Here is a 68,766-nt window from a genome sequence, read left to right on the forward strand (position 1 = left end):
GCCGGACTGTGACCGAGTTTGAAGAGGAGAGAAAGCGGTTTGGTAATTCTGGGTGGGACTCCTCTGTCGCTCTCTCTCTCTCACACAGTCACGGTTGGACTCTCTCTCTCTCTTTCCTTCTCTCTCTCCCTCTTAATTTTCTCTCGGCTTATTTAGGCCGGTCCGGACCGGTCCAATCCGATCAACCAAATATGGTCGGATTTGAATGAGTAATGGCCCACGAGGTGGGGCCCAGCAATATTTTTTATTTGTTTCCTTATTGTTTTGTGGTGGTTGGAGTGTCCAGCGTGGTTTCACAAGGGGGGGCTGGTTGAACGGTGTGTTTGGCTGTACTATGTTGCATATATAATTCTAGTTTTTGCGTTTTGTAAATGTGAAAGAATTTATTTGATTCTCTTCTTCAAGTTTCCTTGCGAGGCACGACACAACATGGGATTTACTTTTACTTCACCCCAAAATTTATGGCAATAATTTAGCTTTCCTGGTTGAATACCGATAACTTAGCTTAGGCATGGTGAAATCAGCAGATATGCAAACCCGACCCTAATTTAGAAAGTACAAATAGTATGGAAATATGTGTTTTGTGTGTGTGACACAACTAGATTCAGTTTACAATTTACATAAAGATATTTCATAAGATTGTGGGTTCGAGTGATTTTTCGTTATGAGGGAGATTTATTACAGAATCAATAATCATTATGAAATACAGCATTTGTTATGATCACCTCATCAAAATAACGATGATAATCAGAACCATTTCGCCAATATTTTGCGAGAGAGAATGCTATAGAAGAACATTGTTTTTTTTTATTCGACGAATATAGGAGAACATTGTTTAAGAAAGAAGATATGATGGTCATATTTACTAAGAGATGACAAGAAATAGAAATCAACGTAAATATATTTTTGATAGCATTCTAAAACCAAGAAAATAATGTTTTACGTAATTGAACAAGACCAAGCACCTAACGGATTTATTCATAACACTTCTCGGACCTCTCTACACAAAGAGGACTTCCCCGTAGGAAACTACAAGCTGCTCAAAACCAAATGAAAAAATTAGCTTCCCAACCTTCAACAAACTAATCTCAACTGCTTTTGGTTTATTCTTGTTGCCTCTAAGCCTAAGCAACCAAATCTTTTGTTGTTGGGAGACCATAATACCACCAACTTGAGAAGTAAGAGCTAATGATGACTTAAAATCCAACTGAACAAGAATGGACACCACAATTTATCAGTGTTGCACTTAACTCCAGTGATTGATTGTGTATATGTAGCTGACACCATTATTGTAACCTTATTCACTGCAGCTCAACTATCAACATGAGAAATAATTGCTCAAAACTATCCATCAATTGTACAAGGTCAAAAGCTGGATTGAGAAAAAATCACATGTTTTAGAGGGTGAAGAGCTTTGGAGGGAGCCTGAAATGAAATCTCTACCCAAACTGGGATGGAAGAGATCGGAACTTCGTCCAATGGGCCAGGCAAAGAGAGAACACCTAAAACAGCATAGACCGTCATTCATAATATGATCACGCCACGTTCCTTTTCCACAATAAACTATAGTGCATGCCTCTCTCCTTATTCACTCATCGAAAGACGATTGCTCAAGACAGAGGATATGTTGCACATGAAATCGCAGATATTCTGAACTTCTTCCAGCTACATAGTGCTTTTGCAAAAGCGTATAACATGTTCTCCTCACCGAAACTTACATTCCTCGTCTTAGAGATACTGGTCAACCATCATGCAACTAAGAAAAAATAAATAAAATGTAGAGAAAAGAAAACCCCAACATAGCCTTTTCTCACCACATCAATCAACAAGCTAATTACAAGTCGAATACTATAAACTGCTAAGTTCGCCTGTTGACGAAAGGTTATTGGGAAGCAGAGGAAACGTTATTGAGCCTCTTTAAAAACTGAGCCGCTTGCCTATTAGTGTTTAGAATTAAATTCAGTTTACCCCCATGAGGTTTGGGAGTAACTTCATGTTAATCCCTATACTTTCAATTTCATCAGTTTACCCCTTAAACTTTTGAATTTTCCTCAGGCGTGACCAAATATCCTATATTATGTCTAAATCGGACGTTAACTGCTGATAATTTTAACCTTAACTGTGAGGCCAGTATCTAGAATTTGGGCAAATCGGACCTTATATGTCCAAATTGGACCTTAACTGCTGATAATTAAATGTCAATTTAAACAGAATATGAGAATTTGGGCACGGCAGACCAAAATTGAAGAGTTTAAGGGGTAAACGGATGAAAATAAAAGTGTAGGGACTAACACGAAGTCACCCCTAAACCACAAGGGGGTAAACTGAATTTAATTCTAGTGTTTATAATCGTACCCTAGCTATCACACTTTCTGTGCCTCTCCTATCAATCACCCAAACTTCTCACTGCCATCAACTCAATCACCGTGTCATCCTCCACTGAAGATGTCACCGATAGCTTTTCTGCCTCTCTGGCCTTAGCAAGCGGAGATGTGATTGATATCTCGCTTTGGAGCGAAACGAAGACATCAGACTAAACCTTAGGGTTTACCTAATAGCCAAGCCGCTGACCTCCAAACCTTACAATAACCTGGATCTCCAAGCGCATTACAAGCGCATATGGATTTTGTTTCAGAGCTTATTCCGGGTTCAAGCAAGATCCAGCAGGTTGGTGTTCACCTTTGATCACAACAAAGTCTTTTGGGGATGTCCCTGGTATTTCTTCCGAGCACCTGTGCTATTCCAAGAGTATGACAGATTGCAACTGGTTACCTCAATCCTTCTCCATGTTTACATTTTTGGGTGGTCCGATCCTGCATGGAATTCCATCGAAACTAGAACGCAAAAAAAATCTTCATGAATGTTGCGTATGTGGTTGGACATATTATGTATATGAGGCCTGATGAGCGTCTCTTCGATGCTACTATCAGGTAAGGATTCAAATCACTCCCCCTGTGCTGACCTTTTTTAATAAGAAAACCCTAAAAATAAATGCTACTGTTGAGGAGGAAAATGAATTCCACTTTGAAAATTTGGTTGATGCTTGTGAGCATTGTGATATGATATTACATGAGAATGACATCTATCTTAGAGCACCTAAACCTGCGGCGTCACCGGTGGCAACTAGAGTTGAGTTGCATAGATCGTTTGGAAGCTTTGCAAGAGCGAGTTGGGTGTATAGAGTGTTCCAATTTCAAGGAATTGAGACCCCAATTCTACCGGCGGTAACTAGGGGTGTTAAGCTAAAAGATAGTTCTAAACTGCACAAGTCAATCATTATCAAGCAACAAACATTGAAGGAAGCTGAGTTCCCCAAAAATCAGCAAGCATTGAGCACCTATTGAAAAAGAAGAGAAGGCATCGCTGAAAAGAGGTAGATTACCTCTCCTTTTTCCTCACCAAAGAAACCAAGATGGCGTTTGAGAAAGCTACTACAACACTATACTATACAAGCAAGTCAAGACGACTGCTATGAAGCTTACTACCAAATTTTAGATTGGTGGAGACCATGGAAGGTTTGCTTGCTCCTCTCAATTTTGATGTTTTGTATGATTCAAGTAACCTCAAGAAGAAGAGAGGTCGTGCAGTGGAATCTTACAATAAAAATCAAATCAAGGAAAAAAAGAATGAAGTTGTTGCAAGCTTGGTGTTTGAAGAGACACATCGCTGACACATCGCTCCTAGTCCTATTACGAAGGGAAAAGAGATAAGTGTTTAACTTTTATTTTATTTCCTTGTGCTCTGCTAAGTCGTAGTATGAGGCTCACTAATTAAGTAGTATGAGGCTCACTAATTAAGTGAATGAGAATATGTCTGATGAGTGGTACTATCTTATGTACTAATGTGAGAGTCTCTCACAACTTCTTGTCTATTTAGAAATGAAAGCTGAAGAGTATATAATGACTGGTTTAGCCTGAGTTTTAATTTATAGATATTTTGATTTGCCTTGTAAAAAACAAAAAACAAAAAACAAAAAAGTTGAATACTAAAATTACATCTATTTTTGAGGAGTTGAAGCTAGAAGTTCGAGCACCTAATTTAGTTGTTTACTTATTTTCCCAAGGAGTAATTTATATTTTCTAAAATTAGAATACCATACAAAATTAATTGGCTTCTTGAAACGTAGAACATGTGATCAAATTCCATCATTATTATTTCGAAGAATATTTTATTCATTGGCAAATTAATATATTGATCTAACAACTAATTGGCGTAGTCTCGTCTCCTTTAGAGTATAGAAGAAGCTACACCACCCAAATGCTATCGATGTTTGGTCATCACATACAGTTCTCGAGGCCCAATTTTCAAAGGATGATGCCTTGCTGCGAACAATGACTAAACAACCATGGGGTTTTGATTGAGCCAGATACAATAAAAGAATGGAACTGAAATTTACACTCCTAATTTTACAATCCATATTCTCACTTTCATCTTTTGGTAATTTAAATCTTGTATTTAGTGACATGTATTTTGTTTTTTTGTGAAAACTTTACCTAAAAAAAAAAAGGTAAGAATGTGAATTATAAAATAAAGAGTGAAAAATTCACCTCCTTAAAAGAATCCTATTGTATAGATCTATCGGTTTTTAATAGATACAAAGTTCAATGGCTAATGCTCTAGCTGCTTCTTTTAGACCGAACTCTCCCTCTCCATAGAAATGTATAAGTTGCTCATTTAAGCCGTAAGATATTCAAAAAATCGTAATCAAGTAGGGGCACTAGCCCCCAGTAGCTATAGGTGCGTCTGCTAGTGCCGGTGAAAAGGATGAGGTGGGAATATGTACAATGTTGTTGTTGTTGTTTTTTTTTTTTTATAGTTTTGTAGGCCAGAAATTTTATTAACACGTCTCTAATTATTATATACACATTTTATGCTTCATACATCACCTATTAACTTTTTTGTTTTAACATTTTACTAGATACACATACCCAAACTTCCTATAATACCCTCATTTAACATACACAACTTATTCACTAAATACACAACTCATTCACAACACACATATTTTTTTAGATTTGCTACTCAATTTGTTCAAAAAAAAAATTCACATTACTGAGATTTTTCTCAAAAAGTTCCATCTTTCCTTGTACTGTTTCACCTCATTGACATATTCCTTGAAGATTTTTATTTTTTTTCTAAAGGGTTTCACCTCGTTAAGATCTTTCTCGAAATATTTCTTTTTGATAACATCTTCTCCCATCAATTTTCCTTGACAAATTTTCTTCTCAAGGAACCTCTTACTCAAATTGATTTCAAGATTTCTTGAGCCTACCAAATCAAAACAAAACAAGACAATACATCACATGTGCAAAACTAAAGTCCTTAACGGAAATTTCGGCATTAGAATGTTCAATCTTGTGTAAAACTAAATTAATTGATTCTTGTGAACCATTGCATAATATTCATATGTGGTGTCAAAATATTGGTACTCGATTCAAACTAAAAATTAAAAAGTGTTTGAAGTACAATAGTTAATATGAACATCTTAAACGAGATATTTTATTTCAACTAAGTTTCTTTATTTTTGATATGAATGTTTTTTTTAGTAATTTTATGTACCCACAAAGTCTTATATAATTTATATAAAGAAAGAGATGGGTATTTAGCATTTAAGGATGTGTTAATAAAATTTCTCTTTGTAGGCGCATTTTCAATAAGTGAGCATGAAAAAATGTAATGTAACAAGGGGCTCTATCTATATACATACCACTAATTTTGCTGTGTATGCAAGTAATAGAGATGTATCTAATGTATGGTTGTAGTTTGAGATTAATAAAAATCGTTTTGATTTGTTTATCACTTATCTTGGTCTAAATTTAGTATTTAGAGTACGTAGGCGCATAGTATAATTCTGTAAAGCAGAAACCAAAGCATAAACTAGGAAAGTAAAACACGTTTAAATCAGTGATCCAAGTTCAGATGACACGAGTTTGAGAGGACAAGGACTAGCAGAGAGCCAAGTGCGACTATTATTAAGTGGAAGGGTAGTTGGCGCGTCCCTCGAGCCAAAACTAGTCCTCTTCTTAACTTGTTTGTCTCCGTAAACATGTTTGAATCTACCATCTTCTCAGGAGTCCCTCACTATCCAGAGTCTTAAGGACTCCCAAGTCCCAAGCTTTGACCCCTGTCTGAAATCCCAGAAAGCTTTTCCTGGCAACTCAACCAAAACCCATTTAAGCCCCAATGGCTTTTTCACTGTTACCAATCATTTTCATCTTCACTCTCATCCCACTTACCGTCTCTGTTCCTTTCATCGTTTTTCATGGTAACTTCTCTGATCATCTTGTTCTTTGTTTCAGTTTCAGGGGTTCTCAAGCTTTTCTCTTGTTGTATTTTCAGTTGATTCTGTTGTTGTTATCCAAAAGTAGTAACTAACTGTTTTAGGGATGTCATGAAATAGAAAATAGACTGTGGTGTGGATAGTGAATAGGATCAGACAATGCAATGGTAAAGTTGGAATCTTTATGAGAAATTTTATAAATTTCTGCTTTAGGTACTAGTTTTGACTATGTAATGCTCTTTGTCAGTATTTGTTTACTCATTGCATTTTCTTAGAAACTTTGGTAACATATGGTCGTGAATTCATCATCAATTCTGAATTTGATGTGAACAGTGTAGGGAATTACATTTGTGAAAACTTGGCTTTTCGGTTTCATCGTCTTTGGTAGCTAAGGAACAATGGGTAAGCAAGAGAGTACACATTGTAGGCCTTGCTTGTGCCCAACATAACTGTAAAGCTGTAGACTTGTTCAAGAAAGGGGGTTGTTTAGAACTGTATTCATCGAGTTAGGTAGCTATCATGTACAAATTTGTCTTAAAAAGGGAAACACGTTGTGTATAGATGGAATAAGTTCGTGTTTGTAAAGAGTAAACTCTATATACATGCTTTAGTATTGAAATACAGTCACTGCTTAGCCTGATTGGACATATCTTAGATTTAAAATTTTTAAAAGGCCTATAGAATAACCATTTGTCCAATAGCTCGGCCAGTGACTTTGTTCTTTGCTTGTCCCTTTCACTTGGAAAACCATGCTTATCACTATAGAACTGCTATATACAACTACGTTAAGAGTCTGCTTGTTCGGGCTTCTGAAACAAATCAGTATTTGTTTGTGTTCTTCAGATTTGTTTGTGCTTGTAGAATATATAGTCTTTGTTAGTGTTTAAATAACTGACAGACAATATATCAGAAGACTTATGATATATTTTTAAGAACTTATATATGATTTAGGAACAGGAGCAGCTAGTGTGATAGTTATAAATCTGATATTTTGTTCATATTTTATGAAAGGCATTGGAGATAAATGCACCAATCGAGGAGTCACTCACTTTACGGAGCTTTTAAGCAATTGGTCTGGTTCTCAAGGATATTGCATGTAAGCAATATTTGTTGCAGCATATTTATAATAATTTTATAAACATCTTTTTCTGTGCTGCATAGCTAACTTGAAGAGGTCAGGGGAGCATTTTTCGAATCTCCTTGTTTTTTTTTCTTAGAACAGAACTCTAGGTCATGATATTCGTCTCTCTCTTCAAAAGTTTCTAAACTCAATGCTTTTGGCATCACCAAGATCAAAACTTGGATTCTTTGTGCAAAACTTTCCAACAATATTTTGGTGAACTATACAGTCTACAACTGGAACACTGTCAGAAGTCTATCGATGTATCTATGTTTTGCAAAGTTTGTACTGATTTTGCATTTTTCTTTGCTGGTTTTCCACGTTTGAAATTTGCATTGATGTACTGTAGAACTTCCCCTCATATATTTTTGTTTCTTCTTATTTTATCAAGTTAGCATCTAGTTCATGAATAACATAAATCCTGTTTCTGAATGTACTTGATTACTTTTTCTCTATAGAGAAATTGGTGATGGATCATGGGATTCTTGGACAATGCCTTTGCTGGAACAGGTGACTATTGATTTTTTTGTTTTTAAAATATGTTCCATCTATAGTTTTTTTTTTTTTTTCAAATTATTAAATAGACTTGTTTTTGCAGACGGCTGTTGCTTGTGAGAAGGTGCTGAAATAGTGTGGTAATACTTTTTAACTTGCCATTATGGAAATTATGTTTTATATACTGATAGTTTTGATGTCTTACACAGGTTAAAAATATGAGTGAATTAAGTGATGGTTACAACATAGTTGGACTTTCTCAGGTGATTGACAGGGACTGTGTAACTTATTGTTTCTCCATTCTCGTCTTTCTTGTTCATCTGCAGGCTGCAGCTTTGTCATAATTCTTCTCCATCTATGCACCCTGTGAAAGTTGTTATGCTTTATCAGTTTTAAAGTTATTCAGCATATGCAATAAATATATGATTTCAATTTCAGTAAAAATAAAAAGAAAGGAAAATAGCAAGGATATGATACAGTGATTTCGTTTCTCACTAAGTTTTCTGTACTTCTCATGGTCTCTTGGCATTCTATTTGATTGCACATACACAGCGAGGTCACAAAATTGAAGAACACACCCACACACATCATAGTAACCGTCTGCTCAGTTTTAGGTGGTTCAATGATTGTTTGATTGCCTTTGTAAATGGTGGAGCCATCTTTTATAATTTGTAAGAGTTTTTTTGCTTTGCATGAATCTTTATGATTAGATTCAGTTTATTTTGTTTGGGAATTTGATTGGTCTGTACTTGTGAAAATTTATTTCTATTTGAACCTTTTTTCATTGTTGATAACACTTTCCACATTCCTCCTGTTTTTGCAGGGTAACATGGTTGGTAGAGGAGTAATTGAATTTTGTGACGGTGGACCTCCTGTAAGAATTAATTTGACAACATATATGATATTGCCTCATCTTTTCTTTTTCCTGGAACATACATTAGTAATTTACTCAGGGAAGCACTCAGCTGATGCACATGTATGAACATTAGTTGGTTGTCCTGTATATTAAAATAATAGATAGTACTGCTACCGCCAGCGGAACCCAAAGATGGTTCCTGGACACACTAACTGGTGCTGTATTATGTTAGATCTTCTTTTCAATTCCTTGTTGTACATTTTACTATCCATGCTGCCAAGTACTTGATAAAAACTGAAACTTATTTCATGAGTGCTGCCAATACACTGTTTTAATTATAAAATAGACCAAAAGAGTACTATATAGTTTACTTTTGATTAGTTCCATATGTCTTTCTTTGTACATTTCCTTCTCCCACTGCCTGATTCCCTACTTCTCCCCCCGTTGGCAGGATTATAAATATTCATTTTCACCTTCGCTTACAGTGTTCTGCTGACTTATTATGTCTGGTAATCGATCTTAAGAATCACTAATGTATTGTGATATATATGAAACAGGTCCGAAATTTTATATCACTAGCAGGTCCGCATGCTGGTACCGCTTCTATTCCATTTTGTGGGGTATGTGCTTCTTCCACTTTCTTCTGATTTCTACAAAATCTAGTTTTGACTAGTAAAGTAAAATTCAGACACGAGTGGTTTTGTTGTATCTAGAAAATATACTTGGTGAGCTTAAACACAAGTTATGCTAGACCGTGAAATGATAGACTTAATTGTTTCTTCATATGTCACATACACATATTGTTAACATAAGTACGCTTTTCAGTATGTTTTTCCATATGTTAACACAAACCATTTTCACTGAAGAAAAAGGTTCAGAGTTTTGGAGTGATATTATCTTGCAGTTAGGACTTTAGGATATAGTTCAGCTAGTCTGTGTAATGTAGACAATTTTGACATAGAACAAAGTTTTAAATCGGATCCCTGCAGCATGGTTGACTACTTTACTTTTTGCAGTCTGAGTGGATTTGTGTTCTTCTGGACAACTTAATCAAGTCAGAGATCTACAGCAGCTATATCCAGGTTTTAATTTATTGAGCCTTTAAATATCTATTTGTTTGTATGTAAGTTGCTTGAGTGTGAAATGCAAATTTATGGATGCTAAACATGATGTCAGCAACAGGCTTCAGTCAAATAGTCTTTTCGTTGACATAGTTATGTTTCTCTCTTGTTATTTATATCTGCACGCAATTCCTACAATTTAAGGTTTCTATCTTTGACGTGTTTGCAGGAACATTTGGCTCCAAGTGGTTATCTGAAAATCCCCACTGTAAGTATGATGCTTCAGTTCCACTAGAATGATTTTGTGGTTCTTTCTTTTTTTTTTTTTGAAATAATTGTGTAGGTTCTTTCATTATATAGTTTGCTGTAAGATTTAATTTCATGATACTGCAATCCCAGAGAAAGGGATATTAGGAAGCAGATTTAGTAAATATACATCTATACAGGATCTGAAGTCTACCTTGTTCCTACTTTTTGTAGTATAACATGAACCAGAATCGTATTTGTGAATATCTGTTTCCATAGCAACGATAGCTGATGCTCAAATTCTTGGTTACCTTTTCCCATTGCCAAAAACTACTGTTAATCAAAATTTCCATTCAACAGGATATTGCTGCTTATCTAAAAGGGTGTACATTTCTTCCAAAGCTGAACAATGAAATCAATAGTACAAGAAATTCTACATATAAGGAACGATTTACAAGCTTAGAGAATTTGGTGCTTATTATGGTGAGCTTTAGAATTCTATTTTTCTAAGGCCACTTGAAGCTCTTTCTTTAGTTTTCAGATATAATTTTTTCTTTTCCTTCTGTTCATGATTAGTTTGAGCAAGACACTATACTGATACCCAAGGAGACCTCCTGGTTCGGATATTTCCCAGACGGGGCCTTTGATCCTATATTGCCTGCGCAAGAGGTAATTTATCTATTTTAACCTTCCTGCTCAAGTACCTGGTACAATCAGGATAGAGTGTCAGCATACTATTTGTTGTTCTTATAATGAATCCTTGTGCTTCGTAAGACAACGATGTTGGTAATGCTCAGTTGCTGTCAAATTTTCCTGAAGTTTGAGGATATCTAATCAGACAAGTTTGATGTTTCCATCCTGCAGACCGAGCTGTACACTGAGGATTGGATTGGTTTGAAAACCTTGGACGAAGCTGGCAAAGTCAAGTTCATAAACGTGTCAGGTAATCATCTGGCCATCACGAAAAGTGACATGAGAAAGTACGTTGTGCCATACTTGGAAGATGGAACATCAATGCAAACGATGATAGCAGAGTCTTCATCACAAAATTTACTTTCATCAGCCTGGAACTTCCTCTTGGAGTTTGCTGGGCTCAAGGAAGATCGACCATTGGTGCTGACCGTGGTTTAGTGTTGAGAGTAATTACAAGTTTTTCACAATATAAAGGTGGTGACTGGTGAGTGATGGATAACACGACTACACGCTACTGTCTTTAAAAATGTTGTAGAGTTCAATAGGACTTTGTCATTTCTGTATATATGCATCACCGAGAATTGAGAGCACGAACACTTGGCTTATTGGCTCAACTATTTTGAAATTTCTTTGAACAATGAAAACTTATGGTGAAATAAATTATCATCCTTTCTTAATACCAACACAATCTCTGGATAATATTATGCATGGGTTGCTGCAACGTTCTACGGTTACGTTTGCTCGCTTCAGTGCGATGTATAGCTTGAACTTTCGCTTTCAGTTCCTCATTGACTTGTTCGATTTCCCTATTTATGCCGACAGAAATAGACAAGCAGGAAGCAAGAAGCAAACGATATTAAATTTGTATGATCTTAAAATGTAGATTCAGGATACCATATCCAAACGATGGAAAGTTTTACTACCTGCTCTTGCACTCCCTCAAATTTGCGTGAGAATATCCGCCATGCATTGGTGGTTTCTCATGTGCTTTTTCTTCAGCACACAAATTCAAGTTGCCAAATTGATGGGACAAAACTCTAGACCGGCTTGTCATCAAAAACCTTCTGTAAGTGCAAAAACTCGCCCTGCTATCGGAGGAGGCAACGCCGATACAGCTTGTTGAATTTCCTTTACTGTGTATCGAGCTGAAAAGTGGATAAGAAGAATTGCTTTGTTTTCAAATCTTTCTGCGTGATTAATTATCTCAAACAGATGAATGTGTCCATAATCTCTTGCATGCTCCACTGTAATTTACTCATCTAGGAAGGTGCTCTCCATGACAAGAATCTTTGCCCTCAGCAGATCAGTATTGCTACTGTCACCTATGAAATCAGCCGTGGTATCTCCTGTGAAAGCAACTTGAGGTTCTATCAAAGTGTCTGTAATCTCCTCACCTGATAATTTGAAACCCTCAATTTCAATCCTAGATAGGTCAACATACTTCTGCTTAAGTTTATGTTTTACTGAGTAAACTACATAACCCTGACTTGGGATTCTGTGATAAGTCCTAAAAGCTTTTACTTTGAGATCCTTTCTTATATGAAATTCTTCTCCAGCATCCAGGCCAATCAAATTATGCTTCAGCTCTGATTGGTCCATTTTTCTGTGCACCTCAAAGTGTTCTTCAACAACTTCTTTAATACATTTTGTTATAAAGAGAAGAAGAAATTACTGGTCACTCCATTAACTTTCATGCGCTCGACAATTTACTCCATTAACTTTTAATTTCAATCGATCACTCCTCAAACTATCCAATGTCACACAATTAGGTCCATCCGTTAAGTGATCATCCAAATCAGTGGTTAAGTGGTTGACTGGACATATTTTTCAACTGGAAATTTCATTTAACACCTTCTCTCTCTCTCTCTCTCCACCGTCTTGTGTCCTCAATCTCTTCTCTCTCCTCCTCCACCTCCTCCGCAAATACAACGCCACCACATCACCAGTTGGACCTTCAACAACACCGCAACAACAACACTAGCAACCAACCAACCACACCACCAGCAACCAACCACATCAACACCGTAATCAAACACACCCCACAGCTCCTCGACATCTCTCTCCCGACGCCAGAAACTCAAACCCAACTACCCTGCATCTCTCTCCCGAAGCCCAAAACTCAAACCCTCACAACAATCTTCTCCTTTCGCCGCCAACCAAACCCTAAACAACACCATCCACGAACCCTAAATCCTCTGTATCGATGGCTTGACAAGGTGGTGGACCGGAGCCTCCTGAACAATTGTCAACCAACGATGGACCAGACCTCGCCGACCGGCCGCCGCGCAATACCTCGCCTCGATCGATCCGAGTGGAATCAAGGTCCACTTATTCGGGCTTCTCCAATTCGAGCGGCTGGGTTCGACTACCACCGGCAAGCCCAGTTTTTTTCCCTTTTTGACAACCGCCGGTGACGTCCAGACCGGAGTCCAAGTCGACCGGTGGACCAGTCGCTGGGCCTCTGCATCGCTCGCTGAGATCAGATCGGATGACCGGTCACTGGTTGGTGGACGACGAACAGCCTCAACCGATGGTTTCTAAGTTGTGGACGACCAGTCGTCCAAAGCAGGTCCACCTATTTGTTTATCTGTTGCCAAAGAACCTTGGCGAGGAAGAGGAATGTGATGAGAGAAACGGCGGAGAGAGAAAAGTGGGAAGCCATGGCTGGCTGATGGGTTTTAAATGAGAGAGAGAGAGAGAGGGGTGGGGTGTTAAATGAAATTTTCAGTTGAAAAATATGTCCAGTCAGCAACTTAACCATTGATTTGGACGGCCACTTAACGGATGGACCTAATTATGTGACATTGGATAGTTTGAGGAGTGATCGATTGAAATTGAAAGTTAATGGAGTAAACTGTCGAGCGCATGAAAGTTAATGGAGTGACCAGTAATTTCTCCTAAAGAGAAATTGAATATGAAGAATATATATGTTTTCTTAATTCTCACAGAACTGAATTACAAACTTTATACAGGTCTTCTATCTATTTGATCCAATATTATAGCCTACAATCAAGCTCTATCACATATGCACAGCTAATCTAAATTATCTTACAGAATCTCTTTGCTGATATGGTGGAGTTCTTTCCTTTGGCATATTTTTTCCTTCAACAGTACTCCCCCTCAAGTTGGAGTGTATGTTAATTACACTCAACTTGCCAAGTAGTGCTTCAAATTGTGCCAAACTCAATGGCTTTGTAAATAGATCTGCAGGTTGATCCTTGGTTCGAACATGTACTGTCTTAATCACTCCTCTTTTCACCTTTTCTTGCACGACATGGCAGTCTATCTCTATGTGCTTCATGCATTTGATGTTATATGAATGGCAGCCTGGTTGTCGCAAAACAGCTTGACTGGTTGTGTTTGATTCACATTCAAGTCCTTAAGTATACTTCGTAGCCAAGCTATCTCACAACATGTTATGGCCATAGAGCGATACTCTGCTTCTACGCTTGAACGAGCAACTGTGATCTGCTTCTTTGTTTTCCAGGAGACAAGTGCATTACCAAGTAAAATACAGTAACCAGTTACTGACCTTCTCATGTCCTTGCAACGTGTCTAATCAGCGTCTCAATAGGCCTTCAATTCCCAAGTCCTTGTGGTAGGTAGCAAGAATCCTTGGCCAGGTGCTTGCTTGATATATCGTAATACTTTGTATATTGCCTCAAGATGTGGTTGTTGAAGCTTATCCATGAATCGGCTTAGTATATGACTAGATAGACTAGGTCTGGTCTTGTAATAGTCAGATATATCAAACGCCCAACTAGTCTCCGATATTATGAAGGATCTGCTAGGAAATGACCATTCATTTGTGTGAGTGATATATTTTGGTCGACTGGAAACCTCGATGACTTAGCACTAAGAAAGCCTGTATCTTCAAGAATTTCGAGTGCATACTTCCTCTAACAAATTGTTATCCCTTGTTTCGACCTTGCAACTTCTATACCCAGAAAGAAATTTCAGTTGCTCTATGTCTTCCAGCTTAAGTTGGCTTGAAAGAAATCATTTGGTGTCTATGATATCCTCCAAGTTGTTTCCTACCAAAATCACGTCATCAACATATACCAACAATGCTGTGAACTTGCCTACATGACTTCGGACGAACAAGGAATAGTCTGACCAAGATTGATGAAAACCAGCTGATTTAAGGGCCATGGACAATTTTATGAACCATTGGAGAGAAGCTTGTTTCAAACCATAGATGGATTTGTGAAGCTTGCACACTCGAGTCTCCCCCTTTCATCAGAAACCAGAAGGAATCTTCATATAAACTTCTTCAGAAAGATCACCATTGAGAACGCATTGTTGACATTGAGCTAATGTAAATACCATCCTTGGAGGGCTACAAGGCTTAGAAGAACACGAACTGTTGTCAACTTGGCGACTAGTGTAAAGGTTTCTATGTAATCAATTCCCTCAATCTGATTGTAACCTTTGGCCACGAGTCGTGCCTTATATCTTTCAACTGTTCCATCCAGATTCAATTTTATCTTGTACACCCATTTGCATTCGATGGGGTGTTTATGGGGAGGTAAAGGCACCAAACTCCAGGTGTGATTAGCTTGTAGTGCTTGGTTCTCATTGTGCATGGCCTCACGCCATTGTGGAATCTGGATCGCTTGTGAGAAAGAGGAAGGCTCTTTTTGGATGGTGAGTTGTGTAGTAAAGACTTTGTGATAAAGGGAAAGTCTATCATATGATAAGACATGAGAAAGGGAATGAGGAGTACTTATGTTCGGTGAAGATAGTGGTGCAGGGCGTGAGGGGAAAGCTGCCTCAACATGAAAGTCCTGCAAAAATGTTGGTTGTTTGGCAGGACGAGAAGACCGTCATGATGGCGACAGTGGCGGAGCAACCATGGTAGGTGATTCAGCGATGACAAGTGGTAGAGATGGCATATTGGATGAGTTTCGTGAATGAGTTTGTGTATCGATCAGGTGATGGGTGTTGTTCTGTGAAGGTAGGTACTTCATTGGAAGCAGACTCATTTTGTTGGACTCTAGAATTTGAAGAATCTGGTACTGTTGGTGAAACAATGGGTTCAAAATCAAGAGAAGAAGAATTTGGTTGAGAGTGAAAAACGGGTTTGACAGTAGAAGAGTTGGAGACCAACTGAAACTGAAATGGGAAGTTATCTTCAAAGAATGACACATCTCTTGAAACAAAAACCTTTTCATCTTCAATATCGTAAACTTTATATCCCTTTTGACCATTAGGATAACCAAGAAAAATACACTTGGTTGCTCGAGGATCAAACTTTGTACGTTTAACAAGATGAGTCGAAGCAAAACATAAGCAACCAAAAACCTTCAAATGAGAGAAGTTGGGAACTTTGTTAAACAATTTTTCAAAAGGTGTTTTGCCTTGAAGAAGTGGTGTGGGAGTTCTGTTAATAAGATAAGCAGAAGTGAGGATGACATCGCCCCAAAATTCTTTAGGCAAGTGAGCTTGAAAAAGAAGAGTCCGAGCAACATTAAGCAAATGTCTATGCTTACGTTCAACGACACCATTTTTTTTTTTTTGTGTTGACGCAACTAGTTTGATGAAGTATCCCCTTTGATATATGAGTAAAAATTTTCAAGTTTAAACTCGGGACCACTGTCACTACGCACTACTTTAACTTTCTTGTCAAATTGATTTTCAACTAAATGAGTCAAATTGATTAAAAAATATCGTGTTTCCCATTTATGCTTCATTAAGTAAACCCAAGTACATCTAGTATGATCATCAACGATAGTGAGAAAATATTGTGCTCTAGAAATTGAAGGAACATGGTATCCACCCTATATGTCAACATGAATTAAATCAAAAGGAGACTCACTTGAAATTGTACTTAACGGAAAAGACTTTCTGGTTTGTTTAGCCAGAGGACAAATGAAACAAGTGCTTGTACCACAAGCTTTATTTGCAGATAATAAAGAGATTGTCTGAAAGGATGACCTAGACGCTGGTGCCAAAGATTCGAGACTGCTAACAGAATTGCATGTTCCTTTCTGTGCATGGTTGAGGCATTAGAGTCCCTCCCTCTCAGTTTCCATCCCAATTATCTTCCTTTCCATCCCAATTATCTTCCCTGATCGTAGGTCATGTATGACACAAAACTCTCTGAGAAAGATAGTGATATAGAATGAATCAAGTGCCAATTTATTGACAGATATTAAATTTAGATAAAAGAATGGCACACATAACACATTGTGTAGAATGAACTGAGGAGAGAAAATCATTGTGCCAATGTGACTGACTTTAGTCGTGGTATTGATAACCGGATTCAAGGATGTAAGGAGGTTAGAACTACACACTATATGATCACTGGCACCACTATCCAATATCCAAATACTTGTTTTTCCATTTTGAGGAAAACAAAAAGCTTTACCTGAGAGTTCTTCAAAATTGGGAACATTCCCGACTTGGTTAGCCGTTACAGCCTTGTTTTTGCTCAACAACTCAACAAGCTGCTTACACTCTTCCTTTGAGAATGGGAAGTTGAATGCATCCTCTCTTTTGTCAGTTATGGAGGCAACATGATTCCCTTTGGCACATCCTAGTCCTCCTTCTGCAGCAGCTTTTCTTTTTCGGCAATGGTCATAGGTATGACCTTTCCATCCATAAAAAGTGCACTTAAGATGTGCTTTGCAATTTTTGGTGCTGTGGTTGTTCTTATGGCACTTCTCACACTCAGATTCTCTTAAATTAAAGTCAGGAACGCCCTTCCTTATTGCAAAGGCTGATGTCTCTGGTTGTGCCGATGCTTTCCCACTCATCACCTCTGCTTTTTTCTCATGGTATAGTGCCATGGTACATGCTTTGTTCATAGTTGGCAATGGATCAATTGCCACGATGTTACTCTGAACACTTGCATAATTTTCATTGAGCCCCATTAGAAACTTCATGGTCTTCTGACTTTCTATGTACTCCTTGATCTCTTTACCTACCTCACAACTTTAGGGTGGAATGTCAAAGATTGCATCTCTTTCATCCCAGAGACCCTTCAGTTTGGTGAAGAAGGATAATACTAAGCTTGTGCCTTGTTCGAAGTCATGGATTGCGTTCTCTATGTGGAACAATTGGACAATGTTGGTGTGAGAGGACATCTCCTGCAATTCAAGCCATATGTCTCTCGCACTCTTACAGTGGCTTACACTGCTAGAAATCGGTTTCAACATTGATGCTATCAGCCAAGTCTTCACCAACGTATCCAATCGTTCCCACTGTTGCGCTTCTTCAACCCTGCTAGTTGGCTTCTTGATTGATCCATCTACAAACCCCTTTTTATTTTTAATGGTCAGGGCTATGACCATGGATTGGATCCATGCTGTATAGTTGTCTTCCATCAAAGGTTGCGATACAAGAACTGCACTGTGTTGATCCGAATGATAGAGAAATATTGGGTGGTTTCGATTCTCCTATGGTTTTGGTGTTCTTATAAAGGCTGAGGGCTTCCATTGTTCCTTAGGTTTCTTGTCTTCACCGCCTGCCATAGATGTTTTGGTTTCTTTCTTTGTTATGTCCACATCGAATGCTCTGATACCATAAAGAGAAATTGAATATGAAGAATATGTTTTCTTAATTCTCACAGAATTACAAACTTTACACAGGTCTCCTATCTATTCGATCTAATATTATGATATATAATCAAGCTCTATCAAATATGCACAGCTAATCTAAATTATCTTACAAAATCTCTTTGCTGATATGGTGGAATTCTTTCCTTTTGCGTATTCTTTCCTTTAACACGGTACAATGATCGTTGCATATAAGCTACTAGTAGTGGCAAGTAGTGGCAACATGCAGGGGCAGTCCTCCAATGTGATCCATGTGGGCATGTGAGATGGAGAGGAAGTCTTGGGCAATAACACCTTGTGGACATCGTCCAATATCAAATGACAAGTTGAGAGATGGAAAGATTACATAGGTTTCATGGCCTTCAATTGATACACCCTAAACTGGGTACCCTTCAATGGTTAAACCCTTACCTTTTTTGAATTTGGGTCTGAGGAATCTTGGTTTGCCTCTGAGCCTATGCTTCTGCTTCCAGCCATATTACACCAATCAATGAACAAGAATTTGACAGTAGAGTTTGTAGACAAGTTTGAAACAGTTTCAAATAGTGGAGGCGGTGACACAAGCTTTTTTTTTCCTAAAACCCTAACCCTAGCTAGCAATGAATATCCCTTTCGACAATTCTAACTTGAATATATATTAATTCATTCCTTTTAAATCAGAGTTAGGCGATTTTTGTTAAGTTGTGAGGTTTCCTTACAGCTTCAGAACTTCTTATTAGCTAGGTCTTTTGCTTCAGTTTCAATAATCTATATATATATATATATAGAGGCCCGATCAGAGGTGCACGTCTGCACCGGCCTTAAAGTGCGGACATCCCTCCGTTCTCCACCCTCTGGCGCCGACGACGGCGCGCCTCTACCCCAGAAGACTCCAGCAATGTCCCCAACCACTTTCCCTCCTCGACGAGTCCGTTCTTTTCCAGTTTTCCAGCAAGATCACCCAAAACTTCAAACAAGATCGATCTCGCTGGAGGGTTCTTGGGGATTGTAAAGATTATATGAAAACTTTTCAATCTGTTCAAGTTCGACACATCTATAGGGAAGCAAATGGTGTTGCAGATAGATTAGCGCACCTTGCTAGTTTAGGAGTTGTTGATGATGTTTGGTTATAAGAGACTCTTGCTATTATTTAGGACGTTCTCTACGAGGATTTTTGCAATTTACATATTGTAGCTCGGAGTTCAGGTGTTTTGTCCCCCCCCCCCCCCACCCCGACTGCAGAATTTTAATATTAATATAATAAATGGAACGGGGCGTAGGGCTGAGCCTACCCAGTTCGGCTAGGTTCCAAACCCTTTAAAAAAAAAAAATAATGTACTGATTCGGAACATTTTTATTTGCAAAGTTGACCGGTACTTAGAGAACCCTACGGTGAATCCAATTTGTTTTCTATTTTTAATTTTAATTTTGGATTTATTAGAAAAAAGTTTATTTTTATTTATTTATTTGGGAACAGACTCAAATAGAGAAAGGAAACGAGTTTTTTTTATTTATTATTAAAAAAAATCAGGAAAAGAAAGAAAACCGCGTCGAATACCGAGTTAGCGTAGAAAAGACGTTTTTACCGATGACTCTACGCGTCACTTATAAAAGGTTCACTCGGGGCTTTCTCTCTCTCACTCTTACTTACTGCAATTGTTTTCTCTCTCATTTCTCCCTCCGACACTCTCTCTGGCTCTCTGCTCCTCCGTCGATCCGGCGGCGACTTCGTTCGCTCACTCTCGCTTCCACGCACGCCCACCTCCGCGATTCCATTTCGGTAATTTTGTTTGATTTTACTTGCATCCATTTCTGATTTACGTAAGTTAGGGTTTCGATTCCGGTCCAGGGTTTGAATTCCGGTAAGTTAGGGCGGAGATTTAAGTTAGGGTTTCGATTCCGGTCTAGGGTTTGAATTCCGGTAAGTTAGGGCGGAGATTCTGATACCCTGTATTGATCCCGGGTCTTCAATTTCTGGGGGATCAGTTAGGAACCGGTGATTAGATCGGTACGATTTAGGGCCACTAGTACGATCAAGATGAGTGCGACGGTAACAACAACAACAACAACGTTGAAGATCAGATTGTCCTTTCCAGGCCTTGATGGGAAAGTGACGACTACGCTTTTGAGCTATCATGGACGATCTTCTCTCTCGGCCCCTAAGAAGAGGAAGAGGGGACCTCCAGGGGATACTCCCATAAACCTACTCTGCCTCCTCGCAATGTATCTGTGACCAAAGCAGAGAGGATGTTGGAACTGCAAGTGATGGCCTGGTAGAGCTTACCAAAACAGTCAAACACTCCACTCCTCCTCCGTTTAGTGTTCCACTTTCACCAACTAAGGCTCTTCATGCTGCAAGGCACAGGCTTCAATTTGCGCATACTTTTGTGAAATCCCAACAAAACGGTAAGAGAATTGATCCACTCAAGTTCCAACAAGATAAGGCCGTATTTGAGAGGGTGCAGCGTGAAGAGATTGCAAGGCTTGAAGCGATACTAAGAGAAAAAGATAGACAAGAAGCTCGTATTGCCCTTGAAGAGGTGGAGAGGACAGTTGTGTTTGAGGACAACTGCTATATCCTTAAAGAACTTAAACAGTTATCCGGATACTATGATCGTCGCCGTTGGCGATCGCACTTCCGATCACCTCTGGAGCGACTTGGCTTATTTCTCAAGGATGACACCCTAGAGGTTGATGAATTGGAGGAAAGGGATGATGAATTGGAGGAAGGGGAAATCGTGTGACATACCTTGACCTTGCTCTCCTCTAGGCTTATATTATCTGATCATATGCGTCTCTGTTCTCCAACTTGGGGATGTTTTGGTATTGGAAATGAAATACTTTCTTGGGTAGTGGATTAGGCAGAAGAAATGAAAATAGATTGGTGCAAAAAAAAATAAAAAAAACTCGTTTAGAGTTATCCCAGGAAAGTGCATTCTGGGTTCTTCTTTTCTTTGCTTTCCTCGTCATTGTTAGATTAAAGACTTTTTTTTGTCGTAAATATTAGGTATAAAAGAGTGAAAAGAAATTGGTTAAAAAAAAAAGGCAACAACTGTACATCTCAGGGAAGTGCATTCTAGGTTTTTCATTCTTTGGTTTCCTCATCATTGTTAGATTAAAGACTTTTTTATGTGTCGTGGATTGGTCCAACTCTATACAATCTCATGCTGTTGTCCTATCTGTAGTGGTGCTCCTATGAATGATAAGTCCAAAAAGACGGTAAGCATTTTCCTTGTATTATACATGTGGTCTTTTTCCCTCCAGTTGGTCATTGTTGTGCTTACTTATGCTATGTTGAAGATGAGATCTTTATATGCTTTATGTGCTGAAGATGTGAGCTTTAGTTTCACCTTTTGGCCATTTCTAATTCTGTCTAGGCTAGTTAAACATGCTTGATGATTTGCAGTTGACGCGTTCGGGGTTTGTTGAACTTAATTCTGTAAGAACTGGCCTACAAGTAGAGAACATTGTCTGTGCTCTGGATCCTGGACTGCAAGGTGTAGCTGCAACGGATGAACAAGGATGTTGCCGATCTTAAGGTACATTGTTGTGGCTTGAACACTCTTGGTTGCTCATTCTTTATTTAGCTTAAAACTTCGATATTTTTGGGGTTTGTATTCTAATCAAGATTTAGGAAAGAATTCTGCTGTACCCTACCTTGAATTTTGATTCAAATCATCTTACACAATTGAAGTAACAACGCCAATTTTGATAAGTATTGGCTGAGTTTCTTGTACTCAGGTTTCCCTGTGGTTTCGGAAGTTTATAATTGCTCAGGTTATGTGTGCCTCTAAGCTAGATGTTTAAATTTCATATGTTTGATCTTTGCTTTATGCTTGTATAGGGGTATATGTTTGCATCACTGCAATCATTCTTTTCTGATGGCCTTTGAAGTTGCTCTTGGCTCCGTTCATTTGGCCAATTGGCCCAGGTGTCCTATTTGTATTGCTATCCTGTTTAGCTCCCTTTTGGACTTTGCTCTTCTGTCCTTGTTAAAGAACTTTTTATCAAAAAAGGAAAAGAAAAGAGAAAACTATAGAGAAAAAAGGGTTACCCAACGAACATAAGGAATAGGATCGGTTGCTGCAACCTGTATAACTTAATAAATTTTTCTGACTTGTGTCCTTGATTCTGCATTCACTGCATTGGCATTCAATTAAATCGATTCATTTGGCATATCATTTTGTATTACAAAGATAAATCAGAACCAGCTAGTCAATTCTTAGTAGTTACTGTTTAAATTTTATTAATGCAGCTGGTCAGCTGTGAAGCAATTTAGCCATTATTTTTCAGAGACTGTTTTGACATGATAGTACTATATGTCTCTGTTCTAACAGTTGGGGCAGCATGCTCCTGCAGCTATGCTAGGCATTTTGTGTTTCTAATATGGGAATCAATTTGTATTAATTTTCATTTTTGAGATGCATGATTTCTGGTCAGATGCAATTGAAAGGTTATGATCATAACATGCAAGTCCCTCTCAAGAAGCTAGCACTGATTAAGCAAAATAAACGATGATCTCTCTCCTTTCTATTGATTATGAGTCTATGACTACAATGTATATGTAAAACATGAAGTGACAAGGCAGGTTCATATTATCATTCTAGCGATTATGGAGCTGCAAAACAGATCCATGATTCAAATTAATGCAAGCAAAGTAGCATCTCTATCATAGAATTAATTCACTGCTACTAACATTGTAGTCATCTCAGCCTTGGCCTACATCTGTTAGGAAAATATTAATATCATTATTGGCTTCTAGGAATCAAATGGTTTTACTATATTATATATCTTTTTTGTTTTTCTTATTTTCTTCTGTGTATAATGAATTCTATGTGTATGCTGGATACAAATGTTTGATGATTAATGTGGACTACTAAATATATTAGAAAGGTTTTCCAGACACTTAGCAATTCACAGCATGCACACATATTCAGAACAGTAGATCCCAGTATCCTTCTATAATTGTTTTGAATGTTCTATAAAGGTTACTCATCAACATACATAGACCCAGGTCTTCTTTTCTATAATATCATTGTCCATTGTGTCTTGTAGATTGGGAAAACTTGAATTATTATAGTGAGCTATAGTGAATCCTTTGTTGTCTTATTTTCATTGGTGACCACTTGATGTTAACTATTTTGGTATGACTATATATAACTTCTCAGTAAGGAGTTCATTACTTGATGTGAAGGTTTTTCTTTTCACTTGGGATTGATTTGAAGTTTGGGTTAGAGTGCAGTCCTACATTGCACCTAATAATCTGTTGGCCCATTTCGTCGTTTAGCCACAAATTCCGACAGTTATATGATTTACTTTGCTTTGTTTTGTTTTGTTTTCTTGGGTACGTACACTGGTTGAGATTTATATTAATGGCCTCAGGCTTTTTCCATGCTTTTTCCATACTCCAAATAATCATATTGCTTCTCCACCTTTTCAAGGCCAGCGTCAGAATGGACGGCAGCCCGATAATGTGTTTGATGAAATGGTGCAGATGCAGGACATTCAAAAGAATACTCATCAGAGGCAGAGGCCTATAAGGAGGAGAAAAAGAAATCACCAGCCTCGGTGATGGATAATCACCAAACAATTCATCCTGGTCATGCGTACCAATCCTGGCTCTAAGATACTACAGATGAAGTTTCAAGAAGATGAAGAAACCAAAAGGTTTGTTCCTGATGTCCCCGAATTTCCTTTAATGGAGTTAAACATCTCTTATGTATATTTCATATACTTCCCTCATGTTCCCTCTGTTACAGCCCAAGATATAATGTCTACTATGAAGATTGGTAAACTCATGGAGCAGCCAGCGAGTGTTCTCATGGGTCATTTGTTTAAACTTGGAAGTGGAGAAACATATCAGCCATCTCCTCTCTTAGAGCTATTCAGGAAAAACTTACCCATGACCTGCCTTCTGGTTAGTATCATAGATCGCATTGAGAACTTTTGCATGAATAATTCAATTAGCTCTCGACCTCTGCCTCCAGAACCCTCGTCATGGTCACCACCTGGAAGACAAATTTATCAATACCAGGTGAAATATTTAAGTCAATGCAGCTGCTTTCAGTTTCCATACCTTTCAGAAAATTATAGCCAAGTCCAAGTCTATGTCGGACAAGTTAGTTTTAGTTGAATTTTGATTGCAATCGAGCTCATGGCATGGGGACAGTTCAAGGCTTTAGTTTGTCACCTCGACATATACTTTTTGGTGTTCTCTCAATTTAGCCGAAGAGAGAGATGAACCTTTATCTATATATATTTGTATATTATACTGTAATTTTTCCTGGAATCCAGTTGAAGTATTGATGTTACTTGGGTTGAAGTTGCATATTGACTAGTCCTGTCCACAGTGTGCTAGCCTTTTTAGTTTCTGTGTTGTCTGGATAACCTTGCAAACCGGTTAGCACATATCAGTTTATTGTGTTGAGATATTGTGTCGAGGGCAGGGTTCACTTTAATAAACATCAGACGAGCTGTATATGATTGTGAATCCTCACATAGAGCGACATCCCGGATGGAATAGAGTATTAAGGGTTTCACGGCCGGTTGTGGCGTTGCTTACAACCTATCATTTTTACTCTCTATCTCAAAATCCATCATGACTTCTAAAGTGTTCTTACTATTCGTTGCGTTTGCTTAATGGATTGGCGAATTATGAATGCAAGATGATCGTAAATCCATGCAAGCAACCAGATCCATACGGCCATGTTTGCTTGTTCTGATCCTTGTTTTATGATATAAAGTTATTAATTGAAATAAATTGAGTTTACTCTCATGAGGTTTGAAAGTAACTTCATGTTAATCACTATACTTTCAATTTTATCAATTTACTTCTCAAACTTTTGAATTTTCTGCAAGCGTGACCAAATGTCTTATATTCTGTCCAAATCGGACGTTAATTGCTGATAATTTTAACCTTAACTGTGAGGCCAATATCTAGAATTTAGGCAAATCAGATCTTATATGTCCAAATCGAATATGAGAATTTGGACACGGCAGACAGAAATTAAAGAGTTCAAGGGTAAACTGATGAAAATAAAAGTGTAGAGACTAACATGAAGTTACCCCCAAACCACGAGGGGATAAACTGAATTTAATTCTTATTAATTTGTGATACTTTCTCCTAATCATTGTTGTAGTTTCCCTCATTATGTCTCCTATATATACAACTACATCCATCCATTCGAGTCTTATCATATTTACATCCATCTCTATTTTTGATATAAAAAAAATCCCACCAGTTTGGATAATTTTGTTTATGGATATTACGTTTTCTACTAACTTGAAACAAACAAACAAGAAAACAAACAAGAGATGATATGAAACATCAGCAGATGTTGGTAATTACATGGACTATTAGCCCATACAAACAAATATTGAACATATGTGAGTCGCTTTTAATTTCCGATTAGGACACAAGAATGAATGGATTCGTGTGTTGGTCAAATAAGCATTTGAAATGGTGTTACACGTTCTGACAAACAAGACGATATATTTAATAGCAGAGAGATTCTATTTTATACAACATATGACTGCCACAATAAGGTTGAGTTTGAGAGCGATTTCATACCAAGGCCTCGACACCATCCGTTGCAGCAATTGCTTCTCGATTTCTGTCATCAAATGACAGATTCCACAATGCGCTAGCTGCCTCTTGCCTGTTTGATAGTAAAATAGGGTATTGAGTATACCATGGTCAGTTAAGGAAGCTAATCAAAAAATTACGAGTCAAGTACATAGTTCCAATTAGAATGTAGCCTACTGTGCAACCATTGGAGCCTTAACACAAGATTATTTTATAAATTCGAAGCAAAAGCACCACTGTAATAGATGAACATTTTAAGATATTGTTTCAATGAAATTGTTCACTATAACTTTCTTCCTTAAGCTGCATCTTTCTCCTTTCCTTGTATTGTTGATTTGGATATAAATTAGAGAAAATTTCAAGAAAAAACATAACATAGAAATACATAACATGACTGGAACAAAAAAAATAAAATAAAACCGAGCTTAATTAGGTCATATTTATAAAGTTGTTTAATAGATAAACTCCCCCCACCACAGTGCGCAACTCTGAAACAGAAGCCATCAATAATGGACCTATAGGCAACCAAACTGCAACTTCTCTCATATTCTTCGTTGCATTTCTTTCTGAGGTAGAGGATGGGAAACAAAAGTGACATGAGTACCATCATTGTATTGCATCCACTGAAGAGCTTGACTAAATTATGATAAGGAACTTCAACAAATGTATATTGTTTTTCACCAAAATATTGGCTATATGTCTCAAACAGCTTTTTCATATCATCGGAGAGAAATCGTACAATTTTTTTGAGAAGGAAACATACAATGAATACAAACAAAAGACAAAAATGGTTTACGGTACAAGCTCTTAGATTAAACCCCCATCTCAAGAACCTATTTTCTTTGTGGATGGTACAAAGGGGGAAGGTTACTTGAACCTAAATCAACCATCTTTATGCCTAACAAATTGTGGACAATAAGAAATGAAACCGAGCGGATTTGTTACGGGGCAAGGTTTAGTTCTTTTACATGAAGATTACAGAGAGCAGCATGTGTCCTCATGCTGCAATGAACTGCTTTCGAGGAGCTCTGAACTAAGGCATGAATTCAGCCTCCATCACTGACCACCCTAAACAGAGATATTATGCAGACAGATGATCTATAGTGATGGTTCCATGTGGTGATGCTCAAGATTGCGAAGAACGATTTTCGCAAAAATTTTGGCTTCAAGAGGTGCAGTTGCTGCAGCAGCTGCAGCCCGCAGAACCCGTGCTGCTCCTCCATTTTGCATAAGGCTTGCATGGTGCATAGCATGCCGGCCACCAGGAATGGTAAACTGCAGTTGAATAGGTTATACATAAAAAATCACTCCCCGTGAAAGATAACATAACATTAACCATCCATGCAAAAACAATCTCTCATAAAGAGGAAGAGTCTCTATGCAAAATTACCTGGAGAAGAGCAAATGCAGCACATGACTTGAGGACAGATGATGGATTTCGTAGCATAGTAACAAATCTTCCAATTTCAGCCCCACTGCAGAATCAGTAAGACTTTATGTATACAGAGAGAGAGAGAGAGAGAGAGAGAGAGACAGAGACAGAGACAGACAGAGACAGACAGAGACAGAGAGACAGAGAGAGAAACCTGCATCTGAGATGTCCTGCTTCTTGAATTCGAGCTCCTTCTGTAACTTGTGCCAATGCTGCCAGCGCTAATGATGCAGCAGCAGCAGAAAATGTCTGTGGATCAGAAAATGTGAGGACGAATGTCTCAATGTGCTTCAGAGCCATCCTTCTAGCCCCATCTAAGCTCACACCCTTTGATATGCTTTCCGAAGAAATACCTACCAAGGCGTATTCATCCATTCTGCACAAAGTATTGACTTTCTTTAACATGTAAAGATGCAAGAAATGATTTTCATTTCATTTATAGAAAAGACAATTATTCCCATATGATGCAACTAATTACTAACACCTTGCCATTCCCTAGGAGATCTAAAGTATGACTCAATATAAGCATGACCAGAAAATTGAATCTCACACAAGCCCAGGTGCAGCATAATCTTGTGATCACGGTAAATTAGAGATTTCCCAACAGAGAATTAATTAAAATAGAAATGTTTGAATCTAATTTTTGCAAACTGTAGCAGCATAAGATAGCAGGTAACTATCCAATTTCAGTAAAGTTGAACCAAATAATCTATCATAAGATTAGGACAGACTCCCCAAAACTGATAGTGATCACCCAGAACTTGGCAGAGATTGATGCCAAAACTAGGTCACTTAAGGTGGCATAAGCCCCAATGAACATATTTAGGCCCCCCATTACATATAGGGCCCATACATTCTACGCATTTCAAAAACAAAAAATCTTGAAACATACAAACAAGTATTATTCAATAAAAATAAACTTGCAGCGAGTCAAGCCACAGCAAGTACCTTCCATCAAACATGTACGCCAACGCCAATGCAGCCATGAAGCGAGCCATTTTTGACACCGACGAAGAACAAAGATGAACAAGTGCAGGAACACCACCTTCCTCAACTATACGGAGAGCATTACCAGGGTTAAAAGCAAGATTCCATAGAGCACCTGCAGCTGTTTCATGGACATCCTGAAAGTTGAAGAAAGAAAATATATCATACTAAATTCCAATTAATGAAAACAAACAAGAGATGATATGAAACATCAGCAGATATTGATAATTACACGGACTATTTTAAAGATTAGCCCAGCAGGACAATACAAATAAATATTGAACATATGTTGAGTCACATTTAATTTCCAATTAGGACACAAGAATGGATCCGTGTGTTGGTCAAATAAGCATTTGAAATGGTGTTACATGTTCTGACAAACAAGACAATATAGTCAATTAGCAGAGAGATTGAATTCATATTACTCCTCTCATAATAAAAGAACGTCGAACATCCCACCAATTTGGATAATTTTGTTTATATTTGCACAATCTTCTGGATATAACTTTTTCTACTAACTTGAGCATAGTTCTATTGCATTTATCAACAAACCTAGCTAAATTGATAAAGAAAAATAATTTTAAAAAAATGCATCGAAGCAGATAGCAATGAAAAAATTAACAATTATACTTACTGCAGCTTCAGAGCGTGCCAAAGCAATCAAAGGCACAACACCTCCTTCTCGTCCAATGGCAATACTAACAAACCAGCACAAAGTGAACAATGTCAATAAAAGGAACAGTGACACATTATCCTTATCTGTACAATGGCAAGTATTGTGAACATTCTTAGGCACTAGAGATTTGCAGAAACAACATATGACTGCAGCCAAGATATTCAGTATATCACTTGTTATTGGTTCCATTATAAACAGCATAAGTGATTGATATCTTCAAAAGCAGAACAGGTGAGCACTTTCAAGAGTGCTTCCTAACCGATTGCATCTATGAGTGGACTTTGAAAAAGAATCGTCCAGTTTGCTTGACACAAAATAGAAAAAATATCATGGTAATTGCCCACCAGAAAAGGTATATATCACGATCAAGTAATTATAGGCATTGATAACTAGAATTTGATAACTTCAAGAGGGTAAGGTCTCTAGATGGCATCCGCTTACGTGACTGATATTGATTGGGATATTAGCTGCTCCTTGACATTGTCATGTGTATTACTCCCCTTTCTACTCCTAACAGTTATTTTTAAAAATAAAAAAAGTAAACTATGATTGTGGTCATTGGAGAAAGATAACTGTTTCAGGTGCATATGCAATCTCTATTTTTGGGAAAGGAAGAGAAGTATGACTAGAATCGAACAACCTTGTAATGTCACTACCAAAGGATGAACAAGAGTTCTACTTTGACTTAGTGCAGTAAACAGGCATTGCCAAGTTTTCGTATACTTTGAACTTCTCTCACCAGGGCAACACTTCTGCCACCTATTCCATTATATCCAATCTGTTCAATAAATCAATCCAGTCTCAAACAACTTTCAAATCCTGAATCACATAGATCTTTATTAACACGACAACTCTCTCAGCTTGTCACCCAATCTACAAAATTAAATCTGTCAATTTCATCCACCTTGCTATCAAATCGACCATCAGCAGATAAATTATGCCCCTATCTACCTTTTGACCTTTACTTACTCATCCAGGTCTCCATTGATTGCAGCTGGTAGGAAAGCATCCCAGTTTTTGATTTGCAGTGGTCATGAATTCTCTGGTTCTGAACACCATACTTCAAAGATCTTGTTCTATTAGGTGTTACTTCTACAACCAGCTGCATACTCTAAAGCCATAACTCAACGTAGGTGTACATCTCTTAAGTTTACATTCACCAGTGATAAAAGCTGTCTTCCTCTTTAAAGTAATATATTGTTTCAATATATTTGAATCAATGGTTCAACATTCCAGACCAACTCTAGCTTATGCTGAAGTCTCATGATTAAGAAACTCAATGTTACTCATTCAATCCATTTTTTGGAAATGTGACGGATTCCATCCATCGATGCCACGTGTAGAAATTGAAGAAAATACTAAACGAATTCAAGTAGTGCGTAGTTTTTCTCTGATGTGGACCATCACAACCCTTTGGGATTGAGTTTCCGTAAGATATCAAAAGTGACACTCACCACATTAAGCAATATGGTGTGGCTCGCCGATAATTACCAAAGGCAACGAGGCTTCTTGACAATGCCGATCATGTTCTTGACACTGGTCTACTTCAATGCATACTTTCTCCAGTAAGGTTGGGTCTCTACAGAGAGGGACTCTGCAGTTGGAGAGAGAACCTTGAGAGATCAGATCTTATACAGGAACAGGATAGAAATGGATGCTTGATCTTTCCTTGTTTGATATATAGCATTCCATGTGGACCCAATTTGGTAGAGACATCGGCTTTGGCCGAATCTCCCATGCAAGTTCTGATGAGGTTGAGACTATTATGATTATGACTTCAGAAAACTCACCTATAATGGTGGCACGAGGCAAACTAGAAAAGTAGGATAAAGACACCAAACAAGAAACAATGCACCAGAATGTTCTTGAGGAACCTTGTGTGTGCTGTCCTAGTGTGCTGGTTGTCTCAGTGTTTGTAAATTTATTAATCAAGAGTATTTATATTTTCATTGATAAGATAAAATAAAGTAAGTATTGGAAGTTGACTGAGATAAGGAGGGACAATGTGGTTTAGTGATTGCAGAGTGGAGTGGAGGTATGGTTTGCTCTGATCGAGGATAGACATGGGAACTCAGAGTTGCAGATCTTAAAATATAGCGAGGCGAAGATGAACGCACAACGCAAACCATGTCAATATTCGGGGGGTTGGAGGACCCTTCACCAAACTTACATTTTCTCTTTGGGAGTCGTTACTGAGGTTCTGAAACTGAACGTCCGTGTATGACTGTGTATGAAATAATATCAATTTCCCAGACATAAGTTTTTAACACAATGTTGGTCCTTATATGTCAGAATACTGACATATGTCAATTGCATGTATTTCGCGTTGTATACATGGTTATTTCAAGATGCTAAGCCTCAATTTATAGCAGATAGCAGAGCTATAAGATGCCAGTTTTATGACTATAACTCCGCTTCTTCTTTTCTTTGTACTATAAGTTATATGTCTTCTCTAAGGTATATAGTTAGACAAGCCAAAGGGCCCCTTCTCTAATGAGTATGTAGTTAGACAAGCCAAAAGGCCCATGTAGTTTGAATTAGTGTAATCCTAGTTGCGTAACAGAATAAGCACATACCTGTTGGCTTCAGAGACAGACAATCCCCAAAGAGCACCAGCAGCCCTTTCTTGAAGACCTGGGGAGGCATTTGAGCAGCCTTGCGCAAGAGCAACCTGAATAACCCACATATGCTAACGTAAACATACAGATAAAGTATAGTATCAAGACTACATATCTATTAAAAAAAATATAAAATAAAAAAATAAAAAACTTATATATAAAAAATTAATTTGCATGAAAGTATCACTAAGCTCAAATGAAGGATATCCGAGAAGGTAAACTCTCAAATTGTTTCGAACTTTCAGAAAACATAAAGTCCGTATATAACTTAATATGAACAGTTTCTCATCTAAGCTGGCAGTTACAATAGTTACCAATTTTTTTTATGTATGCATGTATCGCAGTCGCTGAGTATCACAAGGATAAAAGGGGTCATTGTTCATTCATTACCATTATTCACATTCATAAGTCAATGACCTACGCATTACACTTCAAGAATTTATTTTGAAGTTCAAAGGTCATTCCGATTCATGGCAATGTTTCACAGCAAGAACCTTCTAAAACCATCTATTTCAATCAATGTTCATTGATATTGTTGATGACCGAGACTAGGAGAGTAGGGAGTCTTGGTCAAACCATAAATGTGCTAGACCATTTAATAAAGCCTATTTCATAAAAACATAGTAACTTTTATTGCAGCTCAGTAGTAAATTATTAAAATGTCAACAGTAAAGAAAATAGTGAATGACAACTTGTTTTGAAGACTTGTGGTCAAACTGAAACTTCAGCTCCATACAAAGAAATCTACCAAAAACTAATGGCCTTCTATGACATTGAAAGCATTAAGAGATAATAAGCTCTTTCTTCATATGATCATTTCCACTCTAAAGCAATTGAGTAAGAAATTTAACTCTTTCTTATTTAATGAGTTAACTGCATATAATGCCACAATAAGGTTAAGTTTGAGAGCAATATCATACCAAGGCCTCAACACCACCCGCTGCAGCAATTGCTTCTCGATTTCTGTCATCAAATGACAGATTCCACAATGCGCCAGCTGCCTCTTGCCTGTTCGATAGTAAAATAGGGTATTAAGTATACCATGGTCACAGAGATGGAAGTTGAGGAAGCTAATCAAAAAATTACGAGTCAAGTACATAGTTCCAATTAGAATGTAGCCTACTGTGCAACCATTGGAGCCTTAACACATGATTATTTTATAAATTCGAAGCAAATGCACCTCTGTCATAGATGAACATTTTAAGATATTGTTTCAATGAAATTGTTCGCTATAACTTTCTTCCTTAGCTGCATCTTTCTCCTTTCCTTGTATTGTTGATTTGGATAAAAAATTATTGAATAAGATATGTATATGTAGATGACACAACTATATCAGATTAATATACACAAGTTTTCCAAAAGCCAAAGTAGTTTAAAACAAAGGAAACTACCTGACTCCTTCATGAGGAGATTGCGTAAGCTGAACAAGTGCTTCAAGAGCACCAGCCTCTTGTCCCACTGCAGCATTATTACTATTACTATCTCCATGAGCAGCTAAATTAGCCAAAGCACGGGCAGCCTGGTATACATAAAGAGCATTAAATAACTTGCAGAAAGCAACATATAAAGTGCACAAAAGCATGTAACAAGTGCAAGTGCAAATGTACATTGCATACCCAATGAGACAGGGAAGCAAATAAGCAACAGAGAGGACCCACAATAGATGCACTACCAGCTCGATAATCTTACATTTGAAAATAGATACTAACTAAAAAGTAAATATCCCAAAAAGAAAGGAAAAACACTGGACTAAGTGGTTTATCTTTAGGCTATTACTATCGATGAGGTTGAATCCTCTATAAAGCCATAGAACATAAGGAATAAGCTATCTTATTGTTGGTTTACTGTCAAACTGCCTGCCATATGTCCATACTAAACTTGGATATGGTGGCATACCCAGACCCAGACATGCTTTTTGAGTCTTAACAAGATGCGTATAAAGAACGACAACTCAGTCACCACAACCCAAGTGTTGAGTGTCAAGGTGAATACAGTAAGGAACGAGACAAGTTTTCAAGGTTTCCTACATAAAATTTTCCTGTAGTTTCAACTTCTACAGCATTGCAATAAACTATACCCATCTGCAATTTGTTGCTTTATAGTTATAGGCTTTATGCCGACAGAAATAGACAAGCAGGAAGCAAACAATATTAAATTTTGAATTTATTTGTATTTACAAATCACTAGATGGACATGTAATGCTCCTGAAGATCTTAAAATGTAGATTCAGGATACCATATCCAAACGATGGAAAGTTGTACTACCTGCTCTTGCACTCCCTCAAATTTGCAGTTACGAGCAAGCATCACTAAAGCATGCACACCACCTGCCACTGCAACCTCTGTGCTACACTTGTCATCGGCAGCCAAGTTCGCCAGTGCACCAGCTGCACGTTCCTGAAATGAGACACATGGAATGTAAGTCGTAACTTTAATCAGCATGCAGCAACAAAAGCATTGCTACGTCATATATGGCAATGAAAAATAAAATAAAAAAACAATAAAAAGGCAAAATGTACCAGAACTCCATCACCACCAGAGGACCACTTGAATATAAGATCAACTAAAGCTTTTACACCACCAGCTTCAGCGATGGCACCCTGATTAGAAAATCTAATTTGTTAGAACTGAATTCGGGGTAATAGGATCTATACAAAAAGAAAACAATTAAATTGTAATATATCAAACCTTGTGTTCTTCTCCAACAGATAGATTCCATAGTCCTCCAGCAGCCTCTTCAGCAACAAGCCTATTCATAGACCTAGCCAAACCAGCCAGAATATCGATTCCTCCTTCTTCAGCAACAGCTTTTGCAACTTGACCATTCACAGACAAATTTGCTATAGCCTACACAAACAATAAATATGAAAAAGAAAAGGTTAATCAGATTGTGTAGCGATGTGCATTGTTCCAATCATAAATGTATATCACCAAAGAACCAGTCCCTATATAATGGACCAAATAAAACAATAATTATGTGTATCAAATAGATATTCATCATCAGAATTTACCTTTGCAGCCTCTGACTGAAGTCCTTCTCGCCAAGATCTTGCTAGGTTTAGGAGAAGGCGTATTCCACCATCTCGCATAACAGCTTCGGCCCTCCCGCAGTCTATGCTAGCATTCTCATCATCAATAACAACAAAAGTTGCAAGTCCAGTAGCTGCCCTTTCCTGGACATCCTCTTGTGAGCTCTGCATTAAATTGAGCAACAATGTTGCACCTTGTTTGAGCCAAAAAGCATCCAAACCTTGCTGATTGCTCTCAGCAATGCGCAAAAGAGTATGAGACAGAATCCACTCAAGCCAAGTCATAATGTCATCCAAGTTCTTATCCTTGTTCACTGAATTCCTCCAATCCAAAAACACATTCTTCCCTTTTTTTGTAATATCGACAAATAATAAAGCTAGTTCTTTCAAAATATCTGTAAAAAGGGCGAGTAACAATTTACTTTTATATTTACGGGGAGCAAAGTTGGTGCCTCCTTCAAGCTCAGGACAATTCAAGGCACATAAAACCTTCAGGCTCTGTGATGATGACAACAATCGCGAAACAGCAGCAGAACTAATATCAGTTCTTGAAACATCTAGACCAGTCAAGTTAGGCAGCTTATGCCAAAGATGTGAAACCACACCCCATTTCATATTTGATGTCCCTGCGACAGAGAGGAACCGAACTGACACAACATTTCCCAATGCCATCTCATCAACGTTCAGACAGTCTATGAACCCAATATCAGTCAAATTTGGGCAATGCTTAGTTAGAGCATTAATAGCATCAGCATGAACATCCCTAATTCCAGATAGTCGAAGCTTCTTCAATTTAGGACAGCAAAAAGCTATGGCTTTTATAGCATCACTGCTGATCCTTTCACAGAAATCTGGCCCAAGCTGCAGGCTTTCAAGTGCCTCGTGTCGTGCGACAATCACAGAAAGAGTTGCATCAGTTATTTTCCTGCAATAATCACCACTTATCTCACGTAAATCCCTTGCCTGAAGATGCAGTATAGCATCGGCGGATTCTGCCCCACGAAACCTAAGCTTCTTAAGATTCACACACCTCGAAGCAAGTGAAGTTGCCATTGCATCATTACATTTGTGCGCGCGAAGATCCAAAGAGGTCCACAAACAAGGAGAAATCCCAAGAACCCTCCAAGTCTTGCAAGTAGATGCTAAACTTGCCCGGTCGCGATCATTCAGACACGAAAACAACTGAATCACAGTGTCATCAGGCAAACCAGTCCAATCAACAAACCCATTATACACAGAACCCGAAACTTCTTCCTCAATCTCAGGATAAGTCGGCAACACCACCTTCTCCTTCCCTTTCCTACCCACCTTCCTTCTCACCCTACGACTCATATCTAATCAATATACAATCACACACACCCACAATTTCAATCAATACTCCAAAAGCATCCAACTTCAAAATACACAAAATCCTCACAACCAATCAAGCAAAACGTAAAGACCCAGAACCACACAGCCTCTGAACTCAAACACCCAAGTCCTACAAAACCCAGCAAACCCAATACTAATCCACACTCAAAAACCCTATTGCACAGAACAAAGCTACAACATTTGACAACCCATCAAGCACAATCACACGAATCCAAGTCCAGCGATTTCAAATTTACAAAGTAATTATCACAAATGCAATAGGGACGATGCAATTGCAAAGTAATTACCACAAATGCAATAGGGTACGATGCAATTGCAATAGGGTTTTGCCAAACCTGAGCTGGGTTTACACAGAGAGCCTTAAATCTTCAAGCTTTTCTCTATTTTGCAGAATTGGGAGCTCAAAAAATTGAAGCTTTATGAATTGAGAGGGAGAGAGGAGACAAAGCTGAAGAAGGAAGGAGGAGGAGAATTCAGGCGTGGTTTTGATGGAGACAAAGAGAGGAACAAGGAAAAGGAGAGAGCAAAGCCAAACCCTCAAAGCTTGTGTCTACCCCTCTCCCCTATCAAGCTGCTTCTTCTTGTTGTTGTTGTTTTTTTGGAGATAAAAAAAGAAGAGAGGAGAAAAGAATTACAGCATTGAGGTGTTGAGAGAAGGATTATGGTGTGAAGCTACAAGTCATCAAAGGAGAACAATAGCCTTTCCTTCTCTTCTGTTCCCCTTATATGCAAAATACTTATAGTGCTTTGACAAACAACCAAGTCGTTTTGGTGTTGGCTTGAGGAAATTGTTGGACCATATGAGGAGTTTTATCGATTTATCTCACGTTTTCCTCTTTTTCACATTTGGGATTTGTGCAATGTTGGTGCTCAATGTACGTTTTTTATTAGAGTTTTATGTCTTGATTCATATGATCGGAAAAGTTTAAAATATGTTGATTTAATCAAATAGAGTCTAGCTAACCACGATAGTAATTCAATGTTAAGTCTTACTTTGAGAATTCTTTTTCTTTTTTTTTTGAATAGAGTCTAAACTGGCTGCCCTCATATCATAAACATTAATGATACTAGAGAATACAAGGAGAATCTATATATAATAATATTAATTAAATTAACTATATTATCCGGTACTGAACCTATAAAGTTGCATATAATTGCTTTTTTTAGTTAAAACCCACAATCTGTTAAAAAGAGAAATATTACACGTCCTACACTTTTCTGATACGACAAAGAAAAATACATTAGCTTAGTTATATGAAATCTTCATCAAAGAGCGATTCAAATTACCTAAGTCAGATAATTAACAAAAAAAACTAATATTGTAGATATTCTAGAAGAGCTCATCTCCCCATATCCAAAATTAGAAATGATAATGTTGATGATTTTGCAAGAATGATCATCACTTGCTGGCAAATCTAGAAAACCGAGAACGGAAAAAAATTTAGAAGGGCTTCCCTGACCCTATTTCAATTGTTCTAGCTACTGCTGCAATAGTTTCTCATAATAATCATTTTAACACCGTAAGAAGTTTGGAGCATATTTTAAAACATCACGCCATGATTAAATGACATATATGTTCACACGGTCCCACTAACTCTTATGTTAAAATTAACTTTGATGGCTATATCTGTAAAGATTCATTAGTCTCTTGATTTGTTATCAGAAATGAAAATGCAAGATCTCTTGTTAGGCTAGCTTATTAGTTGCAATTATGTTCATACTACTAAAGATGTGGCCCTAAGGAGAAAGGCTTTGTATGAGTTGAAATTAAAGGCGACACTAAGTTGGTGATTCATGTTGTAAATGGAAGAATATCACCCCCTTGGAGATTGCTCGGTTTGATTGAAGATATCCGAAGAATTTCCAGATGTTATCTCTTTTACTCATGTTTTCATATATATAGGTCAATTTTGTTGTTGATGCTTTAGCGCAAATCGGTCACTCTTCTTCGAACTCTTGGATTGGTTGTGTTCCTAATGAGGCTTCAAGAGTTGATGTTTATGTGGAGTTTGTGGAGTGGTTGTAATGGCCAACACAACATCTTGAAACAAGGTGAAAGTCTAGATTCTGATAGTCCATTAGTTTCTGCAAATGGGAAGTTGAGTTTTCATATTTATGATCATAACTTAGACTTGACTATTTAGTTGTAAAGTTCAATGAGAGCGTGTGTGTTGCGAACAAAGAAGATCTAACCAAGTGTCCTTCAAGGGTTCTCACATTGGAGACGAACAATAGTTTGCACATTACTAGCAGCGATGGAGATCCAGTGGTGCTTTGCTCTCTTAAGTAAAAAACAATCAGTAGTGCTTTGATAATCAAAATACATGTTAAAACTAAAACATCTTCACTTTAAGAGTTTAAGGATAGTTTCTCTTTAGAAATCGACTAATAGATATATGTTCTATATATATGGTAGAAAATCTGATAGGAGTGTCTTTGTAGAAGTACTCATAGACGAATGCACATGGCAGGCTATATGCGTTATGGCCTAGATAAAAATTAATCGAAAAATTCATAGCTACGCCTATTTGTCATCAACCCATACCACAACAGCCATAAAGGAAAACTACAACTTGAACCCTCGACATCAACTTTCCTAAGAGGCTTTGTACCTAATAATAAATACACGCATATCAAAACTTGAGTTTTCTTGTATCATTTATGAAAGAAGTGAAATTTGCACTTCAACTTTTACATACCACACTCCTTAGTATTGATTTAGCATAATTACCCTTGCACTATGACTAGCTCTTTGTTCTAGCCTCCCGTGTCAGCCTTAATGTCCTTATCTTCCTCGTCTTTTTCATTTTCTCACTCTAGCACTTTTTTTGTAACGAGTCAGGTTATAGCTAGATAATTCAGATTGTTGTTATATTTTCCAAAAGCAATACTATTTCCAAAGCCCAAAGGATTTGCAAAGGATTAGTGAGTTGTCTCAACTACCTAACCTAAAACCATACTCAACGACAAAGATGAAGACCCATTACTAGAGAAGAACGAAATCGATAGGCGGCAAATCTATGGTGGTGTAACAACCGACGAGGAGTGTTTGGATGAAGCAATCCCTTATGTTGTACGCCACTTGCTCGAGGAAATGACGAAGAGACTTTAGAGGTTTAGAGATAACAGATGGTCGAGAGGGGGATTTGGTTGGCAGAGTTGCATGAGTTATAGAGATCAAGAAGCACCAATTGATAGCTCAGAGCTTCAGTATGTAACAGTCTTAGGATTACTTGCTTAGAAATATATATTTATTTTGAAGTGTGATTTTATGGGCTGGGATTATGTCCAAATCAACCTAATGATCAGTGAGACGATTTAGTTTAGCTAGAGAGATTATTGTCAATTGTCAATGCCATTAGCTTTAAAAGTTTTATTTCATTTGGCAAGACATAAGAGAGGAAAGTTCTCTTTGGTTGGTGCGATTGGAAGGGAGAAAAAGAGCTTAGGGTAATTATGAAAGAAAAATGATAACATTTAATAAAATAATATTAGACAATTCAAATGGAGTGAGATTTAAAAGTTAGAGTGCAAATTTTACGCTATGCGAGAAATTTTGCCCTTATAATTAGTTTGGACACTATTCAGATCCAGGATTCGCCCCTAGCAGTATTCGGCTTAAACATACCACAGTGATATGCTCGGCGTTGCGAGTTAGGTAGAATATTGCATACGAGCTGAGGAGATCTTTCTAATTTCACATTGCATCCTAGGGTGCTTTTGGAACCAAAAGCACTTTTGGGTCTTATGTAAGGTACAATGTTTGGTAAAATTATGAAAAGCTGTTTTTGGACACTAACTTCTCCAAACAACAGGCTTTTAGAAGCTATAAATCGTAGCTTTTTAAAATGGCTTATGCAAATAATAGGTGAAAAACAAATATTAGACATAAACCTATAGATAGACTGCAAAATCACTAATTCTTTAGTAATTTGGACATGAATCCATAGATACTGCGGGACGAAGACAAAGGAGGACAAGCTGCGTTGCCGTAATTGGAGCTTTGCCACCCAAAAGTCAATCCTCGCCGTTTCGACTTAAAACCATTGAATGAGACCAAGCTATTCAAACTTTTAGATCTCCATGTTTTTCATCTTGAAAAAAATTGAGCAATCTGTAATTTAATTGATCGTGCCTCTCCCTTTCTGAACAACGTACAATTTACTCTCATATCTTTCCAATAAATTGAATGGGTAAAGATTTTGCGATTTTGCACCATGCAATTCCAATAGTCTGCAGTTGGTAACTCATGAATTTAAGTGGATGTTGGGATGTGTTAAAAAAAAAACGTGGATGTTGGGGAGAGATTAGAAAAAAGATTTGTCTTAGACTCCTTTGTATGGATCTCAACCGATAAAAATGAATGTTTGATCATGGTCATTATCAACAGAATAATGCTTGAGGTGCCAACTCATCGACTCTATTTGGAAAGAATTGCTAACATGATTTTTTTTCTTTTATTAATTTTCTTATTAAAAGAGTTAAATCTAAGAATTTCTTTACTGATGTTTTTAATAAAATATTTAAAATCAAGAAAATCCAAACATTTTGCACAGGAGATGATCATCTACTATCAACTTTATCGATATAATCTGATGAATTTTGTTCTTTGTATTGTTGTACCATTTTTCATCTCCATTAATTTGTACAAAACCAAAGAATTGCTACTTATCGATCAATTAATTAGAATCCCACATATTGATCATTTGATTCAATCATGTAGTTATGTTAGGAAAATCTATTACAAAAAAAAAAAATTTGTTAGATGAATAAATTATGAAAAAAGAAGGGAGTATGGGAGAAAAAATAACTGTAAAAATTCTTGTCGCTTTTAATCAATTCATATACGTATTGAGCTGAGAACAAGAGTTCTAGCTCTCCACCATACTCTGATCATAAACACGATGAAAATGGTTGCGATATAGGTTTTATTATTTTTTCTGATTTAGTTAAATGATTTAGGTTTTTCCTTTTTCCGATTGAAGGAGAAATTTATGTTTATATATTCTTATCGTTTTATTCCTTTTTAACGTATAAAAGTTATATTATTTTCATATCATTACATTCTTAATAGGACGATTGATGACATGACATGCGCCACATCATTTCGTATTAATATTTTTGGTATAAATTTTTGATGTTTAAAGCATTTTCCTCATCGAGTCAACAAGCTATCAACAATTTTGCTATATTTGGTTAAGTCGAACATACAATCTTAATCTCCCACTTATGAATGGAAAAGCAAAAGCGAGCAAAAGGTGACGTTTGGTAACGTTTTCATACTTATATTTTCATTTTAGAAAATGAAAACGAGATGTAAATGTGTTCGGCAAGACATTTCTCAAAACGTGAAAAATGAAAAACAAAAATGTTGAAAACATCAATTAATGTTTTCACTTTTTCATTCTCATAGTTCAGAAAATATGAAAAATATTTTTCAAAATTGAAAATTTACAATCCTATTTTCTCACATTATTTTCGAAAGTTGTTTTCAGAGATATGTTACCGCAAATGTCCTAATTCATAGGAATCATAGCTCTGATTAGTTTTCCAGCATATAAATGGTAGAATCTTTGTTTTTAAAACCTTGCTGTATTCGGAAAACGTGCGTCAATGTGTGAACCGATGCTCGGTGGTAGTCCACATTCATCAACCTCCCGACGTCATCAATGACATCTTAACAAAATAGTTAACGCGGGCCCCGCTCGATCCAGTCTCATATAAATACCAGTCGAATCTATAACAAAAAAAAAAAAAAAAGAAATCAAAAATACCAGACCGCCTTGCTCAGTCATCAGAAAATCCCAAAACAATGGGAGGAGGTCAGAGGCGGACTTCCACCGAGGACCAAACGGCGCCGTCGTCTTCAATCTGGTCACATTTCTGGTCATCTGCCACCAGAACGAAGCCCATATCCGACTCCGGCATCCGTACCGGCTCCGGCGATGGCCTCGTTCGCAGCCTCGGCATGTTTGACCTCATACTCCTCGGCGTCGGCGCCTCCATTGGCGCCGGGATTTTCGTCGTCACTGGAACCGTCGCCCGCGACGTCGGCCCCGGTACGTTTACTCTCGCGTTTTCATTTCCTGTGTGATTTTACTGATTTTAGCTGAAAATTGCAGCATCATACTGAAAATTAATTACTCGAAATCCAAATTATCTAAGTAATTAGAGAAATCTTAGTCTATGATAAGCTGAAAATGAATTGTTCTGTAAAGGAAATAAAAAATTAAAGAGAAAAAAAAAATCAGCTGGAAATGAATTGCATTTGCTTGAAGATTGTTGAAATTTCGGTGCTTGACAGTAGCTATAAGTTTTCGGAATCCATTGGAATTGTAATTTTTGCTTGTGAATGTATGTTTCATGCTTAATGGTTAGAGTTTCGATTGATCTTGCTAAGAGTTTAATGGTACTGATTTTTGTGATGAGGATTTTTTCGGTTTGTAGAGTTATGTGAATTTTGTGATAATGATGCAGGAGTAACTGTTAGTTTCATTCTTGCGGGAGCGTCTTGTGTGTTAAATGCGCTCTGTTATGCGGAGCTAGCTTCTCGTTTTCCTGCCGTTGTTGGGGGAGCATACCTGTACACATACACAGCATTCAATGAGCTGACTGCTTTCCTGGTCTTTGGACAACTTATGCTTGACTATCATATTGGGGCGGCGAGCATAGCTCGAAGCTTGGCAAGCTATGTAGTGACAATTCTAGAGCTTTTCCCGATTTTTAAGGAAAACATTCCGGACTGGATTGGACATGGAGGCCAACACTACCTTGGGGGAGCTATATCACTCAATCTCTTAGCTCCGATTCTCCTTGCACTTCTTACTATAATTCTTTGTCGGGGAGTTGGAGAATCCTCTGTTGTAAACTCGTTCATGACTGCTACAAAGGTAAACGTTCAGTTTTTTTTTTTTATTTGTGGCATTTTTCTATCCTTGCTATTCTTCTTTTCTCATAGGTCAAGCATTGTGGTACTCAATATGTAAACAATTGAATCATCTATATTTACCTTATGCCAGTTTTCTTGTAGGTGATCATCGTTCTTATCGTCATCTTTGCCGGTGCTTTTGAGGTTGATGTTTCAAATTGGACTCCTTTTGCCCCAAATGGTTTTAAAACAGTATTGACTGGGGCAACAGTGGTATTCTTTGCATATGTTGGATTTGATGCAGTTGCTAATTCAGCTGAAGAATCAAAGAGACCACAGGTAATCCCCATTGGGAGTGATTTAGTTTCTTTTGGAACCAGCTACTTTTGTTAACCTGATGACTGTATAGATACATAAAAAAAGATCTTCCACTCCATCATTTGTCGTGAAGGTTTTCTCATTGTTTCCTTTCCATTGGCTATTTCAGCGGGACTTGCCAATAGGCATCATAGGCAGCCTTCTTATATGTGTTATATTGTATATCGGTGTCTGTTTGGTGATCACTGGAATGGTACCATATAAGTTCCTTGGGGAAGATGCTCCCTTAGCTGATGCTTTTAATTCCAAGGGGTTGAAGTTTGTTGCCATCTTAATCAGTGTGGGTGCTGTTGCTGGACTTACGACTACCCTTCTAGTCGGTCTGTATGTTCAGGTGAATCATTTTATCCCTATGACTTGGTTGATGTACCCTTTTCATGTAGCTTGTGCCAATTTAAATGATGATATGTTTCTCATGACCAGTCTCGATTATATCTTGGGCTTGGAAGAGATGGTTTACTGCCTTCAGTGTTTGCTAGAGTACACTCAAGACGCAGAACTCCCATTCATTCTCAGGTGTGGGTTGGTATTGTTGCTGGCATTCTGGCAGGATTGTTTAATGTGCATATTCTCTCGCACATCCTTTCAGTTGGCGCATTGGTAAGCCATCATTCTAGGTTGATTAGCAGTTAGAATTCATATGCTTTATGGCATGGGTTGAAGCTGGCTGATTAATTCACCACTGTTGAACTTCAGCTACATCAAATATGGAACTGTTCACAATGCCTGGCATGATTCTCTGGATAATTGCAAAATTATATGAATCCCACTGTCTCTTTGCTTTTAATAAGTCTGAGCATCTCCACCTCACTACATACCATGGCTTCTTGCAGACAGGCTACTCTGTTGTTGCTGCATCCGTGGTTGCTCTTCGTTTAAAAGATAAGGCATCAAGTCAGGTGTCATCTACGTCCTGGAAGGAAGGTGTCACCTGCTTATTCATAGTTGCATGCAGTGGATTTGGTGCTGGAGTCTTCTACAGATTCAACACTTCATTTATTTTTATGGTCATAGCTGTGATTGTGGCAATACTTGCTTCGTGTGCTCTTTGTTTTCGCCAAGTGAGTAATCAAATATATATTCTGAATCTGATTGGTTGTAGGCTTATAGTCTTGTTGGTAGAGAAAAAAATAAGAGGAGGGAAAATTATGAATCTGATAGGCATATATGTTATACTGAGGGAGTAAATATTTATATGTTCAGCATTCCGTCATACAAATTTATAATCAAGTATGGGTTGCATAAACGTTTCCTTTTCTTTCCCGTTAACTCTTTTTATCATTTTTTGCTACAGACTTATGCCGATATGCCAGGGTTTTCATGTCCTGGAGTTCCAATAGTTCCAACTGTATGCATCTTCTTCAACATGTTTCTATTTGCTCAGGTATTCTTGCAATTCAGTTTGGGCAAACTGCTAATGAAACAAAGAAAATAAAAAAATTCAGATAACTAAGCAGACAAGTGATAGTAATTTATTCTTTTCTTTTTGCAGTTACACCATGAAGCCTGGGTGAGATTTGTCATACTCAGCATCATTACAGTTGGTATTTATGCGTTTTATGGACAATACCATGCTGACCCATCTGCAGACGAGACTATCATTTATCATAGGGCACCAGAAGAAGACTCTCGGTAAATTGTTTCTTCTGTAATGCTCCCTACATTTAGGTGGACTTGTTACCTGTTGCAGTGTTGTAGTATATGTATTTAGCTGTTCCACATTAGGTTCTAGTAAATGTATCATATATTCATAACCCATTCATTTTCCAAACTACTTTGTTGGAAAATAAAACATAACAATATTCATTTAGAGGTCCTGAAAGAAGAAATACATGTTATTGATTGTATCCTTGAGCAACCACGAGCATTATCTTGCTTGAGGCTGTAACACATGTATAATCATATTAATGCAAATAGTTGAGCTTTGTACAATCTTGATGTGCATTTGTGATTGATTTTAACTTCTATTAGTGCTGTAAATTGTACCAGCTGACTTTCGTGTGCATTGATTCTTTTGGAAAACAATTTTGATTGCTGTGGCTGGGGTTACTCCTTGGATAGAGTGCCAGTGATAGCATTCACCTTGCATTTTTGGAGTTTTCTTCCCAAAATAAATAGTATAATTCTCATCCCTGCTGGGATTGAAGGACTTCTTCCGAGTTACAAAGCAATTATTGGTAGATGTAACCTGGTGTTGTGATTGAATTGTCCTGAAGAGTTGGCCTGAATGCTGTAAGATAGCCGATAAGCCGACGTGCTCCAAAAAACAAATTGGAGCCACTTCAAATGCTAGAAAAGATTTCAAACTTCCTAAACTCTAACCATTTTGTTTGTGGTGTATAGGCAGAAAGATAATTGATCTCTACCTTCTGGTGTAGACCCGATGCCCTTTCCAGTTTTCTATGTTAACCGTGGTTGGCCTGTGATATCCTTTCTCTTCCAGGTCGAAGGCTGCGGCAGCGACAGTGGAAACGGTCTCAACAACAGAAGTTCCCTCGACTGAAAGTCCCAAGCCGACTTCTGTTGTCTAGCATTCTCAAATCCCATATAGTTACGAAGTTTGTTAACTTAGGTTGAGGCTTCATGCTACTTCAGTGTAGATAGGATCACGGAGAAAATAAGGAGGAAAATTTTCACATGGTCGAGGTTCCCATTTATTTTCATTCTGTTGGCGCAAGCTATGTCTCATGCAATTGCAATCCCTTTAAAGTATTTGCAACGCTAAAATAGTGATTATACAGGCAAAATGGAAAAAAAATGATATAGTTGAACCCATTCGATAACTTTACATCCTTGGTAAACCAGTTAGGGAATGACTATCCTGAAGTGATTTGAGATGCAAAATATACCCTTTCCGACTACACAGCATTCAGATTTTCCAGCTAAAATTAAATCACTACATGAACCGAAGTATCAGCCTTTGACTGAAATAGAGAACTCTTCCGACTCTAATACATTTCGAGAAGAGGAAATGTTTTCGGGTGCCCAAATGTGGGGCTAGCCTCATCCTCTATTCGCAAACAAAATCAGAGTAAAAAGCAGCTATGGTCCTCCTTACACAGTTTTGAATGCTTAGCAGTTCAACATCAAAAACTTCAAACTGTTTTGAGCTGAAAAAGGTGGAAGGTCCTACCTGCAGAACAGATCGTTATTCATCAATGAAAATTGATACACAACTGAATATAAATGCAAGTCCAATCCAATTTCACATATTGCTCTACCAGTAGTTACTGTATTAAACCATCAACTTTGTGACAAAGTAAGAACTAATTATTTATGCAGCATCCTAATAAAGGCTGAGCTCAAAGCACTAAACGCTAGGTCGTGTACTCACCAAGGCATGTAATCAGTCATGTAATTAATTTCTAGTCACATGTCTTGATTGATCCTCTAATCCATGCATTTTCCAACCCAAGTATCTGTTTCTTTAGCATTGATGCAGTGCTTGATGATGTAGATTCCTATGTTTTTTTTTTTTTTTTCCTTTTACAGTTATGCAAGTGCAGTTAGTTCCTTATTCCCAACTTTCACAGATTGTTCTCTCAATAAGTGACAAAAGTACATAGTACTGGTGTGAGGTTACTTGTTGCTTAATACCAGAAAGAAAACAACAGTTGCTGACTCTATGATGATACAGCTATTGGGGTCTTCACTTTCACCATAGTAGCTTGTTTGAATGGTCCAACATGTTTAGTGTCTCTCTTATTCAGCATTGAGACCAATCAACTATAACCGAATTAGGATAATAACAGAACAAAAGTATACACTACAGAACAGTGCTAAGTTACAGTAATGGTAAGGTAATTAGAGATTCGAAAACTGACCGGTGGTCCAAGTTCTGGTGGAATGATTATTCTTCTTTTGCCCCCAGGTTTCATGTCACGGATTCCCTCTTCAAATCCTGTAGCACATCCTAGTTAGCAACTTCAACTACGAGTTATCAATCCTCCTCTCCCTCCCTTTGCGAAGGAGGCTGGGAAACGGAGATGTATTGTATCATATATACATGGAATGCAGACAATATTTTTTGAACTCTAGAATTGATTTCACTTGTAACCTGGGACCAATGCATTTGTTCCCATGCGTATTCTGGCCGGAGCACCTTGATTGTAGCTGCTATCTATGCGACGGCCTGACTCGTTGTAGCCAACATAGTGGAACATAACCTACAAAGTATATGTCGAGTCAGAGTAGGTCATGGTTGGAGAAAAGAGTTTAGTAAGACCTTATATCATCATAACTATTCACTTAATCCAGCATTTGGCTTCACACAAGGTATTCATATCTTAATGTCATTATCATTTGAAAACCAAAATTAACAGCTGAGGAACTATATGTCTCTTGTCTGTTAACTTAAAAGGTGTCTCACAGATGAATGTGATAAATTAATTCTACTTTAAAGATGGGATCTTACTTCAACTAAAGCATCTCGAATTACTACATAGTTTCGAAAAGAAACCACAGGTTCAGAGAAAGATGAAAGGAAAACCTGCTGACCAGCCTGTGGGCAATCACCCTCACCAACTGCAAAATCACGATATATAAGCCCTGACTCACGTGTTGTGTAGTTTTCTGGAGTTACCACCTTAACCTGAAAACCTGATTGCACAGAGTCATAAATATATATAAATTGATCCTTCCAGAGTGTTTAAGAAAACGACAACAAAGAGTTCAACATAGCTGGCAGGTGATAATTCCGAGTTTGGAATCATAATTACAGATTGCCAGGTTCCGAAAAATATAAGTGAGCAGAAGATTATATTGTCACATGCAACAAATGATACGAACCTTCTCTAATGAAACTTGGAAAGTCTTCAGGTACATTATTTTCTTTCTGTATACGCTTGTTTTGCTCCAGCAAGCGTCTTTCATCAAATGGACTTTTAATTTTTGTTTTCGCAGAAGAAGATAAATTTGGGAACAAAGTAGTTGTGACTGAAAGGAACATCACAAGCCTCCGATTCAAATTCTCTTCAAAATGTGATATACCACCACTCTCTGCCCTGGACATATAAAATCAAACATTGGCATAACTGAGAGAAATTTCCTTTGTTTTCAACACAATGAGGCAAAAGATAACTAATTTTCCCAATCAATCAAATTTACCTGTGATGTCTCGAGTTCTGACTTGAACAGCATTGGAATATTTGTTTATTGTGACTGAAATGAGTGCTTGGTGTGGGAGATACTGGAAGAGTTCTGTTTGTCAGTCAGTGTAGAAAGGATAATGACAAACTGGGTAAGTAAATATAGTTACGCTTATGGCTTAACTACTGATGTGCAAACAACACATTTGTAATATGAAAGAATTATGTTAAACACAGATGTAGTAAAAAGTTAAGAACCCAGTAAGTTTCTTATTATCATACATTTATCTGGCAAACAATCGAATAACAGTAGGTACGTGTGTAATCACTTATTGAGACGGCAGAGGCACTATCTGCAAAACTAAGATGAAAGATCTTTACTGAAAACAAAATATATACATGACAGCATGCATCTTCTGCAAGTTTTTGTGAATATGCAACAACCTACAACACCAGCAGATGCATTAACATTGTGACACATTCCCTCCCTTGAAGTTGCTTTGAAGAACCATGCCCGAAGGATCAATATAAACACAGACAAGCATGAAAATTATAAGCTGAATCTCTCATTACTGCAGAGAAAAGCTAGAGTATGGCCTGGCCATAAGCGGCCATAGGAAGGTTGATTAATTGTCATTCACTAATCTTTTATACTTTTGGGCAATGGCATTTTATTCTTGTAGCTTATATTACTCATCATCTTTTCCTAGTTATCTCTTAGTTTTTAGGCTGCATTTGAAGGGATTCTAGTTTGATATACAATGTTGGCTCATTCCAATAGGTAAAGAGGGACAATGGTGCCTAGAATGATTAAAATATCTCTATCCCCATTCATAACCCTGCTGTGCAAAAACGGGATTGGCAATCAATGTGATGTCATAACTAGTTGACTGCCAACTGTGTGTGATACGGTTAGTCCTGACGGAACTGTTAGCTAGATATACATTGTTCGATCGTTGCCTTACAATTTAAGCTCACTTGGTATAGCAGACAAAACTTCCATGATCTAGAAAACCAATTGGACCATGACCACATCAGGAAAACTAATAAAATGGTCTTCTTAGACAAGAAAGACTGCCTTTTGATAAACAAGAAGGAAATATGATTAGAGAGTTCAATTCAGTTTAGTTCTGCATGTTTATCCTGGAATTCAAAAGTTCTATATGGTATTCTTTAGTATGAAGACTTCTTCAAGTATAATTCAGACAGGCACATTCTACACAAAGAGCTCCTTTGACAACTAGTTACTAACAAAGAGCCAAAGACACGACCTTTGCCTATGCTGCAAACAAATAAGGAAACTTCTCCTAACCAATTTCTGAGTCTTATCTTCTACGCAAGACACAATACCAAAAACAATTTTAACAATTAATTAGTGTTCTGGGTTGTACCCAGAAATGAAAAGAAACATTAAGTAAAATTTCAGGCCACAAACAACATCCTACTCTAACTACAACCACACATGCAGATGAAACAAATGGAGGGAGACAGAGAGAGAAACATAACTGGTTTTATAAGAGAGAGACGAGGGAACCATCAGCATGGTGTCTCCCGGCTTTTAAGCTTGTTCCGGCATATACGAGTGTTGGCTAAAGACCGAGCGAGTGAGAAAGAAACCGTTTCTGTTGTTCGCTCATGTTATCTTATAAGTTAGTGGCAAATATCATCCAACTCCCTGCAATATCATTTCCATCCTTTATGTGGGGCCAAATGGGTTTTAGAATTACTGCCTTTTTGTTCTGGTGTATTTTTCATTTTCATAAGTAGATGAAAATTACAAAGGAGAACCTCTAAAACAAGTAAACAACACAAACTTAAACGGTCAAACAAATAAACATTACAAGTAGAAGGGCTTCTGCTTCTGGAATAGTGGAACAATTGATTAGTTGAACTTCGCCATGATAAGTTCTATAACTCAAATATCTATACGACTTGATCTATAGGTTACTTGATTGAACTTGTTGATTTCTCCGGAAGACATAAATCTCACGCTCTTAGATAGAAAATAGAAACATGCTCATTAGTTCATTGTCCACATTTTTATTCTGAAGGGAGGACGTTGTCTCCAGTTGTCGAAATTAATAAAAAAAAATGGATGCTACTGCAGCAGTAAAATTGATGAGACTGAAATAATAGTTCCATGGTATAGAGGCATTAAACCTAATCGTATTCAAGTGTAAATAATTAAATAGATAAGATAAGCACAATATGAAAGACATCCATCATTAGGTGTGTATGATCATTTCACCTAAAGCCATTCTCACTAAGGCTGAGCCCTCTTGATCTGTCAATTGATGCAACTTTCTGAAGCCTTATCTGCTCTCGAAATTTGGCTATGAACGCACTAGCCTTCTTATCAACCTCAGAGTCTGGTCCTGCTACAACATTGACAGAGTTACAAAAAGCAGCAGCAGCTGCAGCTTCTACTCTATCTTCTGAGCTCACTTCAAAGGTTTCTGCCTCACTTTCCGACTCTTCTTCAGAACGCACTTCGACATGGTCAAAGAAGTCTTGCATCTGTTTCTTCTGGTACTTGGGAAAAGCTGGCTTCGGCATATCAGACAGATTTTCAAGCCCTCCATTTTGCATTTTCTCATTTCTCATAAATACAGCTTCACCATTATCAAACACCTTTTGATTATTTTCAACCTTGTCATGAGTGGTCAGTCTACTACCTCTGATTGTTCTGACTGATTTTCCTCTTGATGAAGATTTGGTGAGGACTGCAGGCTTCTTCTCTGATTTGAAGGGCCCTATCCCCAACTCTTTCTTACCTGAATCGTATTGATCCCCAGTACTCCGACTCCCATTCATTTCTTTCTTCAAGTAATTCTCTGAGCTTTTCTTCAAATCCTCCTTAAAGAACGAACCAATACTATAACCCCTCGAATGCAATCCACCATGTGAAACCTTTTCATTCATTGGAGTTGGTTCTGATGGTGGACCTGAAGGAGAAGAGGCTCGGGAGCTCTTCTTTCTTTTCCCCAAATGAACTGTTTCTGAGTTCAGTAGCTCAGAAGATATAGAGTCAACAGAAGAGTACTCCTTTTCTGGTGAAGAAGATTTGGAGCTGGTTTGGGATGAGAAAGACAATGTGGACCGGAAGGACCGAGTTTTGAGAGACTCAAACTGAGCTTCATCAACTGATAGTGGCCTAAAATGTGAAGGACGAGTGGCACTACCTACTCTCTTTCCCCTTTCCATCTTTCGAGGACTCGAACGCTGAAGAATTGGGGAAGGTGATGCCATAGCTTGATTGAATTTCTCTAATAAATTTATAGGAGCCAAATCACCGTAGCTCCTATTCCTACTCCAGTCAAAACTATTAGATGCAGCATTTGAACCAAAACCAGACTCACTCCTAGTACCAAACTCACTCTTATCCTGGTTTTTAACCCTCGATTTCAAACTCCGAATAGGCAATCCTAATGGCTCATCATCAAACGCTGATTTGGGTTTCACAATCTCATCAACAGCATAATCTGGTTGAGCTACAAAAACCATAGATTCACCTTGAAAGTACTGAGAATTCCAAGCTTGAGCAACATTCTTATTCTTAAACCCATATGAATTTTCAATACCATCTCCATAATTTACCATTCTGGGTTTGCATTGTGCATCAAAATAAACAGTACTATTATGATTACCTACAAAATTCTGAGAATTCGAACTCTCAAAAACTCTCTTCTCACCAGACCCACATGGATTATCACACCCATCAAACATCCTAGGCATATAAGACTCTAAATTTTCAACATTTGAGCAATTCTCAACCCCCATTTCAACATGTCTTCTGCTAAACAATCCATAAGACACAGCAATTCCAATGAAAAGAAGATGAATGAGCTCCCAGAACTTGTCGAGTATCGTATCGCTGACAAACTCAGGAGGTTGTGAAGGAAACAGAGGCAGAACCATGACCAAAACCACAAAGAAGAGAGCTTTAAGGAGAAACTGCAGGTAAGACTTACCTTGTGTAATGGGGTTTGAATGAATTGCAGAGATGTTCAGCCCTGGATTTGGGGAATGGGGTTTGCTGTAGGGGATTGGATCCTCCATTGGGTTGGTGATGAACAGGTGAGAGAGAGGAGAGGAGGAGCTTTGGATTCTGTGTGAAATGGGATGGAGAAGAAAGGAAGACTTTGAGGACAAGGAAGAAGAGAGACAGACACACAGAGAGAAGAATTCAAAAAGTGAAACACAATCATTATGACCGTTTGTCCCTTTGGACTCAATGACGTGAATGCCCATGTACTTTGTTTGATATTACAACGCTTTTTGGGCGAGAACAATGGCAAGGAAACGACAGCGTATTGAAATATTATCCCCTTCGATTATGGAACTAAAAGATTTTCTGAAATATAATACAAAAAATAAAAAATCGAAAATAGAAAAAGAAGCTAAATGCCAGAACACCACTTTGGTTTGTGGTCTCTCTCTGTTTGCGTCTCTACTGGACATATTTGGGTGATTGAGCTTTCGATTGGTTTTGTGCTCACTCTTTCCCAGTTCAAAACTACAATGTCTCCCCATCTCTTTTTGGTGGATGATATTGAGTAATATGACCTGGATAGTCTTTTTTCATAGTTATACATGATGTATTTCATGGATAAATTAGACTTTTTATATATCTTTCTCCACTCTCCTCAACAGTCGCTAGGGGCGGTGGATTGGCTATTGACGACGGTAGGGAACTTCGCTACTGCAACGAAGTTGATGGGCCCAGTAGATGGGCTCATTAGGGTCTGGGAACAGGCTTGGGCCTTTGGACCTGGGTCTGGACTCACACCCATGTGGGCTCAAAGTTGGTCGTTATCAGTGCGATCAGAGATTGTCAGCAAGAGACAATGCAAATCTGTTAGGGTTTGGGAATGGACTCAAGTTTTTGGGCCTGGATCTAGCCTCAAGCTCATCAAAAGTCATATTTGGAATTAGGCTATTAGGCCTAATTTCAAATTGACTGAGGTTTAAATCGCAGTGTTTCAATAGCTTGGCAGGCTGAGCAAGCTAGCTGTAGGTAGATGGATTCATGAGGCTCGGAGTACCTCAATTGAGCGCCTTGACTCTAGTTTTTTTTATCTATTTGGTATCTTATTTTATATATAGTTTAATCATCTGTTAAGCTCATTTGAATAAGTGAGTTAATTGTCTAATGTAATAGTGTTTTTATACTATTCTAACCTGAGTTTATCAATGAAATATTTTACCTTTAAAAAAAAATTAAAAATTTAGAGGTCCAGTAGCCGAACTTAATTTTCATTCTAATTTTAATTTTTTTTATTTAAAAATTAAAATTATATATATTCTCGACTCTTGCTGAATCTTTCAGTCTACTCTCAAATAGCAAGTTTTCAATTCCTCTCTTAATTTTCATCACGAAATTTCTCTGACGAAACTTCAGCTCCTCAAACAACCCCATCGTTTGTCAAGTTTCAAATCTCGAATTCCTGACCCATTTTGAGAGATATCACATGGCCGAAGGACTCCGGCACCAAAACAAGCAACCCGTCATCTCCGGCGGCCGACCTCACATCGAATCCGACGATCTCCTTATCGACATTCTCTCAAGACTCCCAGTCAAAACCCTAGTTCGATTCCGCTGCGTCTGCAAGTCATGGCGGGCTTTGATCTCCGATTCTCACTTGGTCACGACCCACCTCCGCCGCTCTAACCGCCGCAGGCTGCTTTTCTCACTCGCGCCTTACCAATCTATTGACATCAGAGTGCTAAACGACGTCGTTTGCCACTACTTAATCAGTAAGCATTTCCGACCTGTTGTGCTACCTGTATATATTGGAGCTTTGAAAATTGTGGGTTCTTGCAATGGACTGGTTTGTTTATTGGGAAATTCGGAGTTGATTGTCGTGTGGAACCCTAGTACTAGACATGCCAGGTTGTTGACAGTGCCCAATGAGTTTCGTTTCGGTAGCATAAGGTTTTATGGGTTTGGTTATGATTCCACCATTGATGACTATAAGGTTGTAGTTGGCCACACAAGTATGAAAAATGGTACTCGTACAACCACAGTTGTGATTGTTCAGCTCAAAACCGAGTCTTGGAGGACTTTTGATTGCGTCGATTATGTTCATTTGCTTGGGCAAGGGTGCTTGGTGAATGGTGCTTTACATTGGGTTGAGATGGCATGGAAAGAGGTGTTGATGATTCAGCCTGTGCTTCATGCAAGGATCATGTCTTTTGATTTAGCAGAGGAGACATTTCGGGAGTTTATTCCGTTGTCATATCTTAGTCGGGATGAAAGGCTTATCTCTGCTCGGGTTGGAATTGCTGAAGATAGTCTCTTTGTATATTTGTTTACAGATAGTGGAATTACAATGTGGGTGATGAAAGAATATAGGGTTAATGGGACTTGGACGAAAGAGACGCAAATTCCTACAAAGACACCTCACCTTCCTCAAAAATTCTGTTACTGTAATCCTATATGCATTTTAGAGAATGGTGAAGTTTTGATAAATTCTGGTGACTTGATGCTGTATAATCCAAATGGAGGGGGAAATAGGAATGTTCTCGGCACTCCTGCGGATTTGGCCCCTGAACCAGTTATGTACCTGGAGAGTTTAGTTTCGCCATTTAAGGAAGATAACTGAAATTCATCCTGTGAGTAATTCCTCTGATCTATACTCGATATGCTTAGCATTGTTCATTTTTCTGATTGATGGAGCTTAGTAGTTTGAAAGTTTCTTTTAATCAGAGGGCAAGCAAAAGAAGTCGTTCTTTTACTTTATTTGTATGATGAAGGAAAAACTGTCTTACATGGCATGTGGATTTTTGCCATGGGTTTGCCATTTTACAACAATTTTTGCAGTTGCCAATTGATGTGCTCATATTATCTTATATTTATATGTCTCCTAATCTTCGTATTTGTGTTTAGTTCTCTTATTTGTGATTGATTTATGTTATTTTAGTGTTCTTGTAGGTTTGTGTCGTAGATAGAAGAAAAATGAGCTAAAATGTGCAAATAAGGATTGAAAGGCGATTGCAATCCCAAGTGTCAGAATATGCCTCTACAGAACAGCTAACTTCACCAAATTACTAGGAATTACTCGGATAAAATCAGAATATGAGCCTTATATCATTGAAAACCTACACATGTCTACTTTCTGTAGAAGTTTACGGATCTCAATTCGATACTTATGGAGTGAGTTATGATCATTTGAATGAAGATAGGTCAGATCAGAAAATCTGCTCGGATTTGCAAGCATTTGAAAGTTCCATGGCACAAGACCGTCAACCCTAAAACTTCAAGGACAACAATGCAGATGAGGATTCAAGGAGTACATGTATTTCTAGTTCTTCAACAAATATCTCAAGATTTTCCCATTCCATATCAAGAAAGACGTCTGAATCCAAATCTTAGAAAGAAACTTGAAGTCAAAGATGAGCAGGAAACTTTTCTATTTAAGGGAGCACGAATTTCATATGAAAGGGAAGTCTCGAGAGCACGTTGAAGACGCCTAAAAGAGCAGAGACCATCCATCCATCCATCTATCCATCCACCCTTCACCTTTCCATTCTTTTTATGTTGTCATTATGTTTTGTTTAGTTATCTTTTGTTAAACCTGTTTTAGGGTTAGGATGATGCCCTAACATGATTGTTTATGTTTTTGATTATTGATTAATTGATTTATAGTTTTTTTATGATGAATTCTTAGTCACTATTTTAATCGACGAAACATATCATTTTTAGATTCAAAACTGAAATAAGAGAATGATAAACAACCCGCCTGAAGAAAAAACGATGTCACAGAAAGATAGACACATTGGTTCTATCTTCTAATAAGGATCATTTGGTTGAGCACTAGTTAAAGACTTTCTTATTAATGATTTATTACACCTACTTTTTAATCACATTTTTTAATCTCAATCGTTCAGTTTTTAGGTCATACTTATATAGAATATCACTTCTATGAATTTTCAACCAAATTGGTGATCGATAAGTAATCGAACTAAATCAAATCAATAGACGATCCAAATCTGTCAAACAGAAACCGTTCAAGGTTATAATCGGTAAAACATCTTTATAAAAACTTTAACGATTTTTGATTTAAATAAAAATTTGTAAAGATAATATCTCATGTATACTTACAAATTTAACGGTTGAGCAGTGAATATGTAAACAGAGAAGGTGAAACGAAAAAATCCTCAACTTAGTCACCCGCTCACCCTTATTAAAACCACTCCCACAACTGTTAAAGCTTGGTTTGGTGGTGACACTGTCCCTCTGAGAAGAGAGAAATAGAAGACAGAGAGAGTCCCTTCCAGACAAAACGACGCCGTTCAATCCCCTCGCCGACGAGAATGGCAGACGAACATGTAGAAGCCGATAACGCAGAGGCCATAATCGCCCGAATCGAGCACAAATCTCGAAAGATCGAAAGCTTACTCAAACAGTAACCCCCTTTCCTCTTCTCCTCATTTCTTTCATGAATTTAACCAAACCCTCTCAACTCTTTGCTGCTTCACTCTCTCCTTTCAGGTACAGACCCGTCGAAGCTCTCAAAACCGCCCTTGAAGGCTCGCCTCCCAACACCAGAGACGAACGATGCAAGGTCCGATCATCCTTTCTATGTTTCCTCTATTTTTGATGATTCAATAGAAAATTGAGTAATTTTTGGAAATTTTACTTTGTTTGATTTACAGTCTGCGAATTGGATAATGGTGCATAGAGCTATTATGGCCATAAAAGATGTGGATGGGATGTTTTCTTCTTTGGATCCTGAGTACTATGACATTCTCATGAAGTAAGTCCTCCTCTATTTGTTTTTCCTTTAAATTGTTGTTATTATTATGAAACTTTCATCAAGGTAATCTATGTCGATAAAGTCAGGTTTTTGTTGATAACACCATATTGCGTTTTATTAGGATGTTGTTAATGGATTATTTGTGTATATTTCGGAAGGAATTTGTTTTGCTAGTGTAGGAGTCAGTGAGGTTTTAGCCAGTGTTAGTTCTTTGTCTGACTTCAGAGTGCGCATAAGTGTATCGATCTTGAATATGCTTTGATCGGGGGGATAGCTATGATATTATAGATTATGGTGTTGGTTCTTGTATGCATTAATATTTTTATACATTTAGATGGTGTTGGTTATCGGCAAATTCATTTAGAAGTGGTAGCTGCTCAATTCTGTTATCCCTAGGAGACCTCGACTTGTGCTCATTAGGCAACAAGAACCTTCACTATCCACTATTATGGCTTTTAGATGGGTTTTTCTGAATCATATATTGATTCAAGTTAATTCTAACTCTGAATGAAGGGTTCAATGACTCGTGTGATTGGTGAATGAGAATCATTGGAAATAAAAACCAGGTTCCCTAGTGGTTTTGTAACAAAACTGCATTTTATGCATCCTTAATGCAATTTCATGGATTTTAACATGCATATTTATTCACCTTCTTCACCAATTTTATTGTGAAACTGAATCATGAAAAGATGGTTGCATTCATGGCTCCCACCCTCCCCTCTTTGATGCATTCCCCTCTTTGATGCATATTAATTTTTGAGTCTTATAGTGTTGGAATTTCAATCATTACAGGTACTTATATAGAGGCTTGTCAACTGGAGATCGTCCCACGTGCGACCAGTGCCTTCGAATTCATGAAAAATTAACAGAGAGAGCAGGTTTGGGATGCATACTACGTTCCCTTTCAGACACTGTGAATACAGTATGATGTCTTTCACTTCCTCTGGTAATCACTTGCAAGGTTGACATTCTTGTCTAGATGTACAACAAACTAGAACACCTGGTGCCCCCTTATAACTTCCAGCAGATGCTCTTTCAGAAAGTTGTGTATCCTGGTGCTGATTTTTCTGCTTCTGAACAATCTCAATATCAAATCCTTAGTGGCTTTTTGTTTCTTTTATATGCTTATGATTCTGATGGTATCCATTGAAGTTGTAAACTGTTAATATAAGAGAATTCTACAAGTTCTACAAGAGAACAACTGAATTGTTTATTTACTTTTTGGTATCTTTATTTGCAATATAATAGTACAAATTAAGTCTACTTTTAGCAGTTCATTCTTTCACTCTTATGGTCAATTTGAAAGTTGATGGAATATGGTCAATTTCATTGTTCACCTAGTAGACAAATTCAGACTCTTGTGCTACTGAATTTATCCTACATTCCTACAGACCTTCACCTAATAGTTGCCATTTCTAAACATGATTGTGTGCTTGCTTGTCTACCAACTCTTTTCCCATCTCACTTTCATCGTTTTGGCTAAACCAATTAGTAAAAGCCCACAATTGAGAAGGAAAATGCTAAAGAAAAAAGGAGAAAGAAACAAGAGGGTGGGGATTTTCATTCCAACATAGTCAGTCCCTAACATACTTTCTACCAATTCCCGTTCTTTCCATATCTATTTGTCACACATTTCCTCCCAATGACCGAAGTGTCAGTCTAAAACCATCAGCTTTCCTAATGAGTGATTCCCCTTCTTCCCACAAGAAATCACGACTGAGATGCAGGTGCATCAACTGGTCGATGATGTGGGATTGGCAATGTAGCCCAAGGGCTGATTGGAACAGGCATTTGGATTGCTGGGAGCCCTGGGTTGCCAGTAGGGCCAGTGACCGGAACTGTGGAGGAAGCAGTAGTAGCAGTAGCAGAAGATGCCGCCGATGAGGATGAGACAGCCACACATTGGCATGAAGGGCACATGGTGAGAGTTGTGGGAGGGTTCATTTGCATGTAGAACTGTGGCGAAAGCTTGAGTGCCCTCAGCTCTTGCACTTCTTTCTGCAACCTCTTGTTCTCTTCTGTTAGATTCTCACAGCACTTTCTTAGCTGCTCACAGTCCACCTCTGTTTGCTTCAACTTAGTCCTGCATTTAAATTCATTTCAATCCCCTAGTGCATTAACACAAACTTTAAGCATTTATCAAATATGTACCTTTTTTTTTTTTTTTGGTAAATGAAATATGTACCCAAATAGCATAGTGCATAAATAGAAGTCATTTCTCATCAACCATTTTACCTTCCACATTATTTTTTTTTACCTTCCACATTATTTTAACTCAACTTTCACACAATTTCTTATTAAATTTACTCAGAAGAGTTTGGTGGACAGTTATAATGAGAGTGACATTTACTGCATGTAACAACAAGTTACTCATATCATTGAATGCACACACTTGAGAACTGTGAAAGCAGTTTGGAATGTTACAGTGGAGCAAATGACAATTCCACCCTTGAGACAATGAAGAAATTTCTCACCTTGCCCTCCTGTTCTGAAACCAAACCTCCACTTGTCTTGCACTCAGGTTCAACTTCTGTGCCAACTCCTGCTTTTGCCTCTGAAAAAGAATAGGTAAAAAAACATGAAGGCTACCAAAACACCCCCTATGTCGCCACTAAAATAACAGAAGTGCCACTCAAGAGTGTTTGAAATTACCGAATTGACACTAACCGTGTTGAGAGTGTGTTGGTCCTTGAACAAGTCCTCAAGCAGCAGAGACTGCTCCTTGGTGAGCCGGAGCTTCTTCTTCGACGTGTCGCCGCCGCCATTGCCGTCCTCGTCGTCGCTCCCGCCGAGCGAGCACGACGTCCTCTCCGCCTCGTTCTCGTCGCCTCTCTCGCTCCTCTTCCCGCTCTGGCTAGACACTGTGCTGTTGGGAGACGACACGCCGTTTTCGTCGTCGAAATCCCCCACCGCCGCCGGAAGCTGGTTCACGTCGATTACTCGCCGAAACGACGTCGCATTTCGATCTGTTAATAACCAAAACCATGAGAAACAGATCTGGTTGGGGAAAAAAATAAAGAAAAACAAATGTGAAAACATACCAGTGAATCCAAAAACTCGCTGAAGATTGAGGGTTGTGTCTGGAGGATTCTGCATGAGATTCAAGTGAAAAGAGGAGAAGGAAGAAGACCGGTTGGCTCCATAACCTAAACCTAGACCCAGACTCAAACCCAACTCATCATTCTTGTCACTCATTTTGTTTCTTTGTTACCCAGAATAGAGAGAATGGTGAGGAGGGTTGAAAATGGCTGGGGTGTGGAGCAGAGGGTGTGTATGTGACTCTGAGCCTTGTGGGTTTTGCTTTTTGCAGTAAGAGGATGATGGGGCTATTATTAATTTATTATAGAAGAGATTCAGATACAGAGAGAGAGAGAGAGGAAAAAGTAAAACAGAGGGAGGGTGTAGAGATAATGATGACTTGGTAGGGTGTATCAGAGGGAGGCTGACAAGGGAAGAGGCTATGGGGACTCTATTGGGGCTATTATGATAAAGGTGCTGATGGCTCTCTGTGAGTGTAGGCTTTAGCTTTTTGCTGCCCGATTCGTTTACCAATGATTTTAACCATGATTGGGGTTGTGGTCTAACTGTGGTCAAAAGGAGAGTTTGCTTCACTTGTGGTAAACCGTATATACGCTGGATCCCATTGGAAGGATGAGGGTAACTTTCACTAGTTCAATTGTTCTTCAGAAACATTTACATTGAGCATTTACTGTATTTGGTTGTTTCTTTGGAAACATTTATCTACTTCTTTATGATAGAGAAGATGAAAGTTAGAGAAGTCGGCTTTTTCTCTCTACTAGGGTTTTGTTAAGTGAGAAAGTGATTAAACGGGTGGCGGTAGCGGTTTCGCTCCGGCTGTTAGGTCGGGGCAAGCGGTCTAGTTTGTTACAGGCAGTATGGGTAGGACCTTCGGGCAGTTTCGGTGGCGTTGAGGTAGGCTCAAGACTGTGTTTTGGTTAGGGTTGACATCAGAAGCTTTCAAGCATGTCGTCAAATTAGGCTGGTTTTGTTGATAAAGCGTTGACGATGGTTGTAGTCATCGGGCGTGGTTTGGGAGGAGAGCTTGTCGATTTTCATCTGACCGATGGCTTGTGGTTTCGGCGGTACAAGACTGTATCTAGTCCATTTCGGGTTTGCGTTGGCAGCGGCTTCTTCGGTCAAGTCGTGTCGAATCTCTAGAGGTCGACGACAGAGTCACTAGGGTATCCCATATCTTTTTCTTCTTTTTTTTTTTTAATTAAAGAGCTGGTGCGGCTGCTCTTAGGCCACTATTAATGAAATTGTCGAATATAAGAGGGGGACATTTACCCTAAACCGTTATTACAAACACTTGAAGTAAACATGTACTCAAGGCACAAACTAGCAAAAAATACTCTAATAGGCCAAAAAATAACTCAACTACTGCGAAGCACAGTTACCAAAAGCATTGATTTCCCACTATGTTGCCGCTAGAGAAAATATTCAACGACCCTTAACATCACCTTGTCACTAGCCAACAACGACCACTTGACAAAAAAGGAACACGCTGCCTATTTGAAGCATACAACACACCTTATGGATTATGGATTGCACACCAAGTCACAAAGTCCGACAAGCTCTACAGTTCTAAGTTCTAACGTAGGGATTTATTGTTCACAAAAACCGCATCCTAATTAGATAACAAAAGTAAATGAAAACATTTACAAAGACCAAAAAAAAAAAGACGTAGGGAAGGCCCCAAGCCTAAGCGTTAATCAAGGAAGAAAGAAAATCATCAACCGCAAAACAGGTTTGGCTAGACCTCATTGTAGCCACCGCCAAGGGATCATCCCTTAAGCCACCCTCCACTTTTGCCGGAACATTGCCGTCGTTGCGCCATCTTGGTCGCTCCAAGGAGAAATGTCGCCCCTAACAAACCAACTCCTCCTCCAACAAAATCATTGAAACAAAACAAATCGGATCAGTCTAATTTGATCCAAGCCAAGCCCCACAATCTCAACTCCACAAACCCAGGCCTGCTCCCACAATGCATATGTTCGATCGACCAGCCTAGTGAGGCACAAACTAAAACCTGACCCCAGACTTGATCTTCCTCTTCTTTACAACCAACACGATCTCTCTGAACATTCTTTATCGAGGTAAACGAACCGCTGCATTCCGACGAGGCCTGTCTGACAACAATGAAATGGCTATCCACTGAACAAGTGAAATATTCAACTTTTAACGAATTGTGAACAAGCACTTTCTGTTTCTTTAACCAGCCACCACAATGCTAAACTTATGAATCATTATGATTTGAATTGAAAAAATAACTAGCCACCACAATACGTTATTTTGAAATATGATTTATTGATAAATAATAGATCAAAACCTAAATTAGCTACAGTCTACACACCTTACATAAGGGAGAAACATGAAAATTGAACTAACCAATGTAGTATGAACAGTCTTTTTCAGCTGCGAACGTCCGTATTTATTTTTACGGTGCGGATTTTCACTTTACACTCACGTTTTAATCAAATTTTCATATCTCCACCGTCTAGTATTTAGATACTAATGTATAGATCATCTTTGCAAAATTTCAGCCAATTTGGTTATCATTAAGGCACTCAAAACTGCATTTTTCTGTTATAAACATGAACGATTCAAGTTCGACATAATTATGTTTATCCATTGGTTTAATCGAGTTTGAGTGTCTTAATGATAACCAAATTGGCTGAAATTTTGTAGAGATGATCTATACATCAATATCTAAAGACTAGAAGGTGGAGATATGAAAATTCGATTAAAAAGTGAGTGTAAAGTGGAAATCCACACCGTAAAAATAAATACGGACATCCGCACCTGAGAAAATCTGGTAGTATGAAAACTAATAAAACTCTGGTACACTCACTATTAAGCAGGCCTTCAAACGAGTGTCTACAACTCGCCTTCTATGATACTATGCATCTTCTCTCCTAATTATGTCTAGCACGCAATTGTGTTACAGATGGATCTAGTTGTATACATTAAAGACTCATAGAGCAATAAAACATTAGCAAAGATAGAAATTAAAAGATTGCAACCTCTTTCCCTTCTCAGTTGGATGTTATACTTCTTGCAGCTTGATCCACAACTTGTCTTTCGAGGAAGTTTATCATGTTCCATTTGAACAAAGTCCTGATAACCCACTCCTAGAATCTTGCCAATCCAAGCAGCCTAGATTCAAAAATAGAGTTATACCCAAAAGCCTAAGGCCCCCTTCAGATTGTGGCCAATACCGCCATCTCTAAACCCTATGCCGCTATCAACACCACCTCACCTTGAAACGCTTGTGAACGAGGCTTGAAATCGCTAGCCTCTAGGACCGAGGCCACGTCAATCGCCAACACCTCCATGCCTTAAGCCACCTACGAACAAGTCCAACCCTCCACTTGTAATCCGAAGGCGACCACCGACGCATATCGCTAGCTCTGTGCCTTCGCCGCCATCTTCACCCAACTTGACACAAAGAAATTCCGTAAGTTTTTGTAAATTTTGTGAAATAACTTCCCAACCCTCACACTTTATCTACATTTATGGCAAAAATTATTTTCACACGACGGTATAATATGAGCAATTCGTAACGATACATATGTGGAACCACAAAAAATCAGAACAAAAATAATAATAATAGTAAGCCGCTGTTAAACCCCCAAAACCCCCCATTCCACCTCTCGCCGTCGCTCTCTTTCTCTTCGCAACTTCTTTCTCTCTTCCTCTCAACTCTCGCCGGCTCTGTATTTTATTTGTTCAGGCACTCCATTCCTTCGCCGGAGCAATCACCTGTTTTGGTTTCTGAAGAAGACACAAGGTAAGCTCAATTATTTTCCTGACCTTCAGTCTTCAAACTGAAGTTGTATTCGTAAAGCTAAATGCTTCAGGGCACTAATTGTGTAGACGCCCCAATCGTATAACCTAGTGTTTGAACTTGCAGGGCTTGAGTAGTTATGGGGGTGCCTTCAAAGCGGTCGAGAAAGGCGCCGGAGAGTGACAGTGATTTCGAGGACGACGGTGATTTGGATAGCCATGACCTAAATGTTAGTTTAATTTCTATTTATTGTTTTCGGGGTTTCGTAATCGTTTGAGTTTTGTTTTGGTGATTGTTTTGTTGAATTGACGGGTTGTTGTTGTAGATGGAGGAAGAAGAGGATGGATTTGAGGATGAGGAGGAAGAAGATAATGAATTTGAGGATGAGGAGGAAGGAGAATCGGATGACGAAGAAGAGGAGGATGGAGAAGAGGGGGAGGAGGAAGCAAATGGTGATAAAGATGCTGAGATGGAAGAACTTGAGAAAGAAGCTATGGATATTCGTCATGAACAGCAGTAAGATATATGCTTAACCGGCTTTCTCTTTTTGATTTAGGATTAAGATGTAGATTCTGTGGCTATGTGTGAGTTGATATGGCAGTGGTTTATTGCATTGTTGTGTTTCAAATTTTCAAACTACAAGGGTGTTGATTTGTTAGTTTTGTCCATGAACAAAATGAGAAATACATATATCTGCGCTGATATATGGAGTTGATCTTGTTCATTTTCATTAATTTTTGTGTTTTTCAGAGACATTCTCAAGAATCTAAAGCATCACAAGGGTGAAGATATTCTTAAAGGTCAAGCACTGACGAACCAAAAGGTGTTGTTTGTACAAAATGGTTCATATTATGTGTGACCCAATTGTTCCTTAATGTTAGCAGAAAATTTATTGCTCCTTGTTTAAAATATTTGACAAATGGCTTTTAGATTGGTAACTGTTAGTTCTCGTTGGAGCATATTACCTTGCTTGTTGTTCATTTTGAATTTATTAAAATCTTGCCTTTTGTCTGAAGGTTATCTGGGACAAAACTCTTGAGTTCAGATTCTTGCTTCAGAAACCATTCTCAAGTTCAAATAGATTACCACAGGTTTGTTGTAGCAGGCTAATTTTCCATATTCTCCTAGCTCTCTCTATTATGGTCATAACCTGAAATGTTGTCTGCAGGAACCAGTTCGGTCTCAATTCTGTGGATCACATGAGGATGTGAATGCAGCATACTCCGATCTAGTTGCATCATCAAAGAAGACTTTAAATTCTCTTCTAGAACTGCAAGAGGTATCTTTAGCTTTTACTAGTATGACTAGTATTATATGTACTTATACATTTTGATAATTTGTTCAACATTTTAATACGTCTTTACCACACTTTTTACAACATGTTTGTTGTTACAGGCTTTGGTTGAAAAGAACCCAGCTATCACACAAGATGCAACAAGTGGTATGTATATACAAGAAACAATTACATTACATTACTTTGTAATTCAAATTGATCATTCTCTGCGAAGGTTATTTACTATAATGTGGACTATTATTGACTTTGAGTGCTAACGACTAAGGGCGTCAATCAAGCGAAATGGATTTGGGTGGGGTATTCAGGCTTTTACTGACCTTAAGGATCATTTAAACATGAGTTTCAGACCGAAATGTTGGTGAGTTAGGCTAAACCCCGGATCAGCCAAATAGTTATATCTGTGCTGGTTCTCATCGAGTATAGGCTAACCCATTTAGTTTTTTGTGTAATAGATCTGGGAGATTGGTTATCTTTGACACTTGGTGACTTAAACTACAAACTGTAAGCTTGTAACCATCAATTTAATGCTAATCCTGAGACTTAATAAAGGCATAACTAATTTTGATTTGGGCCTTCTTTGCATTGATCGTGCCTACCCAAAAACATCCTGAATTTCAAATTGGCGTAAAAATTTCAACCCAGAAATCCTGCCAATAAGTTAGCTTGAAAATGCAAGTCAAATTTGGTTTTGGGTTAGCTTAGTTTAATTGATAGCTCTAGTTACTATATCGAAATTTTCATTAAATTCAAATTGTCTATGTACATGTACTGCTTGCCCTAATATGTTTTCTGTTTTAAAGGTAACTCTGGACGATCTAAGCATTCAGAACCATCTAAGAACATTGGTGTTGACGGTGATGAGGATTGGTCAAGAATTTCTAACTTGCTTTCAAGGTACTCAAATCATACTGTATATTTTGTTCTCTTGAGCTTTTAACTACACTTGTCGATATTTTGATTTTTGATCCTTTGACTAGTCCTAAATCTGATATGAAGTTTTGTTCTCAGTTCTGTTTTAATTTTTCCTGAAGTAGTTTTTATTGTTGCTTTTCAAATTCTAGTAATCAATAAACTTGATACACCATCTTATTATACTCTGATGTTCCTGTAACTCTAACAAATAGAACGAGGGCTCCTCTTGCATTTAAAGTTGGTTGATTTTCTTAACAATTCCAATTACAGCAGTAAAGTAGATTTATGCTTTCAAAACTAGCCAGCAGAGTATGTGTGTGTGTGTGTGTATAGGCCCGTTCCGAGGCGGACGTCCGCACAACCCTTAAAGTGTGGACGTCCCTCCGTTCTCCACCGGACGGCTCCGACGACGGCGCGCCTCCACCCGAGCGGACACCAGAGGCATCCCCGATCACTTTCTTTTGCCGGCGAGATCGATTTGAAGGTCTGGGCAGCAACCTCCACCCAAAACTTCAGACAAGATCGATCTCGGCTGCAAACTGGTATTCGGCGGACTCGCCGGCAGGAGAAAGTGACCAGGGATGCCTCTGGTGTCCGCTCGGGTGGAGGCGCGCCGTCGTCGGAGCCATCTGGTGGAGAACGAAGGGACATCCGCATTTTAAGGGCTGTGCAGACGTCCGCCTTTGAATGCCTGTGTGTGTGTGTGTGTGTATATATATAATCCTTTTCAAATAAGGATATCCTTACCTTAGTTAAGGTATGGATTTCCTTATTAGGCCCCACTTTTCGATCACATTTTCTCATCTTAACCGTTCAGTATCTAGGTATATATGAGTAGATTGTCTCTACAAATTTTCAGTCAAATTGATAATCGTTAAGACATTCAAAATTGTGATTTAGAGTTAAAAGAACGTACGGTTCAGGATGAACAGATTCGGTTCGTTCATTGATTTAATACATTTTCGATACCTTAACGATTACCAAATTAGCTGAAAATTTGCATAAATGATCAAGTCATATATATCTAAATACTGAACGGCTATGATGAGAAAATATGATCAGAAAGTGGGTCAAATTAAGGAAATCCGTACCTTAATTAAGGTAAGGAGGTCCTTATTTGAAAAGGCCTGTGTGTGTATATATATATATTATGGGAGCCCTTCTAGTGAGGACCTTTAAGTTGAGGACTTGATGAAGACTTTTCGGTTTATGGTTTAAAAGACCTATTTTTCGATCACATCTTGGCATCTCATCCGTTCAGTTTTTAGGTCTATATGTGTAGATCAACTCTACAAATTTTCAGCCAAATCAGTGATCGTTAAGATAACAAACTAGATCAAATTAATGGACGAACCAAATATGTCAAACATGAACCGTTCAAGTTCATGATTGGTAAATCACACTTATGAATGTCTTAACGATTTTCAATATGGCTGAAAATTTGCAGAAATGATTTACTCATAAATACCTATAAACTGAACGATCAAGATGTGGATATAAGATCGAAAGGTGGGATAAGCCGAAAAGTCCTCACCAAGTCCTCAACTTAAGGGTCCTCACTAGAAGGGCTCCCATTATATTATATCTTCATTATTTTTGTAAAAGATTTACAATCGAGATGTTAATCTTAGCAGTCTCCTAGCAATAAGGATATTCGTTTATACTCAAAAGCTTCCTTTATCGTTTGCATTTAAAAAAATAATTCATTTTTAAGTTAAGCTGGCTAAGACCTTTTTATTGCATCTTGTAGAATGGCTACTTTTAGAAACAAAGAAATTGACAAATGGCAAACGAGGGCACAGGTCAACACAGGTGCTGCTTCTATTAAAGGCAGACTTCAAGCTTTTAATCAGGTTTGACCCTAGGATTGATTCATGCCATGCCTTTAAGTGAACTTGTGACTAGCTTTGCCAAATGTTCAACAACATTGATCTTCTTTTCCAATTGCAGAGTATTAGTCAACAAGTTGCTGCCTACATGAGAGATCCAAGCAGAATGGTTAGGCAGATGCAGATGAGGCAATCAGCAGTTGGTGTATTTGGGACTGTAAGATGTTAATCTCCCTTTATAAAGTAATTAGTGAATTTTCTATGACAGAATTGCACTTCCTCATTTAACAAGATAACTTCTCTCAGTTATGTACATCTACTGATACCTGACACGTTGCAGGTTCTTAAGGGGGAGGATACTCCAAAGGGAGAGGTAATTTACGCGTATAATTCACTTAATCAAGTATGTCCTACTTTCAAGACCCATTCTGTATATGGATTACGTCGCAAGTAATCATAGATTTTTGAAATTTTCATGTGTTAGTTTGATTTGCAACATTGTTTGGATAGAACCAGATTATAAAATTGATCTCCTTGCTTGAATTCATTTGAAAATAATAACACATTAACAAATTTGAGGGCTAGATTTTATTTCTGGATTTGCCCTGATATTGTCTTTTTCCTTTCACTCTATATAGTGACAAATGGTGCCCTCTTTGCATGAGGGCTGTTAGTTTTATACCCTTCATGGGTCAATATCATAAGATCCAATTCTAACTAATAGTTTTCAATTTAATCATTTGCCACTTTGACGTGAGCCTTTGTCTCATAGCATTGCATTTGAAAAGTAGATAAATGTTGACTATAAATTTTTCTCTTTAAGGTCAATTGTTTTGAGAAAATGT

At 38.0% G+C, this 68,766-nt stretch overlaps 11 protein-coding genes and 1 pseudogene across 11 annotated transcripts in view; 7 read left to right on the plus strand and 5 right to left on the minus strand.

Annotated features, from left to right (window-relative positions):
* Positions 1–128, minus strand: part of LOC101291176 — a 5,397-nt gene extending 5,269 nt beyond the window's left edge. Inside the window, exon 1 of the mRNA XM_004306941.1 lies at positions 1–128. This exon is cut by the window's left edge and continues 96 nt beyond it. The gene's annotated coding sequence lies outside the window, so the exon portion shown is untranslated.
* A 5,798-nt stretch (positions 129–5,926) lies between these two features.
* Positions 5,927–11,432, plus strand: LOC101291464 (palmitoyl-protein thioesterase 1-like). The gene is made up of 12 exons (XM_004306942.1): positions 5,927–6,265; positions 7,292–7,376; positions 7,859–7,910; positions 7,999–8,019; positions 8,105–8,158; positions 8,719–8,769; positions 9,309–9,371; positions 9,768–9,833; positions 10,042–10,080; positions 10,419–10,541; positions 10,635–10,727; positions 10,923–11,432. Exons 1-12 carry the CDS (start codon positions 6,184–6,186, stop codon positions 11,187–11,189), a joined length of 996 nt encoding a protein of 331 aa, XP_004306990.1. The 5' UTR covers positions 5,927–6,183; the 3' UTR covers positions 11,190–11,432.
* Positions 11,433–11,804: 372 nt separating this feature from the next.
* Positions 11,805–19,125, minus strand: LOC101294517 (annotated as a pseudogene).
* A 752-nt stretch (positions 19,126–19,877) lies between these two features.
* LOC101294806 lies at positions 19,878–22,066 on the plus strand. Its single transcript, XM_004308463.1, has 2 exons — positions 19,878–20,069; positions 21,696–22,066. The coding sequence occupies exons 1-2, from the start codon at positions 19,878–19,880 to the stop codon at positions 21,825–21,827; spliced, it is 324 nt and encodes a 107-aa protein (XP_004308511.1). The 3' UTR covers positions 21,828–22,066.
* Positions 22,067–23,432: 1,366 nt separating this feature from the next.
* LOC101291757 lies at positions 23,433–24,772 on the plus strand. Its single transcript, XM_004306943.1, has 2 exons — positions 23,433–23,956; positions 24,049–24,772. The coding sequence occupies exons 1-2, from the start codon at positions 23,941–23,943 to the stop codon at positions 24,420–24,422; spliced, it is 390 nt and encodes a 129-aa protein (XP_004306991.1). The 5' UTR covers positions 23,433–23,940; the 3' UTR covers positions 24,423–24,772.
* A 1,775-nt stretch (positions 24,773–26,547) lies between these two features.
* LOC101292054 (protein ARABIDILLO 1-like) lies at positions 26,548–36,317 on the minus strand. Its single transcript, XM_004306944.1, has 12 exons — positions 34,598–36,317; positions 34,275–34,433; positions 34,106–34,186; positions 33,852–33,983; positions 32,979–33,106; positions 32,508–32,595; positions 31,546–31,640; positions 28,928–28,991; positions 28,255–28,430; positions 27,461–27,682; positions 27,265–27,349; positions 26,548–27,149 (listed from the first exon to the last, which is right to left on the minus strand). The coding sequence occupies exons 1-12, from the start codon at positions 35,945–35,947 to the stop codon at positions 26,973–26,975; spliced, it is 2,757 nt and encodes a 918-aa protein (XP_004306992.1). The 5' UTR covers positions 35,948–36,317; the 3' UTR covers positions 26,548–26,972.
* Positions 36,318–41,757: 5,440 nt separating this feature from the next.
* On the plus strand, positions 41,758–45,444 carry LOC101292343 (cationic amino acid transporter 9, chloroplastic-like). Its single transcript, XM_004306945.1, has 8 exons — positions 41,758–42,045; positions 42,464–42,876; positions 43,017–43,193; positions 43,342–43,566; positions 43,656–43,832; positions 44,066–44,293; positions 44,527–44,616; positions 44,725–45,444. The coding sequence occupies exons 1-8, from the start codon at positions 41,799–41,801 to the stop codon at positions 44,866–44,868; spliced, it is 1,701 nt and encodes a 566-aa protein (XP_004306993.1). The 5' UTR covers positions 41,758–41,798; the 3' UTR covers positions 44,869–45,444.
* Positions 45,445–46,173: 729 nt separating this feature from the next.
* On the minus strand, positions 46,174–49,951 carry LOC101292632 (peptidyl-prolyl cis-trans isomerase FKBP20-2, chloroplastic-like). The gene is made up of 7 exons (XM_004306946.1): positions 49,826–49,951; positions 48,339–48,420; positions 48,021–48,235; positions 47,722–47,831; positions 47,290–47,398; positions 47,057–47,133; positions 46,174–46,365 (listed from the first exon to the last, which is right to left on the minus strand). The coding sequence occupies exons 1-7, from the start codon at positions 49,860–49,862 to the stop codon at positions 46,243–46,245; spliced, it is 753 nt and encodes a 250-aa protein (XP_004306994.1). The 5' UTR covers positions 49,863–49,951; the 3' UTR covers positions 46,174–46,242.
* Positions 49,952–53,651: 3,700 nt separating this feature from the next.
* Positions 53,652–55,629, plus strand: LOC101292931 (F-box/kelch-repeat protein At3g06240-like). Its single transcript, XM_004306947.1, has 2 exons — positions 53,652–54,934; positions 55,243–55,629. Exon 1 carries the CDS (start codon positions 53,791–53,793, stop codon positions 54,922–54,924), a length of 1,134 nt encoding a protein of 377 aa, XP_004306995.1. The 5' UTR covers positions 53,652–53,790; the 3' UTR covers positions 54,925–54,934; positions 55,243–55,629.
* Positions 55,630–56,513: 884 nt separating this feature from the next.
* Positions 56,514–58,354, plus strand: LOC101293231 (actin-related protein 2/3 complex subunit 5-like). Its single transcript, XM_004306948.1, has 4 exons — positions 56,514–56,727; positions 56,814–56,886; positions 56,978–57,078; positions 57,871–58,354. Exons 1-4 carry the CDS (start codon positions 56,636–56,638, stop codon positions 58,004–58,006), a joined length of 402 nt encoding a protein of 133 aa, XP_004306996.1. The 5' UTR covers positions 56,514–56,635; the 3' UTR covers positions 58,007–58,354.
* Positions 58,355–58,674: 320 nt separating this feature from the next.
* LOC101293520 (homeobox-leucine zipper protein HAT3-like) lies at positions 58,675–60,355 on the minus strand. Its single transcript, XM_004306949.1, has 4 exons — positions 60,120–60,355; positions 59,746–60,044; positions 59,553–59,632; positions 58,675–59,161 (listed from the first exon to the last, which is right to left on the minus strand). The coding sequence occupies exons 1-4, from the start codon at positions 60,271–60,273 to the stop codon at positions 58,789–58,791; spliced, it is 906 nt and encodes a 301-aa protein (XP_004306997.1). The 5' UTR covers positions 60,274–60,355; the 3' UTR covers positions 58,675–58,788.
* A 3,334-nt stretch (positions 60,356–63,689) lies between these two features.
* Positions 63,690–68,766, plus strand: part of LOC101293818 (protein AATF-like) — a 6,150-nt gene continuing 1,073 nt past the window's right edge. The window contains exons 1-11 of the mRNA XM_004306950.1: positions 63,690–63,889; positions 64,013–64,115; positions 64,212–64,402; positions 64,637–64,709; positions 64,903–64,977; positions 65,055–65,165; positions 65,282–65,327; positions 65,981–66,074; positions 67,843–67,945; positions 68,043–68,138; positions 68,262–68,294. Of these exons, the coding sequence (XP_004306998.1) occupies positions 64,026–64,115; positions 64,212–64,402; positions 64,637–64,709; positions 64,903–64,977; positions 65,055–65,165; positions 65,282–65,327; positions 65,981–66,074; positions 67,843–67,945; positions 68,043–68,138; positions 68,262–68,294 (912 nt within the window). The 5' untranslated portion in view covers positions 63,690–63,889; positions 64,013–64,025. The remainder of the gene's footprint in view (positions 63,890–64,012; positions 64,116–64,211; positions 64,403–64,636; positions 64,710–64,902; positions 64,978–65,054; positions 65,166–65,281; positions 65,328–65,980; positions 66,075–67,842; positions 67,946–68,042; positions 68,139–68,261; positions 68,295–68,766) is intronic.

Source organism: Fragaria vesca, linkage group LG7 (assembly GCF_000184155.1).
Source record: "Fragaria vesca subsp. vesca linkage group LG7, FraVesHawaii_1.0, whole genome shotgun sequence".
Lineage (NCBI taxonomy): Eukaryota > Viridiplantae > Streptophyta > Magnoliopsida > Rosales > Rosaceae > Fragaria > Fragaria vesca.

Bases quoted from the DNA above. Each gene is read 5' to 3' on its own strand.
- LOC101291464 (XM_004306942.1), top strand. From the start codon at position 6,184: ATGGCTTTTTCACTGTTACCAATCATTTTCATCTTCACTCTCATCCCA. The intron at 8,020-8,104 runs GTGCTGAAATAG...TGTCTTACACAG, and splicing joins CGGCTGTTGCTTGTGAGAAG to GTTAAAAATATGAGTGAATT. The intron at 10,081-10,418 runs GTAAGTATGATG...TCCATTCAACAG, and splicing joins GTTATCTGAAAATCCCCACT to GATATTGCTGCTTATCTAAA.
- LOC101294806 (XM_004308463.1), top strand. From the start codon at position 19,878: ATGACTCTACGCGTCACTTATAAAAGGTTCACTCGGGGCTTTCTCTCT. The intron at 20,070-21,695 runs GTAATTTTGTTT...GATGATTTGCAG, and splicing joins ACCTCCGCGATTCCATTTCG to TTGACGCGTTCGGGGTTTGT.
- LOC101292054 (XM_004306944.1), bottom strand. From the start codon at position 35,947: ATGAGTCGTAGGGTGAGAAGGAAGGTGGGTAGGAAAGGGAAGGAGAAG. The intron at 33,107-33,851 runs GTAGTACAACTT...TATGTATACCAG, and splicing joins TTGAGGGAGTGCAAGAGCAG to GCTGCCCGTGCTTTGGCTAA. The intron at 27,150-27,264 runs GTAATTTTGCAT...ATTCAACTGCAG, and splicing joins CTGCATTTGCTCTTCTCCAG to TTTACCATTCCTGGTGGCCG.
- LOC101292343 (XM_004306945.1), top strand. From the start codon at position 41,799: ATGGGAGGAGGTCAGAGGCGGACTTCCACCGAGGACCAAACGGCGCCG. The intron at 42,046-42,463 runs GTACGTTTACTC...ATAATGATGCAG, and splicing joins CGCCCGCGACGTCGGCCCCG to GAGTAACTGTTAGTTTCATT. The intron at 43,567-43,655 runs GTGAATCATTTT...TCTCATGACCAG, and splicing joins TAGTCGGTCTGTATGTTCAG to TCTCGATTATATCTTGGGCT.
- LOC101292632 (XM_004306946.1), bottom strand. From the start codon at position 49,862: ATGCTGATGGTTCCCTCGTCTCTCTCTTATAAAACCA. The intron at 48,236-48,338 runs GTAAATTTGATT...TTATATGTCCAG, and splicing joins CAGAACTCGAGACATCACAG to GGCAGAGAGTGGTGGTATAT. The intron at 47,134-47,289 runs GTTACAAGTGAA...GATGTGCTACAG, and splicing joins AACAAATGCATTGGTCCCAG to GATTTGAAGAGGGAATCCGT.
- LOC101292931 (XM_004306947.1), top strand. From the start codon at position 53,791: ATGGCCGAAGGACTCCGGCACCAAAACAAGCAACCCGTCATCTCCGGC.
- LOC101293231 (XM_004306948.1), top strand. From the start codon at position 56,636: ATGGCAGACGAACATGTAGAAGCCGATAACGCAGAGGCCATAATCGCC. The intron at 56,887-56,977 runs GTCCGATCATCC...TTTGATTTACAG, and splicing joins CCAGAGACGAACGATGCAAG to TCTGCGAATTGGATAATGGT. The intron at 57,079-57,870 runs GTAAGTCCTCCT...CAATCATTACAG, and splicing joins TACTATGACATTCTCATGAA to GTACTTATATAGAGGCTTGT.
- LOC101293520 (XM_004306949.1), bottom strand. From the start codon at position 60,273: ATGAGTGACAAGAATGATGAGTTGGGTTTGAGTCTGGGTCTAGGTTTA. The intron at 59,633-59,745 runs GTTAGTGTCAAT...ATTCTTTTTCAG, and splicing joins ACCAACACACTCTCAACACG to AGGCAAAAGCAGGAGTTGGC. The intron at 59,162-59,552 runs GTGAGAAATTTC...ATTTAAATGCAG, and splicing joins TTTCAGAACAGGAGGGCAAG to GACTAAGTTGAAGCAAACAG.